Source organism: Ranitomeya imitator, chromosome 2 (assembly GCF_032444005.1).
Source record: "Ranitomeya imitator isolate aRanImi1 chromosome 2, aRanImi1.pri, whole genome shotgun sequence".
Taxonomy (NCBI): domain Eukaryota; kingdom Metazoa; phylum Chordata; class Amphibia; order Anura; family Dendrobatidae; genus Ranitomeya; species Ranitomeya imitator.
The window spans coordinates 504,816,893-504,888,981 of NC_091283.1; the positions used below are offsets into that span (position 1 = coordinate 504,816,893).

The window sequence follows — 72,089 nt, forward strand, 5'->3', positions numbered from 1 at the left end:
AAGAACAAAGGCACCAAATCAGAGGAGGAAGGCAATTTAACCAAGGGCACCAGATGGACCATTTTAGAAAAGCGATCACAGACCACCCAAATGACCGACATCTTTTGAGAAACGGGAAGGTCAGAAATGAAATCCATCGAAATATGTGTCCAAGGCCTCTTCGGGACCGGCAAGGGCAAAAGCAACCCACTGGCACGTGAACAGCAGGGCTTAGCCCTAGCACAAATTCCACAGGACTGCACAAAAGCACGCACATCCCGTGACAGAGATGGCCACCAGAAGGATCTAGCAACCAACTCCCTGGTACCAAAGATTCCTGGATGACCGGCCAGCACCGAACAATGAAGTTCAGAGATAACTTTACTAGTCCACCTATCAGGGACGAACAGTTTCTCGGCCGGACAACGATCAGGTTTATTAGCCTGAAATTTCTGCAACACTCTCCGCAAATCAGGGGAGATGGCAGACACAATGACTCCTTCCTTGAGGATACTCGCCGGCTCAGATAACCCCGGAGAGTCGGGCACAAAACTCCTAGACAGAGCATCCGCCTTCACATTTTTAGAGCCCGGAAGGTATGAAACCACAAAATCAAAACGAGCAAAAAATAACGACCAACGGGCCTGTCTAGGATTCAAGCGCTTGGCAGACTCAAGATAAGTAAGGTTCTTATGATCAGTCAAAACCACCACGCGATGCTTAGCACCCTCAAGCCAATGACGCCACTCCTCGAATGCCCACTTCATGGCCAGCAACTCTCAGTTGCCCACATCATAATTACGCTCAGCAGCAGAAAATTTCCTGGAAAAGAAAGCACATGGTTTGAACACTGAGCAACCAGAACCTCTCTGTGACAAAACCGCCCCTGCACCAATCTCAGAAGCATCAACCTCGACCTGGAACGGAAGAGAAACATCAGGTTGACACAACACAGGGGCACAGCAAAAACGACGCTTCAACTCCTGAAAAGCTTCCACGGCAGCAGAAGACCAATTAACCAAATCAGCACCCTTCTTGGTCAAATCAGTCAATGGTCTGGCAATGCTAGAAAAATTACAGATGAAGCGACGATAAAAATTAGCAAAGCCCAGGAATTTCTGCAGACTTTTTAGAGATGTCGGCTGAGTCCAATCCTGGATGGCCTGAACCTTAACCGGATCCATCTCGATAGTAGAAGGGGAAAAGATGAACCCCAAAAATGAAACTTTCTGCACACCGAAGAGACACTTTGATCCCTTCACGAACAAGGAATTAGCACGCAGTACCTGGAAAACCATTCTGACTTGCTTCACATGAGACTCCCAATCATCAGAGAAGATCAAAATGTCATCCAAGTAAACAATCAAGAATTTATCCAGATACTCACGGAAAATGTCATGCATAAAAGACTGAAAAACAGATGGAGCATTGGCAAGTCCAAACGGCATCACCAGATACTCAAAATGACCCTCGGGCGTATTAAATGCCGTTTTCCATTCATCTCCTTGCCTGATTCTCACCAGATTATACGCACCACGAAGATCTATCTTGGTGAACCAACTAGCCCCCTTAATCCGAGCAAACAAATCAGAAATCAATGGCAAGGGATACTGAAACTTAACAGTGATCTTATTAAGAAGGCGGTAATCAATACACGGTCTTAGCGAACCATCCTTCTTGGCTACAAAAAAGAACCCTGCTCCCAATGGTGACGACGATGGGCGAATATGTCCCTTCTCCAGGGACTCCTTCACATAACTGCGCATAGCGGTGTGTTCAGGTACGGACAAATTAAATAAACGACCCTTAGGGAATTTACTACCAGGAATCAAATCGATAGCACAATCACAATTCCTATGCGGAGGTAGGGCATCAGACTTGGACTCTTCAAATACATCCTGAAAGTCCGACAAGAACTCTGGGATGTCAGAAGGAATGGATGACGAAATAGACAAAAATGGAACATCACCATGTACTCCCTGACAACCCCAGCTGGTTACCGACATAGAGTTCCAATCCAATACTGGATTATGGGTTTGTAGCCATGGCAACCCCAACACGACCACATCATGCAAATTATGCAGTACCAGAAAGCGAATAACTTCCTGATGTGCAGGAGCCATGCACATGGTCAGCTGGGCCCAGTACTGAGGCTTATTCTTGGCCAAAGGTGTAGCATCAATTCCTCTCAACGGAATAGGACACCGCAAAGGCTCCAAGAAAAATCCACAACGTTTAGCATAATCCAAATCCATCAGATTCAGGGCAGCGCCTGAATCCACAAACGCCATGACAGAATACGATGACAAAGAGCACATTAAGGTAATGGACAAAAGGAATTTGGACTGTACAGTACCAATAACGGCAGAGCTATCGAACCGCCTAGTGCGTTTAGGACAATTAGAAATAGCATGAGTAGAATCACCACAATAGAAACACAGTCTGTTCAGACGTCTGTGTTCTTGCCGTTCTACTTTAGTCATAGTCCTGTCGCACTGCATAGGCTCAGGTTTACTCTCAGACAATACCGCCAGATGGTGCACAGATTTACGCTCGCGCAAGCGACGACCGATCTGAATGGCCAAGGACATGGACTCATTCAAACCAGCAGGCATAGGAAATCCCACCATTACATCCTTAAGAGCTTCAGAGAGACCCTTTCTGAACAAAGCCGCTAGTGCAGATTCATTCCACAGAGTGAGTACTGACCACTTTCTAAATTTCTGACAATATACTTCTATATCATCCTGACCCTGGCATAAAGCCAGCAGATTTTTCTCAGCCTGATCCACTGAATTAGGCTCATCGTAAAGCAATCCGAGCGCCAGGAAAAACGCATCGACACTACTCAATGCAGGGTCTCCTGGCGCAAGAGAAAACGCCCAGTCCTGTGGGTCGCCGCGCAAAAAAGAAATAATAATCAAAACCTGTTGAATAGGATTACCAGAAGAATGAGGTTTCAAGGCCAAAAATAGCTTACAATTATTTCTGAAGCTCAGGAACTTAGTTCTGTCACCAAAAAACAAATCAGGAATCGGAATTCTTGGTTCTAGCATCGATTTCTGATCAATAGTGTCTTGAATCTTTTGTACATTTACAACGAGATTATCCATTGAGGAGCACAGAGCCTGAATATCCATGTCCACAGCTGTGTCCTGAAGCACTCTAATGTCTAGGGGAAAAAAAAGACTGAAGACAGAGCTAAGAAAAAAAAAATGATGTCAGGATTTCTTTTTTCCCTCTATTGGAATCATTGGTGTGGCTCCTTGTACTGTTATGGCTGGCAATCAGGCAACACAGCGTGCAGTAATCAGCGCACATACAGAGATCTGGCAATAACCAAAAACAATAGGACAAGCTCTGAGACGTGGAATCTCTGTAGACTGCAGTACCTGATCTATCCTCACACAACTATAAGCAGCAGTGGATTGCGCCTAACAACTACCTATGCAACTCGGCACTGCCTGAGGAGCTGACTAGCCTGAAGATAGAAATACAAGCCTGACTTACCTCAGAGAAATACCCCAAAGGAATAGGCAGCCCCCCACATATAATGACTGTTAGCAAGATGAAAAGACAAACGTAGGAATGAAATAGATTCAGCAAAGTGAGGCCCGATATTCTAGACAGAGCGAGGATAGCAAAGAGAACTATGCAGTCTACAAAAAACCCTAAAACGAAAACCACGCAAAGGGGCAAAAAGACTCACCGTGCCGAACTAACAGCACGGCGGTGCACCCCTTTGCTTCTCAGAGCTTCCAGCAAAAGTTAATAGCAAGCTGGACAGAAAAAACAGAAAACAAACTAGAAGCACTTATCTAGCAGAGCAGCAGGCCCAAGGAAAGATGCAGTAGCTCAGATCCAACACTGGAACATTGACAAGGAGCAAGGAAGACAGACTCAGGTGGAGCTAAATAGCAAGGCAGCCAACGAGCTCACCAAAACACCTGAGGGAGGAAGCCCAGAGACTGCAATACCACTTGTGACCACAGAAGTGAACTCAGCCACAGAATTCACAACACATGGATACCTAAGGTCCTGCAATGACTGCACATGAGGAAAGAGACATAGCAAATCAGAAAAACAATACTACATTTCTAATTGGAGGTATTTGCTAATATTATTATTATTACACATATTACATATTGAGATAGGATCTTGGAGATGGGAATATCCCTTTAAGAATGGCAGCTGGACAAGGCAGGTGACAGGTAAGGCATGCAAGACATTGAAACAAACGTGTTTTTAGTTTGCTTGTGCTACAAAATGGCTCTACCATATTTATTTGCTTTATCTATGTTCTAGCTGCAGCATTCTCTCATATACCACACTATCTCATCCTCTGTGCACTCCATCTATATCAGTCCCTCTCTCCTCCCCTTTGCTATCTACAGCTCACATGCTCTTTTCACATTGTTGAACCACACAAATCCATTCACTCCCACCATACAACGCAAAATGCACTGTCACAAATCACTGAATCAACTGCTCACTGTCTCTATTTTCCTTCTCAAAGTTGCAGGAGATACAGTGGGAAAAAAAGTATTTAGTCAGAAACCAATTGTGCAAGTTCTCCCTCTTAAAAAGATGAGAGTGGCCTGTAATTGACATCATAGGTAGACCACAACTATGAGAGTCAAAATGAGAAAACAAATCCAGAAAATCACCTTGTCTGATTTGACAAGATTTATTTAGCAAAATATGGTGGAAAATAAATATTTGGTCACCTAAAACATGCAAGGTTTCTGGGTCTCACAGACCTGAAACTTCTTCTTTAAGAGGCTCCTCTGTCGTCCACTCATTACCTGTAGTAATGGCACCTGTTTGAACTTGTTATCAGTATAAAAGACACCTGTCCACAACCTCAAACAGTCACACGCCAAACTCCAATATGGTGAAGACCAAAGAGCTGTTGAAGGACACCAGAAACAAAATTGTAGCCCTGCACCAGGCGGGGAAGACTGAATCTGCAATAGGCAAGCAGCTTGGTGTGATGAAATCAACTGTGGGAGCAATAATAAGAAAATGGAAGACATACAAAATACATAATCTCTCTCGATCTGGGGCTCCACGCAAGATCTCACCCTGTGGGGTCAAAATGATCACAAGAACGTTGAGCAAAAATCCTAGAACCACATGGGGGACCTAGTGAATGACCTGCATAGAGCTGGGACCACTGTAACAAAGTCTACAATAAGTAACGCAGTACTCTACCAGGGACTTAGATCCTGCAGTGCAAGATGTGTCCCCCTGCTTAAGCCAGTACATTTCTGGGCCCATCTGAAGTTTGCTAGAGAGCATTTGGATTATCCAGAAGAGTATTGGGAGAATGTCATATGGTCTGATGAAACCAACGTAGAACTGTTTGGTAGAAACAAAGCTCGTCGTGTTTGGGGGAGACAGAATGTTGAGTTGCATCCAAAGACACCATACCTACTGTGAAGCATGGGGGTAGCAACATCATGCTTTGGGGCTGTTTCTCTGCAAAGGGACCAGGACGACTAATCCATGTACATCGTGAGATTTTGAGTGCAAATCTTCCATCAGCAAGGGCATTGAAGATGAAACGTGGATGGGTCTTCAGCATGATAATGATCCCAAGCACACCGCCAGGGCAACGAAGGAGTAGCTTCGTAAGAAGCATATGATGGTCCTGGAGTGGCCTAACCAGTCTCCATATCTCAACTCCATATAAAATCTTTGGAGGGAGTTGAAAGTCCGTGTTGTACAGCAACAGACCCAAAACATAACTTCTCTAGAGGAGATCTGCATAGAGGAATGGGCCAACATACCACCACCAGTGTGTGCCAACCTTGTGAAGACTTAGGCTACTTTCACACTAACGTTAACTGCAATCCGTCACAATGCGTCGTTTTGCAGAAAAAACGCATCTTGCAAAAGTGCTTGCAGGATGCGATTTTTCCCCATAGACTTGTATTGACGACGCATTGCGACGGATTGCCACACGTCGCATCCGTCGTGCGACGGATGCGTCGTGCTTTGGCGGACCGTCGGGAGCAAAAAACGCTACATGTAACGTTTTTTGCTCCATGACGGACCGCTTTTTCCGACCGCGCATGCGCGGCCGGAACTCCACTTCCACCTCCCCGCACCTCACAATGGGGCAGCGGATGCGCCGGAGAAATGCATCCGCTGCCTCCGTTGTGCAGTGCGTTAAACGCTAGCGTCGGAATCTCTGCCCGACGCATTGCGACGGGGAGATTCCGATGCCAGTGTGAAAGTAGCCTAACAGAAAACATTTGACCACTGTCATTGCCAACAAAGGATATATAACAAAATATTGAGATGAACTTTTGTTAATGACCAAATACTTACTTTCCACCATAATTTGTAAAATTAATCTTGCAAACTCAGACAAGGTGATTTTCTGGATTTGTTTTGTCATTTTGACTCTCATAGTTGTGGTCTAGCTATGATGTCAATTACAGCCCTCTCTCATGTTTTTAAGTGGGAGAACTTGCACAATTGGTCGCTGACTAAATATTTTTTTCCCCACTGTATGTCACCTAACCCGGGCTCCCCTTGTAATAGTAAATTTAACTCCTCTGCTACCTACAGAACCTCTGCTAATCTCGTTCATATGCTTTGCATGCCTTCTCTTGACGCCTTTAATTGTGCCCTTTGAAACTAATGGTCAACGTGTAACAAACTCTCCTATTTCCATTACTTTCTCCTTTCAAATTATCTTCACTTTTGACTTTTACTGAAGCCTGGATCCAGCAGTCAGACAATTCCTCCACTGCTGCTCTCTCATATGGTGGTCTACATTTTGCACATACACCTAGACCTGAGAATAAACAAGGTGGATGTGTTTTTTCTACTTCTTCTTTTTTTTTTTTTTTTTTTTATAACATCATTTTTATTGCCATTTTCAAAAAACAAAACAAATCATACTGAGTGATATTGACAATTGCCTGTCTGCAGATCGGACAAATAGAAATTCACACATCTGTCTGATGAACATATAAAGAAACTAATATCAACAGGTGTCTTTTATACAGGTAATGAGTCCAAACAGGTGCAATTAATAGAGGTAATGAGATCAGAGTAGGATGGCTTCTTACAGAAAAACTAAGGGTATGTATCCACAGATTAGCTGCGGATTAAACGCTGCGTTCAGCCCACAGCGTCCAGATGTTACAGCATAGTGGAGGGGATTTTATGAAATCCCGTCTTCACTATGCGTGCGAATACGCATCCGGCGGCCCTGCGATTCCGGACATGTGGCACGTCTTTTTAGATCGCAGCATGTCCGTTTACCTTGCGGCGACGCTCCATCGCCGCAAGGTAAATAACACAGTCCTATGCATAGGGTGCGGCGATTCCGGATGTGTGCAATGAACACATCCGGAATCACTGCGCGTACAGAAGGGGGCGGCGCTTTGGGCGGAGCGGGTTTTTCGCTCTGTCCAAAGCACCGACAATCCGGACTGTCGACACGCACCCTATCAGGTCTGTGAGAGACAGAATTCTTGCTTGTTGGTAGGTGATTAAATATGGTACTTTTTTCATGCGATAAAATGCAATTTAATTACCGTATGTAAAAATCATACAAGGTGATTTTCAGATTTTTTTGTTTAGATTCAGTCTCTCACAGTTGAATTGTATCTACGATAAAAATTACAGACCTCGCCATTCTTTGTAGGTGGGAAAACTTGTAAAATCGGAAATGTATCAAATACTTTTTTCTCTCACTGTATCCTTCACTGGCTCCTCTTCTTTTTCTCTTCCTGTCGGCGTTCCTCAGGGTTTAGTCCTAGGCCCCCTATTGGACAAGCCATCAGCAGATTTAGTTTTCAGTACCATCTATATATTGATGACACCCAATTACACTTCTACTGTCATCACCCCCCCCGTATTACAAAAGACCAGTAATTGTCCGTTGTCTCTAACATTATGTCCTTCCTCTAACTAAAGCTGAATCTGGTAAAAACTGAACTCCTTGTGTTTCCTCCCTCTACTAACGTACTTAAACCTGAAATTACGATTTCTGTGTTTGGTTTCACCATAGCTCCCAAGCAGCACGCCTGCTGTATAGGGGTTGCACCTGACTCAGATCTTTCCTTCACTCTTTATATCCGATCATACCATCTACACTTCAAAAACATCTCTAGAATGTTATCTTTTCTTACTTTTGACTCTGCAAAAAACTTAGTCCAGGTGAAAATAGATAAGAGCAACGATCTACTAATCGGTCTCATTCTTTCTAAACTCCCCCCTCCAATTCTTCCTGAATGTAGCAGCCAGGAATATATTCCTGTCCAATCGCTACACCGATGCCTCCACCCTGTGCCGGTCATTGCACTCGTTTCCCATCCGCTAATGACCGAAGACTAACATCCTCAATAATCCGAACCTCACTCTCCCGTCTCCAAGAATTCTCGCTTTGCTGTGTCAGTTCTCTGGAATGCACTACCCCAGACAATTAATTCCCAGTACCCACTGTTTTAAGTGTGCCCTAAAAACGCATTTCTTCAGACTGGCCAATCTCCTCACCTCATTAACCCTTCCTACATTTTTCTCAGAATCTCGTCCTTCGTATTAGCAGTTTACTCTAATGCCCTTACAACACTCGGACTCTGTCCTTGTACAAATACTGGTTGATGACCGGTTCATGTAGCGTTGAGTATCCAATTTATATTATCAAATTTATTATACAGTTAAGTCCATAATTATATTTGGACAGAGACAACATTTTTCTAATTTTGGTTATAGACATTACCACAATGAATTTTAAACAAAACAATTCAGATGCAGTTGAAGTTCAGACTTTCAGCTTTCATTTGAGGGTATCCACATTAAAATTGGATGAAGGGTTTAGGAGTTTCAGCTCCTTAAGATGAGCCAACCTGTTTTTAAAGGGACAAAAAGTAATTGGACAATTGACTCCAAGGCTATTTCATGGACAGGTGTGGGCAATCTCTTCGTTATGTCATTCTCAATTATGCAGATAAAAGGCCTGGAGTTGATTTGAGGTGTGGTGCTTGCATTTGGAAGGTTTTGCTGTGAAGTAAACATGCAGTCAAAGGAGCTCTCCATGCAGGTGAAACAAGCCATCCTCAAGCTGCGAAAACAGAAAAAACCCATCCGAGAAATTGCTACAATATTAGGAGTGGTAAAATCTACAGTTTGGTACATCCTGAGAAAGAAAGAAAGCACTGGTGAACTCATCAATGCAAAAAGACCTGGGCGCCCACGGAAGACAACAGTGGTGGATGATCGCAGAATAATCTCCATGGTGAAGAGAAACCCCTTCACAACAGCCGACCAAGTGACCAACACTCTCCAGGAGGTCGTCATATCAATATCCAAATCTACCATAAAGAGAAGACTGCATGAAAGTAAATACAGAGGGTTCACTGCACGGTGCAAGCCACTCATAAGCATCAAAAATAAAAAGGCTAGACTGGACTTTGCTAAAAAAACATTTAAAAAAGCCAGCACAGTTCTGGAAGAACATTCTTTGGACAGATAAAACCAAGATCAACCTCTACCAGAATGATGGAAAGAGAAAAGTATGGTGAAGGCGTGGTACAGCTCATGATCCAAAGCATACCACATCATCTGTAAAACACGGCGGAGGCAGTGTGATGGCTTGGGCATGCATGGCTGCCAGTGGCACTGGGTCACTAGTGTTTATTGATGATGTGACACAGGACAGAAGCAGCCGAATGAATTCTGAGGTATTCAGAGCCATACTGTGTGCTCAGATCCAGCCAAATGCAGCAAAACTGATTGGTCGTCATTTCATACTACAGATGGACAATGACCCAAAACATAAAGCCAAAGCAACCAATGAGTTTATTAAAGCAAAGAAGTTGAATATTCTTGAATGGCCAAGTCAGTCACCTGATCTCAACCCAATTGAGCATGCATTTCACTTGTTAAAGACTAAACTTCAGACAGAAAGGCCCACAAACAAGCAGCAACTACAAACAAGCAGCAACTGAAAACCACTGCAGTGAAGGCCTGGCAGAGCATCAAAAAGGAGGAAACACAGCGTCTGGTGATGTCCATGAGTTCAAGACTTCAGGCAGTCATTGCCAATAAAGGGTTTTCAACCAAGTACTAAAAATGAACATTTTATTTAAAATTATTTAAAGGGACTCTGTCACCTGAATTTGGAGGAAACAATCTTCAGCCATAGGGGCGGGGTTTTCGGTGTTTGATTCACCCTTTCCTTACCCGCTGGCTGCAATATTGGATTGAAGTTAAAGGGACACTGTCACCTGAATTTGGGGGGAACAATCTTCAGCCATGGAGGCGGAGTTTTTGATTCACCCTTTCCTTACCCGCTGGCTGCATGTGTGTACTATGGAGGACAGAGAATGAACTTCAATCCAATATTGCAGCCAGCATGCAGCCAGCGGGTAAGGAAAGGGTGAATCAAACACCCGAAAACCCCGCCCCTATGGCTGAAGATTGTTCCCTTCATATTCAGGTGACAGAGTCCCTTTAATCTGTCCCATTACTTTTGGTCCCTTTAAAAACAGGGTGGCACATGTTAAGGGGCTGAAACTCCTAAACCCTTCATCCAATTTTAATGTGGATACCCTCAAATGAAAGCTGAAAGTCTGAACTTCAACTGCATCTGAATTGTTTTGTTTAAAATTCATTGTGGTAATGTCTATAACCAAAATTAGAAAAATGTTGTCTGTCCAAATATATATGGACTTAACTGTATTAACTACATTTCAAAAACCTGACCTGCACATCCAAACATAGACTGAGTGTGAACAGGTGCTGAATCCAGAGTCGCCAACTCGTATATAGTTAAGTAAAAAGGGCAGCACACTGCAGCGCCAAAACATGCAAACTTGAAAACACGAAATTTGAACTGCATTACTGCACTAGAAATATGAAAAATGAGAGCTTTTAGCGCATAAAAATGGCCATATTTATGTGTACCTCGTAGCCACTTTACGGCATCTCTCTTATACGAGGTCCTAGGCTTGACCTACCTCACTGAGAATAAACGTCTCCATCTGAATGGGTACATGTGAAACCTCTTCTTGGACTCAAATTCTCTCTTTCTGTGGAGGGGTATTGGACCTACTATAATTAAAACACCTGTGGCTAGGAGGCGGGGAGTGCACGATCAGAAGGCTAAAGAATACATTTCAAAAACCTGACCTGCACATCCAAACATAGACTGAGTGTGAACAGGTGCTGAACCCAGAGTCGCCAACTCGTATATAGTTAAGTAAAAAGGGCAGCACACTGCAGCGCCAAAACATGCAAACTTGAAAACACGAAATTTGAACTGCATTACTGCACTAGAAATATGAAAAATGAGAGCTTTTAGCGCATAAAAATGGCCATATTTATGTGTACCTCGTAGCCACTTTACGGCATCTCTCTTATACGAGGTCCTACGCTTGACCTACCTCACTGAGAATAAACGTCTCCATCTGAATGGGTACATGTGAAACCTCTTCTTGGACTCAAATTCTCTCTTTCTGTGGAGGGGTATTGGACCTACTATAATTAAAACACCTGTGGCTAGGAGGCGGGGAGTGCACGATCAGAAGGCTAAAGAATACATTTCAAAAACCTGACCTGCACATCCAAACATAGACTGAGTGTGAACAGGTGCTGAACCCAGAGTCGCCAACTCGTATATAGTTAATACTAGTGCAGTAATGCAGTTCAAATTTCGTGTTTTCAAGTTTGCATGTTTTGACGCTGCAGTGTGCTGCCCTTTTTACTTAACTGTATTAACGACTGGATCATACAATATAAGCACTTTTTAAAATGTGCCTTTTGTGTCTCCCCAATTCCTCATAGACTGTAAGTGTGCAAGCAGGGCCCTCACTCCTGTTGGTATGTGTTGAATTATGTTCTACTGTAATGTCTGACATTATTTGTACATGTCCTTTCTGCATTGTTCGTGACTTAGAAAAAGGAAACCGCTTACAACGCCAGCACATACGCAGATGAAGCCCTCGGTGACGAGAACGCCCTGTACACCAGCAGCGTATGCGCCAACATATGGCCGATATTTTCTCATTTCTGGTTTCATGATTTGATTGGCTGTCCCGAGTATTGAACCTCTACAGGACCTGACGCTGCCACTCTCCCAGAAGCCGAAACGCACGTAGGGGTCGTGGCACTGCAGGTCTGAGGTAATTATGGTCTATTAATCCTTTAGTTACCCCTCCAGCCTCCAGAAATATTTTGGTAACACCAGTGACTTTATCTTATAATGGTAAGATATGATAATGCATATGATTGTTGGTTGGTGTAGGTTATTGGATTTAAATACTTATATCTTTGCCTCGGACCTGTGGTTCCACTATTGGTAGTCTTCATTGTCTTAGAATCCTGAATCATTGTTATAATTGTACGTTTTTAATACTAAGGTGATTAATAAAAATTCTTTTGCGGGGGGGCGTGGCCTGAGTGTCCATGTGAGCGGACGTGCGGCAGAGAGCTCCCGCTGCTGTGCATTATAAAATCCTGTATAGCCGCCGCTGAATGGCTCCAGGGGAGGCTTACCGGCTGCGGGGTGACCCAGAGAGCTCGGCGGTGCTGAGCGGCAGCTCCGTGAACGGAGAGAATGACTAGGAGAAGGCAGAAGGACGCGGGAGCCGGGGATGCAGGCGCAAGCCAAGATGGCGCCGATGCAAGGGAGAAGGCGGATAAAGAGAACGCCGCATGTAAGAAACGCATGGAGGTGGCGGCAAAGCTTCAGCAGTTTGTAAGAGTGGAGGCTGCAGAGGAGGAAACCGGAGCTGATACAGAGGAGGAGGAAGAGAACTCAGCAGGAGAGCATGAGGTACAACAGGGGAGACAGGAGAACAATATGGCGGTGGCAGTAGGGGGACCTGAGGACATGGCGCCAGAAGCTGAGTCTACCCTGAGAGACGTTTTTGCGTTGGTTTCTTCATGTAAACAGTCTCTGACCCAACAGATACAGGAGGTTAAGGGGGACACAGCCCAGATAAACGCAGCCATGCAGAAGATTGACAAACGTGTGGGGGAGGTAGAGGAGAGAGTGAGCACTGCAGAAGATCATATAGTGCAGCTGCAAAAGGCTGAGAAGAAGTTCACTCAAGCAATAGCTGAATTGGCGGCAAAAAATGAGGATCTTGAGAATAGGTCCAGAAGAAATAATATACGCATAGTGGGCATCCCTGAAAAAGCTGAAGGGAGGAATCCAACTGAGTATATTGAAAAATGGCTGTTAGAGACTTTTGGAGATACGGTGCTGACAAAAGTGTTCGCGGTGGAGAGAGCGCATAGGGTCCCACCGAAACCACCTGTCCCTGGAGCGAATCCCCGTACCATGCTCGCCAAAATCCTAAATTACAGAGACAGAGACATTATCCTGAGGAAGGCTAGAGATATGACGGATCTGACAGTTGAAGGCCAAAGAATTGCGATTTACCCAGACTATTCTGCCCTGGTTCAGAAACAACGGATGATGTTCACGGGTATCAAGAGACGGCTGAGGGAGTTGGGAGTGCAGTACTCCATGATGTTTCCAGCAAGACTGAGGGTGGTGGCGTTTGACAAAATTCACTTTTTTCAGAAGCCAGAGGAAGCTACTCAGTGGATTGACATTAATGCTAAAAGGCTTAAAGGAAAAGGAGACTGAAACTGAGGGGGGACTCTGAATGCGATTATTTCTCTGTCAGTTGGAAAAGAGACTTGTAATTAACAACTCAGGGGTTATGGGATGTGAAAGCTGAAGGGTGGAGCTGGGTGGTAATCAGCTACAGTTAAGGGAATGCTATAATGGCTGCTGGGGTAGGGGGAGGAAGGGTAAGCGGCGTATTATAAATTTGTTTAGGTTTCTTGCATTTGCAGGTTAATCAATGTTGAAATCTTGTGACATGTTAAAGAATGTATGGAATTCTGCTATGTACAGTGGCGGGAGGAGGGTTGGGAAGGTACTGCCAATCGGAGTGTTCGCTATGGGCGATGATGCCCCACTCTTGAAAAGAGGCAGAACGGTTAGTTGTGAGAGGGGAAGGGTGGGAAAGGGAGTTGGGATAGGGGGGGTTAGGGACGTTAGACAGCTCATGGTCGAGAATAATGATATAGTTAGAGAAGATGAGCCAATTGATGGGGGGCCGTTTTAAGATTTTGAGCTGGAATGTGAGAGGCCTGGCGGAGAAATCCAGACGAGCCGCGACTTTGCAGTATGCAAGAGACCAACGGGCCTCAATGATATGTTTGCTGGAGACGCACTTGGTAAGGGAGAAAGTGAATGTCTTAAATAGACGCTGGATTCAGAAGGGATATCACTCTACCTTCTCAACGTATGCGAGAGGTGTGTCAATTTTGGTCCCAGCGGGAGTACAGTATGAGGAGGTGAAAGTTTGTGTAGATGCAGATGGTCAGTACGTACTAATACAGTATATAGTGTATGGAGTGAGAGTGTGTATTGCAGCTATGTATATTCCGCCTCCCTACTCAAGCAGGAAGATTAGAGAAGTTTTGGAGCGAGTGGAACGATGGGGGCCGACACCACTGATGATTATTTGAGACCTAAATAACATCTGTGACGACTTCTGGGATAAAAATAAAAACACCCAGAATAGGTCGGGGGGACATACAACAACATTTGGCACCTATGTACATGAGATAGGTATGATTGACCTTTGGAGGGTTAGACATATTGGGGAGAGAGGGTATTCATGTTATTCGCCGGCGCATGCCACGCTCTCTAGAATTGACATGGCTCTGGGAAATAAGCTATTAGACACACTAGTTGGGGAGGTGAGATATCTCCCAAGGGCCTTGTCGGACCACAGTCCAATTGAGGTGGAGTTTAAATTGGCGGGAACACAGTCTGTAAATGGGAGGGAATGGAAGATACATCCTAGTTGGTTACATAGTATTGAGATGGAAGGTATAGGACGGGAGGTGGCGGAGTTCTTCTTTTTGAATGATGGGAGTACAGACGCTCTTACGATTTGGGATGCAATGAAGGCGTATCTGAGAGGACTACTGTTTAGAGACATTAGTAGGTGTAAGCGAAGGACGAGAGAGGCAGAAAGGGCGGCAGTTGATGAGTTGAAGGATGCAGAGGATGGGATGGCGACACTGGGAACTCCTGAGGCGGGGAAAAGGCTGAAAAATGCACAAAATCAACTGGAAAAAGTACTGTTGGAAAAAGCTGATAGGAAGCAGGAATTTCAAAGAGTGTTGTATTACCAGGAGGGAGAAACTGTGGGTCATATGCTGTCGCTGGTAGTGGCTGCTCAGAGGGGTACTTCATATGTACACTCATTGGAGCCTGTAAGTGGAAGCAGAGTATCTGAAACACCGGAGATTTTGAGGACTTTTGCGGACTTTTATGCAGACTTATATTCCTCCCGGGTCGGTGAGTCGGTCAGAGATACATTGACCTTCTTGGAGGGTCTGGATCTGCCGAGACTGAATGAGGTGGATAGGGAGAGCTTGGAAGCCCCTATCACGGAGGAGGAGCTGAGTCGGGCATTGATGTCCATGGCCAATGGGAAGGCGCCTGGGGTCGATGGGATCTATAAAAGTTTGGGAGAAGTGTTAATTCCTAGATTAAAGACGGTTCTGAAGGAAGCTAGGTCCCGGGGGTGCTTACCAGCTTCTATGAGGGAGGCCATAATAGTGGTTATTCCAAAGGAGAATAAGGATTTGGGGAAACCTGAGTCATATCGCCCAATCTCTTTGCTAACTATTGATGTTAACTATTCTGGCCAAGGTGTTAGCTTCCCGTCTGTCTAGTGTCATTACGGGCCTGGTGCATCCGGATCAGTCTGGCTTTATGCCTGATAGGTCGACGGCAATCAATCTGCGGAGGTTATATGTGAATTTACAGCTGAAGTCTGACAATTGTGGCCGGAGGGTGATTGCGTCACTGGATGCCCATAAGGCGTTTGACAGTGTAGAGTGGGGATATCTATGGCAGGTGTTGAAGAGTATGGGTTTTGGTCCGCAGTTTGTGGCCTGGATTCAGCTGTTGTATTCGCTGCCGACGGCTAGAATCAGGGTGAACGGGGAATTGTCTCAGCCTATAAAGTTGGCTAGAGGCACTAGGCAGGGATGTCCGCTTTCGCCTCTCTTGTTTGCGTTGGCTGTGGAACCACTTGCCGCCAAGATTCGACAATCTGATGGGGTCCCTGGGTTTAGATATGGGGAAGTTGAGGAAAAGATAGCGCTATATGCCGATGACGTGTTGCTGTTTTTGGCTGATCCGATTGATTCACTGGGAGGGGCCATTGAAATTGTTGAAAGATTCGGGTCCGTATCGGGGCTAACAATTAATTGGGACAAATCGGTTCTGTTTAAGGTAGATGGAGTAGGAGAGAATGCAAGTGTGAATGTGGGTGATGAGCGGCTTAAGGTGGTATCTCATTTTAAATACCTTGGGATATGGATTTCGGTTCCAGTCGCGGAGTTCCTGCATAGAAATCTGACTCCTGTTATGGGGGTGCTCAAGGCAAAGGTAGATGCTTGGAATAAGTTACATTTGTCGGTGGTTGGAAGGATCAATCTCATTAAGATGGTCCTGATGCCTAAAATTTTATACGTTTTACATAACGCGCCAATTTGGATCCCGCGGGGGAAATTCCGACAGATTAATGCCCTCTTTAGAAGCTTGATATGGGGGAGACAGTACCCACGCATTAGCCTGGAGACGCTTCAGCGACCCAAGGAAGATGGTGGTTTGGCTTTGCCCAACCCTGAAGTATACTTTCTTGCAGCCCAGAGTCAGCATTTGAAGGGCTGGGCGCGGGAGGCGTCATCCAGTGCAGTACAACACCTGATGGAAGGGGTGACAGGCCGACGCCCGGTAATGCAATGCTTAGAGGATGGCTCCTTGGGAGCATTGGGGAAGCTATATCCAACCCTGTTCCGGATACGTAAATTATGGAACAGATTGAGGCAGATTCGGGGGGTTACAGGGTTAACCAAATTTACACCAATATGGTCTAACAGTAATTTAAAGGAATTTGCGGCTCTGGGAGGTCTGATGGAGTGGCAGACTAAAGGAATTTGCTTTGTACACCAAATAGTCCAACAACGAGCGTTGAAGTCCTTTTCCCAATTGCAAGCAGAGTTTGGTCTGAGGCCCGCAGGAGAATATCAGTATGCACAGATGAGACATGCTTTTGGAGCTCAAAAGAAGAGTACTGACATTGGGATTCAGGAGGATATAGTATTGGAGTATGTATGTGGTGACGGGACTACAAAGGGAGTTATTTCCACCCTATATAAGGACCTTATGCACACGTATCTGTTAGATTTCCCCATAAAGGCCAGAGCTAAGTGGGAGAGGGACTTGGGCCCGGTGGAGAAGGAAACATGGGAATCGGTGCTGGAGTGGGTTCCGCGATTGTCATTGAGTGAGCCGTATAGGTTGTCGCAGCTCTATATTATACACAGAGTATATAAATCTCCGGAAGTGCTACATAAAGCGGGGTTGCGTGCTGATTCTGAGTGTCCGAGGTGTGGGTGTGAGAATGCAGGAATTTATCATATGATGTGGACGTGTCCTAGATTGGCCGCTTTTTGGGTGGTAGTTTTGAGTCGGGTGGAAGGAGCGTATAAATGTAGAGTCCTGAGAGATCCGATAATATGCTTGTTGGGATACGTGGATGAAATAGGAGTGGACAACACCTGGAAGATTGCAATCGCTAGGTTACTGTATATGGCTCGGAAAGTGATAGCATGGAACTGGATAAAGGCAGAACCACCTGCGAGGAGGGAATTTCTTCAATATGTACAACATGGTCTAAAGCTGGAAAAAGGTGTTTACAAGAGACGGGGGAAAATAGAGATGTTTAATAAAATGTGGTCTCCATGGCTTGAGTTGGGATGAGGAGTAATAGAAGTTGGGTACTATAGGCTTCAGATAGGTGAGAACTACTTGAGGCACTGGTGGCCTCAGGGGAGTTTAGACTTGGGATGAGCTGTCCTCCCAGAAGAAAAACATTAGACTTGAACAAAGAAGACCCAGGAAAACATACTCAGATGGGAGGTAAGAACATTTCTAAAACAATCCACAGCGAGGAGATTGGAACAAAACAAAATCCTCTAAACTGCATGCTCGCAAACGCCAGAAGCCTGACAAACAAGATGGAAGAACTAGAAGCAGAAATATCTACAGGTAACTTTGACATAGTGGGAATAACCGAGACATGGTTAGATGAAAGCTATAACTGGGCAGTTAACTTACAGGGTTACAGTCTGTTTAGAAAGGATCGTAAAAATCGGAGAGGAGGAGGGGTTTGTCTCTATGTAAAGTCTTGTCTAAAGTCCACTTTAAGGGAGGATATTAGCGAAGGAAATGAGGATGTCGAGTCCATATGGGTCGAAATTCATGGAGGGAAAAATGGTAACAAAATTCTCATTGGGGTCTGTTACAAACCCCCAAATATAACAGAAACCATGGAAAGTCTACTTCTAAAGCAGATAGATGAAGCTGCAACCCATAATGAGGTCCTGGTTATGGGGGACTTTAACTACCCGGATAGTAACTGGGAAAGTGAAACCTGTGAAACCCATAAAGGCAACAAGTTTCTGCTAATAACCAAGAAAAATTATCTTTCACAATTGGTGCAGAATCCAACCAGAGGAGCAGCACTTTTAGACCTAATACTATCTAATAGACCTGACAGAATAACAAATCTGCAGGTGGTTGGGCATCTAGGAAATAGCGACCACAATATTGTACAGTTTCACCTGTCTTTCACTAGGGGGACTTGTCAGGGAGTCACAAAAACACTGAACTTTAGGAAGGCAAAGTTTGACCAGCTTAGAGATGCCCTTAATCTGGTAGACTGGGACAATATCCTCAGAAATAAGAATACAGATAATAAATGGGAAATGTTTAAGAACATCCTAAATAGGCAGTGTAAGCGGTTTATACCTTGTGGGAATAAAAGGACTAGAAATAGGAAAAACCCAATGTGGCTAAACAAAGAAGTAAGACAGGCAATTAACAGTAAAAAGAAAGCATTTGCACTACTAAAGCAGGATGGCACCATTGAAGCTCTAAAAAACTATAGGGAGAAAAATACTTTATCTAAAAAACTAATTAAAGCTGCCAAAAAGGAAACAGAGAAGCACATTGCTAAGGAGAGTAAAACTAATCCCAAACTGTTCTTCAACTATATCAATAGTAAAAGAATAAAAACTGAAAATGTAGGCCCCTTAAAAAATAGTGAGGAAAGAATGGTTGTAGATGACGAGGAAAAAGCTAATATATTAAACACCTTCTTCTCCACGGTATTCACGGTGGAAAATGAAATGCTAGGTGAAATCCCAAGAAACAATGAAAACCCTATATTAAGGGTCACCAATCTAACCCAAGAAGAGGTGCGAAATCGGCTAAATAAGATTAAAATAGATAAATCTCTGGGTCCGGATGACATACACCCACGAGTACTAAGGGAACTAAGTAATGTAATAGATAAACCATTATTTCTTATTTTTAGGGACTCTATAGCGACAGGATCTGTTCCACAGGACTGGCGCATAGCAAATGTGGTGCCAATATTCAAAAAGGGCTTTAAAAGTGAACCTGGAAATTATAGGCCAGTAAGTCTAACCTCTATTGTTGGTAAAATATTTGAAGGGTTTCTGAGGGATGTTGTTCTGGATTATCTCAATGAGAATAACTGTTTAACTCCATATCAGCATGGGTTTATGAGAAATCGCTCCTGTCAAACCAATCTAATCAGTTTTTATGAAGAGGTAAGCTATAGGCTGGACCACGGTGAGTCATTGGACGTGGTATATCTCGATTTTTCCAAAGCGTTTGATACCGTGCCGCACAAGAGGTTGGTACACAAAATGAGAATGCTTGGTCTGGGGGAAAATGTGTGTAAATGGGTTAGTAACTGGCTTAGTGATAGAAAGCAGAGGGTGGTTATAAATGGTATAGTCTCTAACTGGGTCGCTGTGACCAGTGGGGTACCGCAGGGGTCAGTATTGGGACCTGTTCTCTTCAACATATTCATTAATGATCTGGTAGAAGGTTTACACAGTAAAATATCGATATTTGCAGATGATACAAAACTATGTAAAGCAGTTAATACAAGAGAAGATAGTATTCTGCTACAGATGGATCTGGATAAGTTGGAAACTTGGGCTGAAAGGTGGCAGATGAGGTTTAACAATGATAAATGTAAGGTTATACACATGGGAAGAAGGAATCAATATCACCATTACACACTGAATGGGAAACCACTGGGTAAATCTGACAGGGAGAAGGACTTGGGGATCCTAGTTAATGATAAACTTACCTGGAGCAGCCAGTGCCAGGCAGCAGCTGCCAAGGCAAACAGGATCATGGGGTGCATTAAAAGAGGTCTGGATACACATGATGAGAGCATTATACTGCCTCTGTACAAATCCCTAGTTAGACCGCACATGGAGTACTGTGTCCAGTTTTGGGCACCGGTGCTCAGGAAGGATATAATGGAACTAGAGAGAGTACAAAGGAGGGCAACAAAATTAATAAAGGGGATGGGAGAACTACAATACCCAGATAGATTAGCGAAATTAGGATTATTTAGTCTAGAAAAAAGACGACTGAGGGGCGATCTAATAACCATGTATAAGTATATAAGGGGACAATACAAATATCTCGCTGAGGATCTGTTTATACCAAGGAAGGTGACGGGCACAAGGGGGCATTCTTTGCGTCTGGAGGAGAGGTTTTTCCACCAACATAGAAGAGGATTCTTTACTGTTAGGGCAGTGAGAATCTGGAATTGCTTGCCTGAGGAGGTGGTGATGGCGAACTCAGTCGAGGGGTTCAAGAGAGGCCTGGATGTCTTCCTGGAGCAGAACAATATTGTATCATACAATTATTAGGTTCTGTAGAAGGACGTAGATCTGGGGATTTATTATGATGGAATATAGGCTGAACTGGATGGACAAATGTCTTTTTTCGGCCTTACTGTTACTATGTCCTGTGGGGGGGGGGGGTTGTTGTGGGTATGTTGGGGATTCTTAAATTAAAAAAAAAAAGATGTATGTAACATATTGAAATGTGGATGAGAGAATGATGTTTTCTCTTTTTCTGTTTATTGTTAATAAAAATCTATTTAAATTAAAAAAAAAAAAAAATTCTTTTGCGATATTTTTGATCCTCTATGTGCATTTTTTTCTATATATGGGTTATTGTTAAGAGCTGCAGAATGTTTGTGCTGTAATAAAGAAAATGATTAATCAGCCATAATATTTAGGCTGTGTTCACACGTTGCGGTCATTTTGTGGTTCTCAACCTGAACAACCCTGTGCAGCTGAGGTTTCTTCACTGTGCAATTGCAGGGAACCAGCTGTGCGGATTTTGCAAGTGACAAAGCGGTTTCTCTGCAAGAAAGTGGAATGACTGCAGCGGTATAGAGCAATTTCAGCTAGAAGTCTTAAAATGACTGCAACGTGAACCTCTGACAGGTGAAGGAATGGCAGATAGTCTCTTGCCTATGGGAACTAGCATACAGCAAGGCCAGTCCATTCTTTAGCTTGATGGATTGGAAGATGGAAAAATAGGTAGGATTTGAGCAACTATGACAGGAACCAAATTTTGATGACTACACAACTGGGTCAGAGCATTTCCAAAATGGTGGGTGTCAAGAAGCAGCAAAGTCATGTTGCTCAGCTACTACAGGATAGCCACTCTAGTAGCCAATAATTACTTAAATAGCTAAAGCTGGCCGATAGGTGCCAAAACACACAGATCATTTCAGCTGGCGGTGTAGCAGCACAGTGGTCAGTGCCCATGCTGACCACGTGAAATTCCTACGATAGGAGGCCTCCTCTTACATATATAGATGGGATGTATGGGTGCCATTACCAGCCTGGGGAAGATATAGCATCTGAATATACAGAGGCAGGGTAAAGCTCTGGTCACTGTATTCATGGCAAAGCAGCACATACACATCTGTGCAAGACGTGTAGGCCATGGTTACTCAGGGGCGGACGGGCTAGTCCCCAAGCATCTGTTCAGGACCACAGGAGGACAGCACTGAACCTTTGAACACATTTAGCTGTATGCGCCGCATTTGCAGATGTGACGTGCCAGCACGCCTGCTGGATCAGAGACCTTGGAGGATGGCTGTGTGAGGTCAATCACATTGTCAGGGCAGAAGGTCTCCAGTGAGGAGGTAGCAGGACGCTGCACTCCTCCTGATTAGTGATGAGCGAGTATACGCGTTGCTCGGGTTTTCCCTAGCACGCTCAGGTGACCTCCGAGTATTTGTTACCGTTCAGAGATTTAGTTTTCATCGCGGCAGCTGAATGATTTACAGCTACTAGACAGATTGATTATATGTGATGATTCCCTAGCAACCAGGCAACCCCCACATGTACGTATGCTGGCTAATAGCTGTAAATCATTCAGCTGCGGCGATGAAAACTTAATCTCCGAACACTAACAAATACTCGGAGGACCCCCAAGCAACGAGTACACTCGCTCATCACTATCCATATACACTGGTGGACACAGACAGAGAAGGCTCCTGTGCAAGAACAGTGTATGAGCCTTTTACAGTCCAATAGCTCATCATAATGTACAATTCAACATGCTCTGGAGGTGGGAATGGACCCCCTTACTCCCTGGGCCCCTGTGCGGCTGCACAGGTTGCACCAATAATACATCCACCCCGTCTGTATATACCGTAATATGTGAGGTCCTTTAAGGCCTAAAAACACAATCAGAAAGTAATAGAAAATTGTTACTATAATAAAATAAACTATAATACAAGACAAATCTGGTACAAGGGAAATATTCCCCAAAACAAGTTTTCCAGTTTTATTGTAAGAAAAAAAAAAAGAAAAAAAAAAAAGAAGGGGGGTGGAGGGGGAAGTTCTCAATGCTTAACATAACAAGCCGGTAATATATCCCACAGCCCTCCCATAAACTTGGATCTAATCTGGAAAATACTCAAATTTCATCTCCCCAAGCTTTATTTACAAAGACAAATTTCTCCCAAGACAATTACTCCTCAAAATATTTACACTGAAACAAAAATATTTTACACATTTAAAAGAGAAAAAAAACAAACTGAATTGTGAGAAAGGTGAAGAGTTTGTGAAAATGTAAACTATTTTTGCACTGTGAGGACACACAGTTTAGGCAACACCCCGCTATCTTGAAACCAATGCAATGCAGGCCCCGCTGGCACACAACGGTACGATTCCTGTCACAGTGCTTCTACCCAACACTCGTGTCTTGCAGATGGGAGGACGTCAAGGTAATCTCTTTCTTGAAGTTTTAGCTTTACATGAGGTAAAAAGACCATTTCAGATCATTTGCCTGTTACAAATAGAAGACAAAACTGTCGCGCTTTTTTGTTTGTAGGGCAAGAGACTCGCTTCTGGTGGTAGCCATTTTGTAAAACACTCAATGAAAGCAGCCATTTTGTAACCCGGTTTCATACGGTCATGTAGGCATTCTTGTTTCATTTGTACCTTGGTTTCGAGGAAAGAGATTGAAAAAGAACCCCTGGATCTTAACACTTATGGGGTCCCACCTGTAAGGACCATGCTAGTTTCACTTATTGCAAGCTGGTGACTGATGTATAATACAAAGTGACTGCCGCTATTACACACAACATGCCAAGCACTTGTGACTGCTAGAGACAATCTAAGGCCGGGGTCACACTAGCGAGTGCCAGGTGAGAAACTCACGCGAGTCTCTCGCATCAATACCCGGGCACTGCTGCCGGCACTCGGGCCCGGAGCGTTCAGCTGCATAGAAATACATGAAGCCGCACACTCCGGTCTGAGTGCCGACGGCCGTGTCGGGTATTGATGAGAGAGTTTCTCGCATGGCACTCACAAGTGTGACCCCGGCCCAAGAGCATGAATATTGAAATTTCAGGGGAAAAAAAAGGTGGAAATGTACTGACTGTAATAGGCCTCATTCAAGCGTCAATGGTTCTCATTAGAGTTTGATCAGTGTTTCCATTTTTTACCATCAGAGATTTTCTCATATGAAAATAAATTACAAAACATTGTACACAATGAATTGTTGATCACGGACCTATAGGCTTGTACGATCAGTGACTCCGATCAAAAACGGCCAACTACCTGGGATTTTTGACACACAGTTCACAAAATTAAACACTTTGTGGACAGCTCCATAGACTATAATGGGTACGTGTTCAATCCGTGAAAACCACAGATAGGACAAGTAGGTAAAAAACGGAGGTCTGAATAAGGCCTAAAACGGAGCAATGAGAGAGAATTCATTCTAGGCTAGACATATAAAAGCACCAGAGACAGGCAGTCACCAAATATGCTTGTGATCACAGGTAGGGGGCGCTATTCTATAATGGGACGATAGGACAGCAAGAGGCAGACGGATAAGTGCAACATAAAGTAGGAACTTCAATCTGATTGAAGGAGGGCATACGTTATGCATACTAGAAAAAACAAGCTGGTAACATGAGAACTGTACAGGGGGGTCACCGCTAACAGATTTCTGGTCATTTATTATGGGGAAGGAATAGCAGCAGGTTTGTTAAATATGAATGTTGGAAAGACAGTGTGGTAGATATTCATTTTATAGATTTCTTAGTAGTAGGGGCAGAATAATGGACGCACAAACCCAACACTCCAATGCTGGAAAAAGTGATCACAAAATGCTCAAAAGAATCTTCCTACTCAGTCCTATGGAGAAAAGACTTCCTGCTCATGTGTTCGGTCTTTCAAAACCACCAAGTGGTTACAAGAAGTAACATGGTCATTCTTCAAGCAAATTCTGCCCAGAAGATGGTCTAGAAGTAAATGGCCAGGCTTAAAAAAAAAAAAAAAAAAAAAGCCTAGATGACTGATCATCTTTTTTGAGCATTTTGTCAGCATTTTCACTTAAAAAAAAGCAAGCGTTTTTAGGCATTGCTTAATGGATGTAAAAAAATCATCCAAGAAGAAAAAAAAAAAAAACATCTAGACAAGGAGCAATTCCTGTAGCATCTTCTGCTTGGAAAACAGACTTTTGACCATATGTTTAGAACAAAAAATAAAATATATATATATATATATATATATATATATATATATATATATATATATATATATATATATATATATATATATATATATATATATATATATATATATATATATGATGTAGTGCAGGTGTACTAAGGATTTACCCATCTTCCCCGGTTCCAGCGCCGCCTCGGTCCTCTTCTGGCCCACGGAACCAGACTACCTGGCTCACACAGGGGTTTGTGAGTGGGACGCAAGTGACTTTCTCAATGCGAGTCTATGGCGCCTGGTTTGGTTCTCATAGACTTGCACTGGATAAGAAGCACTGTCCCACAGTATGTGCCGGCCAAGCTGACAAGTGGGCCGAGAAAGGACCGGTGACGGTAAGTATGTTACTACACTTGCACTACATCACGTACCTAACTATGACAGTTTAAGGAAAGTTATTTTTTGCCGAGACTTCTTTAAACCACACTAGTACTGCCCAGTGAGAAATTTTCATATGCAGCTTCTTTGAGAGGGATATACATTTAGCACATGTCATCGTGTCACTTTTTATCCAGTATAGTGAGTGAGCTGATTTAACAATTATATATTAAAGGGATTCTGTAAGCATATTGTTGCCACGTAATCTGAGAGCAGTATAATGTAGGGCCGAAGACCTTATCCCTGTAGTCACTTACTCGGCTGCTTGCTGCAGATTTGATAGTCACTGTTTTATCAGCAGGAGATCATCACTAGGGAACTAGTAAGCCTGCTGCATTGTACTCCTCGATATACATGGTGCTACAACTGATCAGCAATTTTCTGCCTATGCAGTGCACACAGAAAGCAGTCAGTGGTGTGGGTCCTGTTATATCACAGCTCTGCATTTAATGAACTACTAAATCTGCAGCAGAGAGAAAAAGTGCAGAAAATAGCCCAGTAAGGATATGTGCAGGCAGTCTTTTCATTTAGGAAGTTTTGCAGCAGAAACTCTCCAAATCTTTTGTAAAAACTTGGAGGTTCTACTCTGAAAACTCTGCAAAAAGACTGTGTGTAATATACCTTAAGTGACAGATCGATGGAATCCGGGTCTCTGTCTCTACATTATGCTGCTCTCATGTAAAATGGCAAAAACCTGGTGATAATATCTTTAAAAGGTACAATCTCACAACAGTATGCCAATTGATTTACTCATGTAATATGTCCCCTTTTTGTTTGGCATTACAGAAAACTAAACAACTGGAGGTTTTAAGCGACCATTTCATTTGTGGAGCCCTTGTCCTGTTTACTAGCATGTAAACACGTATGGAAATGTAAAGTTGGGTAAGCGCAACAATGAAATTGTGGGGCGAAACTAAAAATCAGATCTGCATAGACCATGCAGTACACAACACAAATAAGCCATAAGTCAAAACAACAAAACAATGACAGCATATCTGCTCCATTTTGAAGAAATATTCAGTTTGGATCGTCACCGAAGACACCACTTGGGAAAAAATAAAAAAAAATTAAAAATGGGTGATCCGATTCTTTGAGTGAACAACTTCAAGGCCAGTGGGGTCTGATACGCATTGGAGGCCACACTTGAGGTTAACGAGAAAGGCAGCATAAACCCCTCGGATTTTGTATACATCAACTTGCAGTGCATTTTATTCAATATATATATAGGTTGTCATATGACAAAGGTTCCCGGTCTATTTACGAGGCGTCCTATGTGGAGTCTGCTTTTTCTGCATTTCAATACGACATCGACTCCGGTCATCCAGCCAGGGGAGCTCAAAACTCCTGTAGGGAAGAGGAAAGATCAGGTCAGCAAAAACCATAACAAAAGCACCCATCTGTGACTACAGCTGCACGCGTGGAAAAATATAAGGGTATGTGTCCACCTTCAGGATGGCCGGCGGTTTAGTCGGAGCGACAAACCCGCTCTGCGCTAAGCTCCGCCCCCTTCTGGGACGCGATGATGCCGAATGTGTTCATAGCACACATCTGGGATCATCGCACCCCACACATAAGGCCCTGTGTTATATCTTGCGGCGGCGCAGCGTCGCCGCAAGATATACGGACATGCTGCGATCTGAAAAGACGCGCCGCATGTCCGGAGTCGCAGGGCCGCCGCGTGCGTGTTACCACGCATAGTGGAGACGGGATTTCATTAAATCCCCTCCACTATGCTGTAACATCTGGACGCTGTGTGTTTGACGCTGCGTCTCTATGCAGGGTCAAACACGCAGCGTTTACTGCACGTGGACACATACCCTTAATGTTTACTTACTGTGGGGTAATTTTCGGCAAGGACCGTCCAAATGCCACAACAGGGAGGTAGGGGGTGATCATCACAGACTCCACTGTGGAAAAGATAAAGCAGTTAAGTTCAGCGTGGATAAACTGTATCACAACGTCATCAAAACATGGCTACTGAGTAGAAAGTCGTCATCATTAGAGTGGGGGATGAAAAGTGAGTACAGAGATCAGACCCCAAAACAATCTACAGGTATGTGAACACAACGTCTTTTAGACGTTTCCGGGGTTTTTTTTCCTGATAAGAGTCTTCTTTGGGCCAAGCATTTTTTTTTTTTTTTTTTTTAACTTTATACACTGCTCAATAAATAAAGAGAACTCTAAAATCTCACATCCTAGATATCACTGGATTAAATATTCCAGTTGCAAATCTTTATTCATTACATAGTGGAATGCATTGAAAGTAAAATAAAAATGAAATGTAAATTAAAATTAATATCCTATGGAGGTCTGGATTTGGATTGACACTCAAAAACAAAGTGGAGAATCAAATTACAGACTGAAAACTTCAGTGGCTGTGCAGCCCTCCAAAGAAATGCCTCCTCACACCATTACTGACCCACTGTCAAACTTGTCATGCTGGAAGATGTTGCAGGCAGCAGAACACTCTCCACAGCATCTCAAGATTCTCTCATGTGCTCAGTCTGAACCTGCTCTCATCCGTGAAGAGCACATGGCGCCAGTCAAATCTGCCAATCTTGCTGTTCTCTGACAAATACCAATCTCCCTGCACTGTGTTGGGCTGCAAGCACAACACACACTTGTGGACGTCGGGTCCTCATACCACCCTCATGGAGTCTGTTTCTGATACTCTGAGCAGACACATGAATGTTAGTGGCCTGCTGGAGGTCATTTTACAGGGCTCTAGCACTGCTCCTCATTGCACAAGAGGAGTAGGTAGCGGTCCTGATGATTGGTTGTTGCCCTCCTACAGCCCTCTCTGTCTCCTGGTTATCTGCGCCATGCTCTGGACACTGTGCTGACAGATACTGCTACCCTTCTTGCCACAGCTCACAATGATGTGCCATCCTGGATGAGCTGGACTACCTGAGCAACTTCTGTGGGTTGTAGACACTGCTTCATGCTACTGTACAGTACCTCTAGGGGTGAGAGCAATGACAAAATGCAAAAGTGACCAAAACTACAGCCAAAAAGGATGAGAACTGAGAAATGGTCTGTGGTCACCCCCTACAAAACCACTCCGTTATAGGGGTTGTCTTGCTAATTCCCTATCATTTCTACCTGTTGTCTGTGCTATTTGCACAAGAGCAGGAGACATTAATTCACAATCGGTATTTCTTCATAACTGGACAAACCGTTTTCTCAGAAGTGTGATTGACTTGGAGGTACATTGTGTTGTTTAAGTGTTCCCTTTATTTTTTTTGACCAATGCATATAAACTAATGACCAGCCAGAAGGGTCAGGTGGTCACTTCTTTTACCACTTCACAGATGTTCAAGCCTGAAGCAGTTAACAAAAGCTCAAATAGACTGAACATTTGCACACATTTTGACATTGCAGTGTACATGCTTTTTTTTTTTTTTTAGCCCTTTTCAATCTCGCTTTCTAGGCAGAATGTGCCTAATAAGAAAAAAAAAAACGTGCGCACATACTTTAAGGGTACATGAACACAGAACTGATCTGCTGCAGACCTAACACCATGGCAAATTGTGCGCCAAACCATGCAGTTTTCATCCTCTGTAAACCTACAGATTCTGTAAAATGTCATGCACAATGCCTGTACTGTAATACTCAGCAGTATGTCCATCCCATGTGCAGTATATGCATTAATATTTCTACTCAGAATAGTTAGATTACAGGCCATGCCAGACCTACCATCATCAGGTTCAGGAAAAAAGGAAGTGACTTCTGGCTCACTCTCTTGACTGCCCTTTTTCTTGTACATCCTCAGCTGCAGTCGCTGTAGGATCCGCTGCTCACGAATTCTCTGAATGTCCCACCTATAAGAGATACATTACAGAATCAATGGAAGACCACCAAAATGCCCCCTCTGGCCTAAACTGCTTAAAAAAATCATACATAATCCTCACCTTTTTCTCCTCTTTTCATCTAGCTCTAACTTGGCATGTCTCTTTGCAAACACTGCATCGTCCAAATTCTAGAAGGAGAGAGCACAGGATGTGGAGGAGGTTTCCCAAATGTCATCTTAAGCACACAACTCCATTTCATTAATTGCCTACACATCACGATTCCTCAGAGGATCTTGCTATGAAAAGAGCAACCAGCTGGCCAGCCATTAGTACCCCATTGCAGTTAAAAGAGGATACAAAACCAGGAATAAGACATGCAGCAGGGACTGTGATGCGTGAAAGACCCTTTTAATAAAATGTACATCCACTATTGATCTTTTCCTTGGCCATCTAGTCTAAGGAAAAATTCCTATAAGAGGGGTGGCACAGTTGCAGATACAACCTTACCATAACTGAAAAGCACTGGGCATGGGTCCATATCAAATGCACTTCCATGTAAGTGACCATGCTACGCATTAAAATTAGGTGGTCTAATCAGTATAGTGACCCATGCAAAGACTTCTTAAAAAGGTGCCATGAGCAAAGCAAAGGGTGGTGGGGGGGGGGGGGGGGTAAGTCATGCCATCTGCATATGGTATAGCTCATAAGCAGCGCTGAGCGTTTAGGAGGACCACCTTTATTATAAATACTTATATCTACTTTTTTTTTTTATACAGATCTTACCTCTGGTACGTCTGATGTATTCAAGTCCTGAAGAGGTTCTATCGGATGCTCTCTCCATGAAGGAACTGGGAAAGATAATGCAAAAGCCACAATTGAGACATTGCACTAGAAGCCACAAATTTCATTAAATTGCATCCCACCATGAAACAAAGCTGCCTGTTGAACATGGAAAAGATAGATCTCATTCACCCATTAAACTGTACCTCCAGCTTTTCTCTATTTTCACCACTAGAGGAGCTGTTTCACAGTAATGTGCCACTAATAGACCAGGTAAGCAGTATGGCAGCAGCCCAATATGTATACAGAAATCTACTTAGTTGTAATAGCCATTCTACTAAAGAAAATTAAGAAATGCAGGTCTCAGGTTCTTATGCAATTGCCATCACCAGGAGTGTCATCTATACGTGATCAATGAAGAAAAAAGTGAAGTAATACAGGTTGAATAAACAGGAGTGACAGCGAGAATTCAGCCAGTATTAAAATTTGCATTGAACAGTGGAGCTGTGAGTTCGGCTATGTATAGGATGCAAGTTAGGGTTAAAGCAATGCTCGCCAACAGGGACTGGAGGAGAGCCACTGATTGAAAGGGCTCTGCTTAGTAAATGACAGCCACAAATCTGTTTCAAAAGGACAAGCACCCCAAAATATTTGTCCAGGGCGGGAAGAACAGTGAGCACACACTGCATTAACCCTTCAGACAACCCCACCTTCCAAAACAGGTTTTAAGTGAATGTCCCTCTAGCACTTTTCTAAATGTATACTGCCAGGTTCAGCTAAGGTGAACTTCCACTAATAAGCATATGAGGGAAATTACAGATCTCACACTTGTCTGACTGGTGGGTAACCAAGCAAGGAACGAATGGACACCGCCGCAATCACAGCAAGTCTAATTACAACCCAATTGGATCTATCAGGCGCCATCACATTACATATTATAGTTCCAGCACTGTCTCAGGTTTCTAGCGCAGGTGTGACCAAAGCCTTAGAAAACCATTCTGGAATATGTAGAACTCGAAGCGTTTAACCCAGAACTCCAGAGAAATGATCACACATCCTTATGGCACAGAAGATGCTGGGGAGATGTATACTATGCTACTACCAGGAGCGGAAGTGTCAGCAGGCTACGGGCCAAGGATACTACTATCAGAAGTGCACACAGGAGGGTCGGCAGTGTCAGCAGGCTACAGGCAGTGGCTACTACTATCAGGAGCGCACACAGCAGGGTCAGCAGTGTACAGGCCGAGGCTACTACTATCAGAAGTGCACACAGCAGGGCCGGCAGTGTCAGAAGACTACAGGCCGAGGCTACTACTATCAGGAGCGCACACAGCAGGGCCGGCAATGTCAGCAGGCTACAGGCCGAGGCTAATATTATTTGAAGTGCACACAGTAGTAGCCTGCCAGCCCTGCTATCAGAGGTGCACAAAGGAGGGCCGGCAGTCTCAGCAGGCTACAGGACAAGGCTACTACTATCAGGAGCGCACACAGCAGGGCCGGCAGTGTCAGAAGACTACAGGCCGAGGCTACTACTATCAGGAGCGCACACAGCAGGGCCGGCAATGTCAGTAGGCTACAGGGCCAGCAGGCTACTACTATCAGGAACGCACACAGCAGGGTCGGCAGTGTCAGCAGGCTACAGGCCGAGGCTACTACGATCAGGAGCGCACACTGCAGGGCCAGCAGTGTCAGCAGGCTACAGGCCGAGGCTACTAGTATCAGGAGCGCACACAGCAGGGTCGGCAGTGTCAGCAGGCTACAGGCCGACGCTACTACTATCAGGAGCGCACACCGCAGGGCCAGCAGGCTACAGGCCGAGGATACTACTATCAGGAGCGCACACAGCAGGGTCGGCAGTGTCAGCAGGCTACAGGCCGACGCTACTACTATCAGGAGCGCACACCGCAGGGCCAGCAGTGTCAGCAGGCTACAGGCCGAGGATACTACTATCAGGAGCGCACACAGCAGGGTCGGCAGTGTCAGCAGGCTACTGGCAGTAAGGGTGTGACTGATAAGATCTTGGAGGACTAAGCCCCATCTGTTGAAAAGGGTTCCAAACCGGCTTCTTACTCTTAAGATATTTCACTACTTCTGCATACAAAAAATAATTCTAGAATATAATAATACTATTATTATATTATTATCAACAACAGGAGGAAACAATTAACTAGAAGTCAACTTCTTACAATTGTTATCCAACAAGACCTTAGTAGTAAGGTGCTGAAGTATTTCCCTGCCACCTTTTCCAAAAAGCTTAAGGTACCGTCACACAACGATATCGTTAACGATATCGTTGCTTTTTGTGACGTAGCAACGATATCGTTAAGGAAATCGTTATGTGTGACAGCGACCAATGATCAGGCTCCTGCTGGGAGATCGTTGGTCGCTGAGGAAAGTCCAGAACTTTATTTCGTCGCTGGATCTCCCGCTGACATCGCTGGATCGGCGTGTGTGACGCCGATCCAGCGATGTCTTCACTGGTAACCAGGGTAAACATCGGGTTACTAAGCGCAGGGCCGCGTCTGTCCCCGGCGCTGTGCTTCTCTGCACTCCTCCTGCATCCTGTGTCAGCGCCGGCCGGAAAGCAGAGCGGTGACGTCACCGCTCTGCTTTCCGGCTGACCTGCTTTCCTCTGCACTGTCAGCGCCGAGCGCCGGAGGACAGACAGCTGAAGGTAAGTATGTAGTGTTTATTTTTTTAACGTTTACGCTGGTAACCAGGGTAAACATCGGGTTACTAAGCGCGGCCCTGCGCTTAGTAACCCGATGTTTACTCTGGTTACCGGGGACCTCGGGATCGTTGGTCGCTGGAGAGCTGTCTGTGTGACAGCTCTCCAGCGACCAAACAGCGACGCTGCAGCGATCGGCATCGTTGTCGGTATCGCTGCAGCGTCGCTGAGTGTGAAGGTACCTTAAGTTTAGGAAAAAAAAAAGTCTTCATACTGAAAATCCTCAAACTACAGGCTCATCTGTAGACAAACCCAGCTGCACAAAATTCCTGCAGCTTAAAAACAGCCGTACTCATGCCATGCTGCTACAGTGCCGCTAGCTCTAGTCTTTGTTGATATGGCTGCAGCCTTGACATCCGGCCAGTCAATGGGCTCAGCAGTGATGCAGATCTGGACAGCACCAGACCACTGAGCCCAGTGATTAGCTGCAGTAGTCAAGGCTGCAGCCATATCATGAAATGCCAGGGATAGCAGTGGAGAAGCACAGCTGGAGCAGCAGAGGGTGAATATGGCTGACTTCTCTATTTTAGTGTAGAATCACTAACCATTACAGTCCTAGAGCTATCAGATATTACAATGACATCGCTAAAGATGAGTGACCGATCACATGTAATATAGAGTTTTAATTGCCCTTTAACGGTCCATGATTAGTCAGGTAAAGCAATGCATTTATGCCAAGAATAACTTTTAAGATACTATTTTGAGGAAGGTCATAAATGGTGCAAAAGAAAACAAGTAACGTCAAAGTCTCTGCAGTAATCCTGCGGCAAACTACAGACAGCCATTTGGGAAGATCCTCAATCTGTAAATGGCAGTCAGATCAGTACGTAAGTTGCTAATGTCTCACATGAAGGCAACAAGTATAAAGGGAGAGAAATAAGAACATGGAAAGGCCATTTATTAAGCTTTCACCGCTCAAGCCAGCCCAATAAGGAACACTCCAGAACAGGCAAAGTTGCCATTTAAACATATTAAAGCTGAAACTTTTAAGGCTCATACAATCTGACCTCATCATACGAGAGGAGTAAATCTTGTGTTCTGTGAAACTGGAAGAAACATCAAAGTGAGAACAGCCTCTTACTTGCCACACACTCCTCTTTCTTGGGCGAGGGCTCTCTCAGTGGAGAAGGAGGCGGCTGATGCCACCGGCATAGGTACATGTCCGTGGTGGCAAGGTAGGGCAAAGAATCTCTCTCGCCAGGGTTTGGTTCACTGTCTTTTAATGATGATGCTGCAGAGCTGTCCCATATAGACCTCAGGGGAGTATCCACTGGAGATTGAGAGGTTTCTGGAGTCTCTTTGCTGCGCAGCTCTCTCTGAATGACTGTCTCAGACATCGAACCCCCAGGCTCTGCATCTTCTGCCTCTGTTGGCAACCTTGACATCTTGCCCTTCATTTTTGCAAGTTCAGAGGTTAGTCTCTTAACTGGAGTCCTGTGGTCTGCATTGCCAAAGGCAGATTTCCTAGAACACAGAAAGAAGCAAGTCAGAAACAAGAAAATCTAGAAAAATGTAGGACCCTGATTAGGTCTTAACATAAAAGTCTTAACATTTTCAGATAGAAAGTACAGTCCAGGGAAATGTAGTATTACATGGTGGTCACTCAGATAAATGCCTGTCCCATTTTAAAGGGGTTGTACGGTTTAAAGATACAAGTCTGCAGGCAGTATGTGACTGCAGACTTGTGACTCTTCACATATCGGGCGCTGTAAGCTTTCTCCAGTGCTGTGGGTGGTCATCTGACTGCAAGTATGCGATATGCATACTCCCGAACACATTCAGGCTAGATAGGCACGGCCTCGCTCAATGCACATATATTGAGTGAGGCCGGAAACAGACAAGTCAGAATGTAGCCAGAGGTATGACCACCGCCGGCACCGGAGAATCCTCACAGTGCTCGCGATGTGAGGATTCAAAAGTCTTTGTGACCCCTGGAAACGGTCCATTCTGACAATGCAGCACTCCGACTAAAAAAAAAGGAGCTCTGCACCTTAAAGGCTTATTCCCATGTATGTATGTTATAAATGCCTAGTAGATACAAGTCCCACAAATGGGACCAGGGGCTATATAGGAAATGGGACCCTGCTGCATGCCGACATCACCGGAGATATAGTCAGAAATCCCATAAATGTATGAGATGAGATACCCCTTTAAAAGAGATTTCTTTCAAAAATGTCCATAGCTGCTCCGCTGATGATTTCTAAGTTAGTAATTTATATGAGGACAACAGAGGGGTCAGCGGTCTGCATGTAATTTGGTCATACAGTAAGCGCTAGAGCCCCGACAAAGCTGCCATTTACAGAAGTGAAAACATGAAATGTTTGAGAGGAACACTGCTTGGCTGGAGAGCCCCTTTAATGTATCAACAATCTGGTCAATAGCAGAGACTGGTTATTGTATAGCTCTCCAGTAAGGGAGTAATGGTCAGATCATCCACTTCCACCAACCTTTTGTGTCCTTTTGCATTTCTGCCAAAGGAGAAGGGCTTTGGGGTAAGGCCCGGCAACTGAGGGGAGGCCTCTGGGGGAAACTCCCCACCCCCTGCGCTCTCTGGAAGGGGACCTTCCGGCATGTCGGCGGCCGACTCACGGCTTTGTGGCGTGCGCTGTTTATCCTTCTCACTGTCCTTTCTGACCAACTGCATGCGTCTTTCCATCCGCTCAATGCGGGCCAGGAGCTAGGAAAGAAATAAGGTAGACCTTAATTGGGACAGCCATTGTGAAGAATGAGACATGGAAGAAGGTAAAGGGAACATACACAGATCTCAACCGGCCCCATGTCTATGTAGGGGGCTTCAAATATGGAGGGAACCACTGTGGGCTGCAAAGAGTTACGTGAGCAGCTATGAATCACATCAAAGTTGAGCAGATACAAGCAAATTTAAAATTTGGAGCGGAGCTACATCTGTAATGGGGTGGAGAGCCACAGGGAGGGAGACCAGAGCCACACACACAGCGGCCGGCCGCCACATACAGTCTGCATTGCACCAAATCACGGTGTGTTAATCTAGACACCCAGCACCGCACAAGTCAGGGACAGACAGGTCTCCATGCCTGGGAAAGGGGGCGCAATAAGAGAAAGGGAGAGAAGGCATTGACAAAAAAAAATGGTTCCCTATTCTGTTACATGCAGACATGGGCGCACAGAAAAGGAAAAGAAAGAAAAAAACTCACTGCAGCAGCTTAACCCTGTACAAGCCTGCATTCCTGGTCCCTGCAGATGTCTGGCTATAAAAGGGTTAACAGTGAGCCAAGGAAGAACAGTCAGTGGGCCTACAGCAGACTGAAATGCAAGCTCCCATGGCAGGGCAGGGGTTAAGGGGGCAAACCTTCCTCTTGCATATACAAGCTCCTGCAGACTTGCGGATGCCATTAACCCACACTATGCCTGCAACCTGTTTCCTCCTCAGTTTTTTGAGGGTTAAAAAAAAGGGCGAGGGAATGGGCTGCTAATAAAATAAATGTGAAGACTTCCAGCAAACCTAAAATCCATGGTATCCCATCCTCCTTTCCGTTACCATGGCAGCCCATTTAAACCGCCACCCCCCCCTCTACCGCCATGATGGTCTAGTGTGATTCTCATGAATGTGTATAGGATGGAGGGGGCTGTAAGAGAAGGGGGAGGGCAGAGAAAAAAGGGGGGGCAGGAATGAGATGGCGAGGGAGGTGGCATTACCTCAGCCTGTATGGGTCCTTCCTATGGAGGGCTGGCGAGGCAGATTCCCCAGCATTACACTACATAGCCTATCGCCCCCCTCTCAGGCGTCCCTCTCTCCACAAGTCCCCTCTCTCTTCCAAAAAAGAAAATCCCTCTCTCTCCCTTCCCCCAGTCTAGCTGCAAGATGCACACACAATATAGCAGAAGGAAAAAAAAATATGCACATTATATAGGTCCCAAATGTGAGACCCTCAACAGTCCCTAGATCATACATCAGTGCCATGGAAACAGTGGTGCCCGACACCCACATATAACGTGTATACAGCTGCCTATGTGCCCGCAGTGGGGCCATACATAACACCGGGCACTCTGCAGGCAGGTATTACACAGAGCAGACGTGGCTGACGGGCAGTGAGATGCCAGCCCACTCACTGGGAAGACGGGGGTTAACCACTGCACATTTCTACAAGAAAAATGGAGTATTGTTATAAAAGGAAAAATGATCTGCAAATCCTTAGATTATAATACAGTGAGCGAGTCCCTGTAAGATCCAGCGAGACTATGAGGGAGTATAAATAACCCGTGGCCGTTATCTCAGCCATATTCTCCATCCCATACGGCTCTTCCTACCATGGAAAATTGGAGCAACATAACTCGTATGTATATTTATATACATTTATATCTTAGTCAACAACTAGCGGCAGCAAAAACAGTCCTCATAGGAGCGGTAGCGAAAAAGATCCTCTATTGTAAAGTGGGGCTGAGGAGTCAGGGACATTGAGGAGTCGGAGGTTGGGCTACTGACTCCACAGCCCTGGTAATCGCAAAGCAAAAACCAAAGAATACCAGCTGCAAATGGCACAGCCCCAGTGTGTGTGTCAATGTACGCATAGAAAATAGATATATTTATTACACACGGCAATACCGGAGCTAACCCGTCTCCTGTGCCAGACTATACACACCTGTCTCCGTATAGGTAGGTCACAGAGAGAACTGTCTATATAACACATTATTGTTCTATAGTATACACCTCTAGTAGCCGTATAGATAATGCCCCACATCCTCACTGCCAGCATATACGTGTGTGAGCATATATATTTTATCTATACACAGTAAACACTACTAGTATATATATGTATAGTATAATGATCCGGAGATATATATATATATATATATACACACACACACTGTAATATGAATATAGTTTTATATTACACACACATTCTGTGCTCAGTATTGCGGCAGGCCGTGCAGTACCCCCAGGATTAGGGCACCGTGTAGTGGCAGGCCGTGCAGTACCCCCAGGATGAGGGCACGGTGGAGTGGCAGGCCGTGCAGTACCCCCAGGATTAGGGCACCGTGTAGTGGCAGGCCATGCAGTACCCCCAGGATGAGGGCACGGTGGAGTGGCAGGCCGTGCAGTACCCCCAGGATTAGGGCACGGTGGAGTGGCAGGCCGTGCAGTACCCCCAGGATGAGGGCACGGTGGAGTGGCAGGCCATGCAGTACCCCCAGGATGAGGGCACGGTGGAGTGGCAGGCCGTGCAGTACCCCCAGGATTAGGGCACGGTGGAGTGGCAGGCCGTGCAGTACCCCCAGGATTAGGGCACCGTGTAGTGGCAGGCCATGCAGTACCCCCAGGATGAGGGCACGGTGGAGTGGCAGGCCATGCAGTACCCCCAGGATTAGGGCACCGTGGAGTGGCAGGCCGTGCAGTACCCCCAGGATGAGGACACGGTGGAGTGGCAGGCCGTGCAGTACCCCCAGGATGAGGGCACGGTGGAGTGGCAGGTCGTGCAGTACCCCCAGGATTAGGGCACGGTGGAGTGGCAGGCCATGCAGTACCCCCAGGATGAGGGCACGGTGGAGTGGCAGGCCGTGCAGTACCCCCAGGATTAGGGCACCGTGGAGTGGCAGGCCGTGCAGTACCCCCAGGATTAGGGCACCGTGGAGTGGCAGGCCGTGCAGTACCCCCAGGATGAGGGCACGGTGGAGTGGCAGGCCGTGCAGTACCCCCTGGATGAGGGCACGGTGGAGTGGCAGGTCGTGCAGTACCCCCAGGATTAGGGCACGGTGGAGTGGCAGGCCATGCAGTACCCCCAGGATGAGGGCACGGTGGAGTGGCAGGCCATGCAGTACCCCCAGGATGAGGGCACCGTGGAGTGGCAGGCCATGCAGTACCCCCAGGATGAGGGCACGGTGTAGTGGCAGGCCGTGCAGTACCCCCAGGATCAGGGCACGGTGGAGTGGCAGGCCGTGCAGTACCTCCAGGATGAGGGCACGGTGGAGTGGCAGGCCGTGCAGTACCCCCAGGATTAGGACACCCTGTAGTGTCAGGCCGTGCAGTACCCCCAGGATTAGGGCACGGTGTAGTGGCAGGCCGTGCAGTACCCCCAGGATTAGGACACCCTGTAGTGTCAGGCCGTGCAGTACCCCCAGGATTAGGACACCCTGTAGTGTCAGGCCGTGCAGTACCCCCAGGATTAGGGCACGGTGTAGTGGCAGGCCGTGCAGTACCCCCAGGATTAGGACACCCTGTAGTGTCAGGCCGTGCAGTACCCCCAGGATTAGGACACCCTGTAGTGTCAGGCCGTGCAGTACCCCCAGGATTAGGACACCCTGTAGTGTCAGGCCGTGCAGTACCCCCAGGATTAGGGCACGGTGTAGTGTCAGGCCGTGCAGTACCCCCAGGATTAGGGCACGGTGGAGTGCCAGGCCGTGCAGTACCCCCAGGATTAGGGCACGGTGGAGTGGCAGGTCGTGCAGTACCCCCAGGATTAGGGCACGGTGGAGTGCCAGGCCGTGCAGTACCCCCAGGATTAGGGCACCGTGGAGTGGCAGGTCGTGCAGTACCCCCAGGATTAGGGGACGGTGTACCCCACACACAATTTATGCCCACCATACATGGTGCACGTACACACGTCAGTGACTGGTGATCGCCTCCACCACACATGTGACACCATCACGGCCCCGGGGCTCAGTTCGCTCGTTTCCCCGCCAGCAGCCGCCCTGTCCCCTCTCACCGTGTCCTTCTCGGCTCGGAGCTCCCCGATCTGCCGCTCCCTCTCCTGGATCCGGTGCTGCTGCTGCTCGATCAGGTCCAACTGCAAAAGAACGATCTGCTTGAGACAGGCCCCGGCTCCGGCGCCCCCTCTTAACGGCGGTCTCCAGCGAGCACCCGGGGAAGTTGAGCTCGAGGCCGGGGCCTGGCCTTGTCCAGTGGCCGCCGTAGTAGCCGCCCCGGCCCCGGTCACCGCCGCCCCGGCAGCTCCCCCAGCCCCCTTATCAGCCAGGGCCCCCGCTTCGCAGGCGAGCTTGCCGCACGGATCACTAAGCCCGGCCGGAGACTTCTTCAGCCCCCGCTCTCCAGGCTGCGGCCTACTCCGGCCCGCAAGCCCCGAGCTTTCCTGAGGCTCTTCCCCCGATAAGGGGTCGTCGTGCCTGGGGCGGCACACACTGGCTTTCATGCTCATGACTCCTCCTCGGGCCCGGCATCCTCCTGCAGCCTCGAGTGAGGGGAGGAGGCCGAGGCCCCCGGGGCGCACTGAGCTCAGAACCGAGGAGGAGGACGCACAATAAGATGGCGGCAGGGGGAGGGAGGAAGGAAGGAAGGAAGGGAAAGCCTGGAAGTGGTGTCTGCTGAGGAGAGAGGGGGAGAGCCGGCTACACTGCACTATACCCTGGAGGCACGGCCACTACACACTGCTGCCGTGTATACCCGGCGCGCTACCGCGTGTGCAGCGGCGAGAAGTGTAACCCTGTGTAATGCTGTGTAGTAATGGTGGCTCCTCTGCCACATACAGGGCTGAAGATGGAAACCCTGCAGATAAGTCAGCACATCATGTGAGGGTCCACAGTGACAGCAGTACACGCCATGTGAGGGTCCACAGTGACAGCAGTACACGCCATGTGAGGGTCCACAGTGACAGCGTTACACGCCATGTGAGGGTCCACAGTGACAGCAGTACACGCCATGTGAGGGTCCACAGTGACAGCAGTACACGTCATGTGAGGGTCCACAATGACAGCGGTACACGCCATGTGAGGGTCCACAGTGACAGCAGTACACGCCATGTGAGGGTCCACAGTGACAGCGGTACACGTCATGTGAGGGTCCACAGTGACAGCGGTACACGTCATGTGAGGGTCCACAATGACAGCGGTACACGCCATGTGAGGGTCCACAGTGACAGCAGTACACGCCATGTGAGGGTCCACAGTGACAGCAGTACACGCCATGTGAGGGTCCACAGTGACAGCGGTACACGTCATGTGAGGGTCCACAGTGACAGCGGTACACGTCATGTGAGGGTCCACAGTGACAGCGGTACACGCCATGTGAGGGTCCACAGTGACAGCAGTACACGCCATGTGAGGGTCCACAGTGACAGCAGTACACGCCATGTGAGGGTCCACAGTGACAGCGGTACACGTCATGTGAGGGTCCACAATGACAGCGGTACACGCCATGTGAGGGTCCACAGTGACAGCAGTACACGTCATGTGAGGGTCCACAATGACAGCGTTACACGCCATGTGAGGGTCCACAGTGACAGCAGTACACGCCATGTGAGGGTCCACAGTGACAGCGGTACACGTCATGTGAGGGTCCACAATGACAGCGGTACACGCCATGTGAGGGTCCACAGTGACAGCAGTACACGTCATGTGAGGGTCCACAATGACAGCGGTACACGCCATGTGAGGGTCCACAGTGACAGCAGGACACGTCATGTGAGGGTCCACAATGACAGTGTTACACGTCATGTGAGGGTCCATGATGACAGCGGTACACGTCATGTGAGGGTCCATGATGACAGCGGTACACGTCATGTGAGGGTCCATGATGACAGCGGTACATGTTATGTGAGGGTCCATGATGACAGCAGTACACGTCATGTGAGGGTCCATGATGACAGCGGTACACGTCATGTGAGGGTCCATGATGACAGCGGTACATGTTATGTGAGGGTCCATGATGACGGCAGTACACGTCATGTGAGGGTCCATGATGACAGCGGTACATGTTATGTGAGGGTCCATGATGACGGCAGTACACGTCGTGAGGGTCCATGATGACAGCGGTACACGTCATGTGAGGGTCCATGATGACAGTGGTACACGTCATGTGAGGGTCCACAGTGACAGCGGTACACGTCATGTGAGGGTCCATGATGACAGCGTTACACGTCATGTGAGGGTCCACAATGACAGCGTTACACGTCATGTGAGGGTCCATGATGACAGCGGTACACGTCATGTGAGGGTCCATGATGACAGCGGTACACGTTATGGGAGGGTCCATGATGACAGCAGTACACGTCATGTGAGGGTCCATGATGACAGCGGTACACGCCATGTGAGGGTCCACAGTGACAGCGGTACACGTCATGTGAGGGTCCATGATGACAGCGGTACACGTCATGTGAGGGTCCATGATGACAGTGGTACACGTCATGTGAGGGTCCATGATGACAGCGGTACACGTCATGTGAGGGTCCATGATGACAGCGGTACACGTCATGTGAGGGTCCATGATGACAGTGGTACACGTCATGTGAGGGTCCATGATGACAGCGGTACACGTCATGTGAGGGTCCATGATGACAGCGGTACACGCCATGTGAGGGTCCATGATGACAGTGGTACACGTCATGTGAGGGTCCATGATGACAGCGGTACACTTCATGTGAGGGTCCATGATGACAGCGGTACACGCCATGTGAGGGTCCACAGTGACAGCGTTACACGCCATGTGAGGGTCCATGATGACAGCGGTACACGTCATGTGAGGGTCCATGATGACAGCGGTACACGTCATGTGAGGGTCCATGATGACAGCGGTACATGTCATGTGAGGGTCCATGATGACAGCGGTACACGTCATGTGAGGGTCCATGATGACAGCGGTACATGTCATGTGAGGGTCCACAGTGACAGCGGTACACGTCATGTGAGGGTCCACAGTGACAGCGTTACACATCATGTGAGGGTCCATGATGACAGTGGTACACATCATGTGAGGGTCCACAGTGACAGCGGTACACGTCATGTGAGGGTCCACAGTGACAGCGGTACACGTCATGTGAGGGTCCACAGTGACACAGTGACAGCGGTACACGTCATGTGAGGGTCCACAGTGACAGTGGTACACCTCATGTGAGGGTCCATGATGACAGTGGTACACGTCATGTGAGGGTCCATGATGACAGCGGTACACGTCATGTGAGGGTCCACGATGACAGCAGTACAAGTCATGTTAGGGTCCAGTCACTGCGGTACACGTCATGTGTGAGGGTCCTCAGTGACAGCGTTACACGTAATGTGAGGGTCCTCAGTGACAGCGTTACACGTAATGTGAGGGTCCTCAGTGACAGTGTTACACGTAATGTGAGGGTCCTCAGGGACGGCAGTACACGTCATGTGAGGGTCCACAGTAACAGCGGCACACGTCATGTGAGGGTCCACAGTCACAGCGGAAGTCTGTTTTCACCTTCCTGACAGAGCGCATTTGATGGGTGACGCCTGACATGACGTGTACCGTTGTGATCAAGAATACTTCACATGACATGCATCGCTGTCAACATCGTGTGTCTGTGTTAACATGGTTTTCCTGGTGACAGGTTCCCTTTAATGCAAGTTTTTAGCATATGGCATGGTGGTGTTATTATAATCAGTCATTTTGGGAAAGGGTGCTGGCGGTCCTATTGGACATTTCTATGACCTCCCATCCCCCATACACCAGATATCTGCTTGTTAGTCCCTCTGGATGAAACTATGGTTTTACAAGTATTTTTTTTACATATTAGCCCTTAGACCAGTGTTCCCCAACTCCAGTCCTCAAAAGCCACCAACAGATGATGCTTTCTGGATTTTCTTAGTACTGTAGAGGTGATGGAATTATCACCTGGGTAACACTAAGGAAATCCAGAAAATATGATCTGTTGGCTCTTGAGGACTGGAGTTGTGCAGCACCCCTGCTTTATGGAAGCCAGGCTCCCATTGCTCACTCAATGGAAAGAAAAGGTAAATATGGCTGTATTATTTCAGAAAAATCATATATAAAAATAGAGGGTGCCTACAAAAGTTTGCTAAAGTGTGGGGTGCCAAGCGTGCCACCCCAGCATGGCTTTGAGACTTAGTAGTGGGGCACAAAGGGTTAACATTTCCTAACTGAGTGCTTATTGCAGGAAGTCACACCGTTTATACCTAACATCAATGCGAATGCTTATTCTTGTAAATCCTAAATATGAAGAAAGAAAAGTCAATGTCTGTATACGTAGCATAAATCACACGTGCACAGTATATATATTTTTGCATTGATTTATTGGAGTCTATTTCTCTGCTCTGAGTTCAATAAGCAAGTTAAAAAATAATCACCCTCTGTTACCTACCACAGAGACAGCTTTTAACTCAGTTACATATATTTTCCCCTAATCCAATTACTCTCATTTTATGAACCAACCTTACGTGTGCCACTGTATCAAACGACTTTGAAAAGTCCAGTTTGACAATACCCATATCCTTACCCTGGTCCAGTCTGGAACTTGCCTCCTCATAGAAGCTGAGCGGATTACTGTAGTTTGACCAGACCGATCTCTCATAAATTCGTGTTGATATTGGGGTATGAAGTTATATTTAGTGAGATACTCCAGAATATCATCTCTTAGAAAACCCTCAAAGATTTTGCCGACAATCAAGGTTAAAGAGGTTGCCCACTAGTTTAGTATTGATGACCTATCTTTAGGATAGGTCATCAATGTCTGATTGGTCGGGGTCCGCCACCCCACTGATCAGCTGTTCTCGGTGTCTGTGTCCACCGGAAGTACTCACTTGCCGGGCTGCTTTATCTTCTGGTAGGGGCCAAGGCTTGGTACTGCATATACACCTACTATTCGAATCAAAATGTCATTTTTATGACATTTTTGACGCTGCGCTTTTTTGTCTTTTTGATATATCATGTTTTAAATAAAGCTGCTTTGTTCTTGATACTTCCTTGACGTTTTTATTAATACTTTTTTAGACACATGACATTTTTTCATCCCTTTCTATTCTGATTTTTGGGAGGCAGAATGAACAAAAACCAGCAACGCAGGATTTTTTTTTTTTTTTTTTTTGGGGGGGGGGGGTTATATTGTTTTGCGTGTTGTAAAAATGATAACGCAGCTTTATTCTTCAGGTCAGTACGATTATAGCGATACCTCATTTATATAGTTGTTTTTATGTTTTGGTGCTTTTACACAATAGAAACTATTTTCTAGAAAAAAAAAATTTTGCATCGATTTATTCTGAGATCTATAACTTTTTTATTTTTCCGCTAATGGAGCTGTTTTATTACGTGTGACAAGATGACATTTTCAGTGGTAACATGTTTAGTTATATAGTTAGTTATGGAATAAATGGTGCTATAAAAATGTACAATAATAATGATAATAATATCCGTTGTGGTAGTCCATCTCACTCGGTGGTATGCGGAGGTAGAAAAATAGGAACACTATCTCTTTAAATTTTGGTTGGTTTATTATAAGGCATCATAAATCAATACAAGGGGAAAAATAAACACAGCCCTTCAGGCTAAAACAAAAAACAACAAAGAAAACAAAACGCTGCGACACAGTCCGTACTTATGCTGGTGGCACTCTGCTCTGGAGCAACACAGGTCCAGTCTGTGCTCTACAAGACACACAAAGCCACTGGAGACTCCTCTCTCCAGGCTAGCTGAACCCAGACTGCCTGTAGAACCCATTTACTTAAACCCTAGACCATGTGACTCTTTCCATCATGTGACTGACCACTTGATCATGACATCACACAGGTCCTGGCAGCTCTGTTGCCTGTGGACATAAAGTGGGCCTTCTCCCACCCACTCTATGAAGGTCCACATGAAACCAGCCCTTTATGGAACTTTAAAGGGAACCTGTCACCCCGAAATTCGCAGGTGAGGTAAGCCCACCGGCATCAGGGGCTTATCTACAGCATTCTGTAATGCTGTAGATAAGCCCCCGATGTTACCTGAAAAAGGAGAAAAAGACGTTAGATTATACTCACCCAGGGGCGGTCCCGCTGCTGGTCAGGTCAAACGGGCGTCTCCGGTCCGCTGCGGCGCCTCCCATCTTCATTACAAGACGACCTCTTCTGATCTTCAGCCACGGCTCCGGCGCAGGCGTACTTTGCTCTGCCCTGTTGAGGGCAGACAAAGTACTGCAGTGCGCAGGCGCCGGGCCTCTGACCTTTCCGGCGCCTGCGCACTGCAGTACTATCCTCTGTCCTCAACAAGGCAGAGCAAAGTACGCCTGCGCCGGAGCCGTGGCTGAAGATCAGAAGAGGACGTCTTGTAATGAAGGTGGGAGGCGCCGCAGCGGACCGGAAACGCCCGTTTGACCTGACCAGCAGCGGGACCGCCCCTGGGTGAGTATAATCTAACGTCTTTTTCTCCTCTTTCAGGTAACATCGGGGGCTTATCTACAGCATTACAGAATTCTGTAGATAAGCCCCTCATGCCGGTGGGCTTACCTCACCCGCGATTTTCGGGGTGACAGGTTCCCTTTAAATTAACCCTCACAACATGTAGTGTGCTGGAGGAAAATACTCTGGTTTCATATCTCTGACGCCATTAAGCGCAGTGACACATATCTCCCCTCTTTTACCTTACCAGTGACTTTGTCACACCGTCTTTTTATCGCGTTTTATTCCATTTTTTGTTCGGCGGTATGATGATAAAGCACAAACGTGGATGCTAAATGTGGTTTAGGTACACTGTGGTGCTCAGAAGGGAGGGGGCATTTGGATTTGGTAGCGCAGAATTTGCTGAATTTCTTTTAAGGGGCGAGGGGCTAAGGCGCTATTCCAGAGCCTTTGTACTACTAGTAAAGTGGAAGCCCCCAATATTTCCATTAAAGGGAACCTGTCACCTGAATTTGGCGGGACCAGTTTTGGGTCATATGGGCGGAGTTTTCAGGTGTTTGATTCACCCTTTCCTTACCCGCTGGCTGCATGCTGGACGAAATATTGGATTGAAGTTCATTCTCTGTCCTCCGTAGTACACGCCTGCGCAAGGCAAGATTACCTTGCGCAGGCGTGTACTACGGAGGACAGAGAATGAACTTCAATCCAATATTGCGGCCAGCATGCAGCCAGCGGGTAAGAAAAGGGTGAATCAAACACCTGAAAACTCCGCCCAGATGACCCAAAACTGGTCCCGCCAAATTCAGGTGACAGGTTCCCTTTAACTAATGATGGAGCTGAGCAGGGACTTGCTTTTTTGTGAATTGATTTGAAGCTTTTTTTTTCTTAAACAGTTTTTATTGAATATTTTCATACATAACATACAAAAAATAAAGTATCCAAACAAAGACAAGGAAAAGCAAAAATAGTGAAACAGTCAAATAAAACAGCAAAACAATCAGGTAAAGCATAACCACCTCACATGAATCAGGATTCACTCAATAACCATTCATTGATTGTCCAGAGCGTTGCCATAATGCTGTCTTGAGTATCATATTCCTTATCTTCATAAACATCCGAGCAACAAAATAGAATGAAAAGAGAGTGTAGAGTAGGTAATAGAAAGTATGGAAAAAAGAGAAAGGAGGAAATAGGGGGTCTGATTAAGAGGACAGAAGAAAGTGGAGGGAGGGGGGGAAGAGAAGGGAACTGAGCCATCTTTCTACCCGGGGTCACCATGGAGACCATAGGCATAACACAATTGCTCTGCATTGTGCTGATTGGAGCACATAGGGAACTCCCTCCCTCTGCGATGCCCCACGATGTCACTGTCATTAGTGATAGCGGTATCACATGGGTTAAATGCCCACGATCGGAGCTAGCATCGATCGTGTACATCGCTGCAGGATGTCAGCTTTCACATAGAGCTGATACCCGCACTCGATCGCTCCGACGCTCAGTCTGAGACTGTGCAATCACGTCGCCGTATATATATAAGGTGGTTTGCGGGAATGCAGCTCCCTCAACGCATGTCAGAAAGGGGTTTTATCTAATTTCTCCATCTTGTTGGGGAGGCTTTTGGCATTAGTATACATGTACTTTATGTATTTCTCTGTACCTCTATTCCTACCCTCTGTAATAACTGTTGTTACCTTCATCCCATGCCATTCCCCACTTTTACTACTTAGTCAGTGTTTCCCAAAATCCAGCACAGCCCCCAACAAGTGATGTTTTCTGGATTTCCTTAGTATTGCACACGTGATGGAAGTATCAAGGCATCAGGAATTCTCTCATCTGTGCAACACTATGGGAATTCTGAAAGCATGACCTGTTGGGGGCCGTTAGGACTGGAGTTTGGGAAACACTGATCTACACAACCTTCCCCTTCTGTGCAGTAAATGCCCTCCACCCATTTCCAAATTTTATCTCTCCTCCAACGTGTGTTGTGCCTATGGCCATCAGAGAAGTCAGTCCAGTTCTCCAGGAACCTGAAACCTTCCTTTCAACACCAATTTCTGAGTCACTTATTTGTCTCACTATCCCCCACTACCTCTCTGGCATGGTAAGTGGTACAGGTAGTACTTCAGAGAATACAATAGCTAAGACCTAAATCTAATTGAAAATTTGTGGGATGACCTGAAGAGGGCGCCATACACAGGAGATGCCCTGACAGGAGCTCTACTGCAAGGAAGAGTGGAAAAAAATGTCAATTCTAGATGAGCCATGCTGATAGACTTTTTATATCCACTGTATGTTGCACCTTTTGTTGGGGCATATGGTAGATATTTGAACAAATCAATCATGATAACTAGGGTTGAGCGAAACGGGTCGAACATTTTCAAAAGTCGCCGACTTTTGGCTAAGTCGGGGTTTCATGAAACCCGATCCGACCCCTGTGCGGGGTCGGCCATGCGGTACGCGACTTTCGCGCCAAAGTCGCGTTTCAATGACGCGAAAAGCGCCATTTCTCAGCCAATGAAGGTAAACGCAGAGTGTGGGCAGCGTGATGACATAGGTCCTGGTCCCCACCATCTTAGAGAAGGGCATTGCAGTGATTGGCTTGCTGTCTGCGACGTCACAGGGGCTATAAAGAGGCGTTCCCGCCGACCGCCATCTTACTGCTGCTGATCTGAGCTTAGGGAGAGGTTGCTGCCGCTTTGTCAGAAGCAGGGATAGCGTTAGGCAGGGTCCATTAACCACAAAACCGCTTGTGCTGCAGCGATTTGCACTGTCCAACACCACCCTCGGTGTGCAGGGACAGTGGAAGTTTTTTTTTTTTTTTTTTTCCCCTCAGCGCTGTAGCTCATTGGGCTGCCCTAGAAGGCTCCCTGATAGCTGCATTGCTGTGTGTACGCCGCTGTGCAAACCAACTGCTTTTTTCAAAGCACAAATCCTCTTGTTCCTTCCTTTCTGCACAGCTATCTTTTTTGTTTGTCCACACTTTTTATTTCATTTGTGCATCAGTCCACTCCTTATTGCTGCCTGCCATACCTGGCTGAGATTACTGCAGGCAGGGAGATAGTAGCTGCCTGCCATACCTGGCTGAGATTACTGCAGGCAGGGAGATAGTAATTGTAGGACATTCCCTGTGTTTTTTTTTTTTTTTTTTTTGGTGGGAGATTAAGATTGGCAATTTGGCATTTCTGCTAGAGTGCCATCCCTGTGTGTGCCATCTCTCTCACATAGTGGGCCATAGAAAGCCTTTTCATTTTTCTGTATTTTTTTTTGTGGGGTGTATAAATTCTCCCTGATAAAAATACAGTGGGAGATTAATATTGGCCTTTGGGCTTGTGTGCCAGTCCTGAGTGTGCCATCTCTCTCACAAATAGTGGGCCATAGAAAGCCTATTTTATTTTTTTTGGGGTTTTATAAATTCTCCCTGAAAAAAAGGGAGATTAATATTGGCCTCTGGGCTTGTGTGCCAGTCCTGAGCGTGCCATCTGTGCCAGCCCTGAGCGTGCCATCTCTCTCACAAATAGTGGGCCATAGAAAGCCTATTTAATTTTTTTTTTGGTTTTATAAATTCTCCCTGAAAAAAAGGGAGATTAATATTGGCCTCTGGGCTTGTGTGCCAGTTGTGAGCGTGCCATCTGTGCCAGTCCTGAGCGTGCCATCTCTCTCACAAATAGTGGGCCATAGAAAGCCTATTTAATTTTTTTTTTTTGTTTTATAAATTTTCCCTGAAAAAAGGGAGATTAATATTGGCCTCTGGGCTTGTGTGCCAGTTGTGAGCGTGCCATCTGTGCCAGTCCTGAGCGTGCCATCTCTCTCACAAATAGTGGGCCATAGAAAGCCTATTTAATTTTTTTTTTGGTTTTATAAATTTTCCCTGAAAAAAGGGAGATTAATATTGGCCTCTGGGCTTGTGTGCCAGTTGTGAGCGTGCCATCTGTGCCAGTCCTGAGCGTGCCATCTCTCTCACAAATAGTGGGCCATAGAAAGCCTATTTAAATATTTTTTTGGTTTTATAAATTCTCCCAGAAAAAAAGGGAGATTAATATTGGCCTCTGGGCTTCTGTGCCAGTCCTGAGCGTGCCATCTGTGCCAGTCCTGAGCGTCCCATCTCTCTCACAAATAGTGGGCCATAGAAAGCCTATTTTTTTTTTTTGGGGGGTTTTAGAAATTCTCCCTGGAAAAAAAAAGGGATATTAATATTGCCCTTTGGGCTTGTGTGCCAGTACTAAGCGTTCCATCTCTCTCTCTCTCTCTTAGTCAGTGGGCCATAGAACGCCTATTTTTGGTTTTATTTGTTTTCTAAATTCTCCCTGAAAAAATCATTTTATTTTATTTGGTTTCTAAATTCTTCCTGACAAAATCATATTTTTTTTATTATTTTTTTTTCTAAAGTCTCCCTGAAAAAAAAAAAAAAAACAGTGGGAGATTAATATTGGCCTTTCTGCTTGTGTGCCAGTCTTGACTCCTGGGTGCGTCATCTCTCAGTCAGTGGGCCATAGAACGCCTATTTTTGGTTTTATTTGTTTTATAAATTCTCCCTGAAAAAATCATTTTATTTTATTTGGTTTCTAAATTCTTCCTGATAAAATCATATTTTTTTTATTATTTTTTTTTCTAAAGTCTCCCTGAAAAAAAAAAAAAAAAATCAACCAAAAAAAACAGTGGGAGATTAATATTGGCCTTTCTGCTTGTGTGCCAGTCTTGACTCCTGGGTGTGCCATCTCTCTCTCTCTCTCTCTCTCTCTCTCTCTCTCCAATTGTGGTCCATAGAAAGCCTATATTTTTTTTCCTTGATTTGGGTTCCAAAATCTACCAGAGAAAATAACTCCATCAATCATTGGTAGAAAAATATTGGCCTCTGGGCTTGTGTGCCACTCCTGATTCCTGTGTGCGTCATCTCTCAGTCAGTGGGCCATAGAACGCCTATTTTTGGTTTTATTTGTTTTATAAATTCTCCCTGAAAAAATCATTTTATTTTATTTGGTTTCTAAATTCTTCCTGATAAAATCATATTTTTTTTATTATTTTTTTTTCTAAAGTCTCCCTGAAAAAAAAAAAAAAAAAAAAAAAAACAGTGGGAGATTAATATTGGCCTTTCTGCTTGTGTGCCAGTCTTGACTCCTGGGTGCGTCATCTCTCAGTCAGTGGGCCATAGAACGCCTATTTTTGGTTTTATTTGTTTTATAAATTCTCCCTGAAAAAATCATTTTATTTTATTTGGTTTCTAAATTCTTCCTGATAAAATCATATTTTTTTTATTATTTTTTTTTCTAAAGTCTCCCTGAAAAAAAAAAAAAAAAAACAGTGGGAGATTAATATTGGCCTTTCTGCTTGTGTGCCAGTCTTGACTCCTGGGTGTGCCATCTCTCTCTCTCTCTCTCTCTCCAATTGTGGTCCATAGAAAGCCTATATTTTTTTTCCTTGATTTGGGTTCCAAAATCTACCAGAGAAAATAACTCCATCAATCATTGGTAGAAAAATATTGGCCTCTGGGCTTGTGTGCCACTCCTGATTCCTGTGTGCGTCATCTCTCAGTCAGTGGGCCATAGAACGCCTATTTTTGGTTTTATTTGTTTTATAAATTCTCCCTGAAAAAATCATTTTATTTTATTTGGTTTCTAAATTCTTCCTGATAAAATCATATTTTTTTTATTATTTTTTTTTCTAAAGTCTCCCTGAAAAAAAAAAAAAAAAAAAAAAAAACAGTGGGAGATTAATATTGGCCTTTCTGCTTGTGTGCCAGTCTTGACTCCTGGGTGCGTCATCTCTCAGTCAGTGGGCCATAGAACGCCTATTTTTGGTTTTATTTGTTTTATAAATTCTCCCTGAAAAAATCATTTTATTTTATTTGGTTTCTAAATTCTTCCTGATAAAATCATATTTTTTTTATTATTTTTTTTTCTAAAGTCTCCCTGAAAAAAAAAAAAAAAAAACAGTGGGAGATTAATATTGGCCTTTCTGCTTGTGTGCCAGTCTTGACTCCTGGGTGTGCCATCTCTCTCTCTCTCTCTCTCTCTCCAATTGTGGTCCATAGAAAGCCTATATTTTTTTTCCTTGATTTGGGTTCCAAAATCTACCAGAGAAAATAACTCCATCAATCATTGGTAGAAAAATATTGGCCTCTGGGCTTGTGTGCCACTCCTGATTCCTGTGTGCGTCATCTCTCACTCAGTGGCCCATAGAAAGCATATAGTTTGTTACATTTGTTTTCTAAATTCTCCCTGCAAAAATCAATGTTTTTTTTTGGGGGGGGTTTCTAAAGTGTTCCTGAAAAAAATAAAAATAAAAAAAAAATAATAGTGTGACATTAATATTAACATTTGTGCTTCAGTGACAGTCCTGCGTGTGGGGCATCTCTCTAATTTGCAGCCACCAAAAAAAGAGTGTGTAACATTGGGCCTGATTTTCGCTGTGGTCTTACCAACCTGTAAAGGGGTAGCTAAATCATACTGAAGTTATAGCTCACCGTGTAAGTTGTGTGACTGCAACAAATAACGTTAGTTTGGTTACGTTTTTAAAACAATGAGGAAGTCTAGTGGAAGAGGTCGTGGCCGGGGGCGTTCATTGTCAGCTGGTAATGAGGGTAGTGGTAGTGGTGGAGCATCAGGTGGTCGTGGGGAAAAAAATATTGCACCTAAGTCTGGAGCTGTGGAGCCAGGTTCGTCGTCCGGCTACACAAGGCCTCGAACGCTCCCTTTTCTGGGATTAGGAAAACCGCTTTTAAAGCCGGAGCAGCAAGAGCAAGTTTTGGCTTATCTTGCTGACTCAGCCTCTAGCTCTTTTGCCTCCTCTCGTGAAACTGGTAAAAGTAAAAGCAGCGCGTCGTTAGTGGATGTTCACGGTCAGGGACAAGTCACTTCCTTGTCCTCTTCAGCAAAAACAACAACAGAGAAGAATGCAGCAGGCGACACAACGGGTTACTCCATGGAGCTCTTTACACATACCGTCCCTGGCTTAGAAAGTGAAGCAGTTAACAGTCCATGCCCATTACAAATTGAATCTGACATGGAGTGCACTGACGCACAGCCACAGCCAGACTACTATGCTGGTCCTTTGACTCAGACCACAACATTGCCCTCGCAGGGTTCTGATCAAGAATCAGACCCTGATGAGACTATGTTGCCCCATCACGAACGCTATACCACCGAACGACACGGTGACACAGACGAAGTTGCGCAGGAGGTACAAGAAGAGTTATTAGATGACCCAGTTCTTGACCCCGATTGGCAGCCATTGGGGGAACAGGGTGCAGGCGGCAGCAGTTCTGAAGCAGAGGAGGAGGAGGGGCCGCAGCAGGCATCAACATCGCCACAGGTTCCATCTGCCGGGCCCGTATCTTGCCCAAAACGCGTGGCAAAGCCAAAACCTGGTGGAGGACAGCGTGGCCATCCGGTTAAAGCTCAGTCTGCAATGCCTGAAAAGGTATCCGATGCTAGAAAGAGTGCAGTCTGGCATTTTTTTAAACAACATCCAATTGATCAGCGCAAAGTCATCTGTCAAAAATGTTCTACTTCCTTAAGCAGAGGTCAGAATCTGAAAAGTCTCAATACTAGTTGCATGCATAGACATTTAACCACCATGCATTTGAAAGCTTGGACTAACTACCAAACGTCCCTTAAGGTTGTTGCACCCTCGGCCAATGAAGCTAGTCATCAACGCAACATCCCTTCCGGCAGTGTAGGACCACCATTTAGCGCACCACCTGCTGTATCTGTGCAGGTATCTTTGCCAGGCCAAAGCAGTCAGGGTCAGGGAATCACCAGTTTCGTAGTAGGAAACACTGCATCTAGGGCACCGGCGGCAACAATACCATCTCCCACCGTCTCTCAGTCTGCCATGTCCACCGGCACCCCCGCTAGTTCCACGATCTCCATCTCTCCAGTCCAGCTCACCCTACATGAGACTATGGTTAGAAAAAGGAAGTACTTAGCCTCGCATCCGCGTACACAGGGTTTGAACGCCCACATAGCTAGACTAATCTCGTTAGAGATGATGCCCTACCGGTTAGTTGAAAGCGAAGCTTTCAAAGACCTGATGGACTACGCTGTACCACGCTACGAGCTACCCAGTCGACACTTTTTTTCCAGAAAAGCCATCCCAGCCCTCCACCAGCATGTTAAAGAGCGCATCGTCCATGCACTCAGGCAATCTGTGAGCACAAAGGTGCACCTGACAACAGATGCATGGACCAGTAGGCATGGCCAGGGACGTTACGTGTCCATCACGGCACACTGGGTAAATGTGGTGGATTCAGGGTCCACAGGGGACAGCAAGTTTGGGACAGTTCTGCCTAGCCCACGGTCTAGTAAACAGTTGTCTGTAGCCGTTCGCACCCCCTCCTCCTCCTCCTCCTCCTCGTCCTCCTGCAGAAGCAAGAGCTCGTCCACAGACCGCAGTCGCACAAACACTCCATCCGCACCTGCCACTGTTGCACACCAGGTCTCCCATTATGGGGCAGCTACTGGCATACGTCAGCAGGCTGTATTGGCTATGAAGTGTTTGGGCGACAATAGACACACCGCGGAAGTTCTGTCCGAGTTCTTGCAGCAAGAAACGCAGTCGTGGCTGGGCACTGTAGATCTTGAGGCAGGCAAGGTAGTGAGTGATAACGGAAGGAATTTCATGGCTGCCATCTCCCTTTCCCAACTGAAACACATTCCTTGCCTGGCTCACACCTTAAACCTGGTGGTGCAGTGCTTCCTGAAAAGTTATCCGGGGTTATCCGACCTGCTCCTCAAAGTGCGTGGACTTTGCGCACATATCCGCCGTTCGCCTGTACACTCCAGCCGTATGCAGACCTATCAGCGTTCTTTGAACCTTCCCCAGCATCGCCTAATCATAGACGTTGCAACAAGGTGGAACTCAACACTGCACATGCTTCAGAGACTGTGCGAACAGAGGCGGGCTGTTATGTTTTTGTGGGAGGATACACATACACGGGCAGGCAGTAGGATGGCAGACATGGAGTTGTCAGGTGTGCAGTGGTCGAAGATTCAAGACATGTGTCAAGTCCTTCAGTGTTTTGAGGAATGCACACGGCTGGTTAGTGCAGACAACGCCATAATAAGCATGAGCATCCCCCTAATGCGTCTGCTGATGCAAAGTTTGACGCACATAAAGGATCAGGCGTCTGCACCAGAGGAAGAGGAAAGCCTTGATGACAGTCAGCGATTGTCTGGTCAGGGCAGTGTACATGACGAGGTACCGGGCGAAGAGGAGGTGGAGGATGAGGAGGATGATGGGGATGAGTATATTTTTAATGAGGAAGCTTTCCCGGGGGCACGGGAAATTGGTGGCGTGGCAAGGCCGGGTTCTGGTTTTTTGAGGGACACAAGTGACGTAGATTTGCCTGCAACTGCCCCTCAACCAAGCACAACCGCAGATTTGACAACGGGAACTTTGGCCCACATGGCGGATTATGCCTTGCGTATCCTCAAAAGGGACACACGCATTACAAAAATGATGAACGATGACGATTACTGGTTGGCCTGCCTCCTTGATCCTCGCTATAAAGGCAAATTGCAAAATATTATGCCACATGAGAACTTGGAACTAATATTAGCAACAAAACAATCAACTCTTGTTGACCGTTTGCTTCTGGCATTCCCTGCACACAGCGCCCGTGATCGTTCTCACACGAGCTCCAGGGGCCAGCAGACCAGAGGTGTTAGAGGGGCAGAAATCAGAAGTGGCGTTGGCCAGAGGGGTTTTCTGACCAGGTTGTGGAGTGATTTTTCTATGACCGCAGACAGGACAGGTACTGCAGCATCAATTCAAAGTGACAGGAGACAACATTTGTCCAGTATGGTTACAAACTATTTTTCATCCCTTATCGACGTTCTCCCTCAACCGTCATTCCCATTTGATTACTGGGCATCCAAATTAGACACCTGGCCAGAATTGGCAGAATATGCATTGCAGGAGCTTGCTTGCCCGGCAGCTAGTGTCCTATCAGAAAGAGTATTCAGTGCTGCAGGTTCAATACTAACAGAAAAAAGGACTCGTCTGGCTACCCAAAATGTAGATGATCTAACCTTCATTAAAATGAACCACAACTGGATTTCAAAATCTTTTGCCCCACCCTGCCCGGCTGACACCTAGCTTTCCTATGAAAAGGTCTTGCCTGTGGACTATTCTGAATGACTTTTCCAATCTCGTAATTTTCTTCACCTGATTGTCCAGCATACGACATGTTTCCACCTCACGAAATGGCCAAACTCCCCACACGGGGCCGTGCTATCGCCACTTTGCGCTTGGACCCTTGAGAGTGCTGTTTGTCTGAAGAGGTGGGTGTGGCCGCTTTTGGTCGACGGCACTGCCACTGGGTCCCTCATAGTACAATAAAGTGTCTCTGGCGGTGGTGGTGCGCACCCAACGTCAGACACACCGTTGTAATATGAAGGGCCCTGTGCCTGTACCGCCGGCCACAAGCCAGTTCCCCCCCCAGCTCAAACAGTGCTCTACCACTAGCAAAATTATCTCTCACAGCTTCACCAATGTGTAGTCTAGGCGCTGACATCCTTCAATGCCTGGCACTGACAATACCATTGTTTTGACATTTTTGTTATGTTAGGCCTTCGAAGCCTGTCTGCGGTCCCTTCTTTCTACAACTACTACACTGACCAGGCCACTGCTGGCCGTGTTACCCTGGAACCAATTTAAAAGTGCCTATAGTCAGCCCAATTTTGTTATGTTAGGCCTTCGAAGACTGTCTGCCGTCACTCCTTCCACTAGACTTCCACTGACCAGACCACTGCTGCCCATGTACCCCTGGAACCAATTTAAAAGTGCCTACAGCCAGCCCAAGTTTGTTATGTTAGGCCTTCGAAGCCTGTCTGCGGTCACTCCTTCCACTAGACTTCCACTGACCAGACCACTGCTGCCCGTGTACCCCTGGAACCAATTTAAAAGTGCCTACAGCCAGCCCAAGTTTGTTATGTTAGGCCTTGGAAGCCTGTCTGCGGTCACTCCTTCCACTAGACTTCCACTGACCAGACCACTGCTGCCCGTGTACCCCTGGAACCAATTTAAAAGTGCCTACAGCCAGCCCAAGTTTGTTATGTTAGGCCTTGGAAGCCTGTCTGCGGTCACTCCTTCCACTAGACTTCCACTGACCATACACTGCTGCCCATGTACCCCTGGAACCAATTTAAAAGTGCCTACAGCCAGCCCAAGTTTGTTATGTTAGGCCTTCGAAGCCTGTCTGCGGTCACTCCTTCCACTAGACTTCCACTGACCAGACCACTGCTGCCCGTGTACCCCTGGAACCAATTTAAAATTGCCTACAGCCATGTTTTATTATTTTAGGCCTTCGATGCCTGTCTGCGGTCACTCCTTCCACTAGGCCTCCACTGACCACACCACTGCTGCCCGTGTACCCCTGGAACCAATTTAAAATTGCCTACAGCCATGTTTTATTATTTTAGGCCTTCGATGCCTGTCTGCGGTCACTCCTTCCACTAGGCCTCCACTGACCACACCACTGCTGCCCGTGTACCCCTGGAACCAATTTAAAATTGCCTACAGCCATGTGTGATTATTTTAGGCCTTCGATGCCTGTCTGCGGTCACTCCTTCCACTAGACTTCCACTGACCATACACTGCTGCCCATGTACCCCTGGAACCAATTTAAAAGTGCCTACAGCCAGCCCAAGTTTGTTATGTTAGGCCTTCGAAGCCTGTCTGCGGTCACTCCTTCCACTAGACTTCCACTGACCAGACCACTGCTGCCCGTGTACCCCTGGAACCAATTTAAAATTGCCTACAGCCATGTTTTATTATTTTAGGCCTTCGATGCCTGTCTGCGGTCACTCCTTCCACTAGGCCTCCACTGACCACACCACTGCTGCCCGTGTACCCCTGGAACCAATTTGAAATTGCCTACAGCCAGCCCAATTTTTTTATTTTAGGCCTTCGATGCCTGTCTGCGGTCGATTCTTTCAACTACTACTACACTGACCAGGGCACTGCTGCCCAAGTACCCCTGGAACCAATTTAAAATTGACTACAGCCATGTGTTAATATTTTAGGCCTTCGATGCCTGTCTGTGGTCACTCCTTCCACTAGGCCTCCACTGACCACACCACTGCTGCCCGTGTACCCCTGGAACCAATTTAAAATTGCCTACAGCCATGTGTGATTATTTTAGGCCTTCGATGCCTGTCTGCGGTCACTCCTTCCACTAGGCCTCCACTGACCACACCACTGCTGCCCGTGTAACCCTGGAACCAATTTAAAATTGCCTACAGCCAGCCCAATTTTTTTATTTTAGGCCTTCGATGCCTGTCTGCGGTCCATTCTTTCAACTACTACTACACTGACCAGGGCACTGCTGCCCAAGTACCCCTGGAACCAATTTAAAATTGACTACAGCCATGTGTTAATATTTTAGGCCTTCGATGCCTGTCTGTGGTCACTCCTTCCACTAGGCCTCCACTGACCACACCACTGCTGCCCGTGTACCCCTGGAACCAATTTAAAATTGCCTACAGCCAGCCCAATTTTTTTATTTTAGGCCTTCGATGCCTGTCTGCGGTCCATTCTTTCAACTACTACTACACTGACCAGGGCACTGCTGCCCGTGTACCCCTGGAACCAATTTAAAATTGCCTACAGCCATGTGTTATTATTTTAGGCCTTCGATGCCTGTCTGTGGTCCCTCCTTCCACTAGGCCTCCACTGACCTGTCTACTGCGGCCCGTGTACCCCTTGAACCAACCTAATAAAATATTTAAAAAATTAATTTGATTATAAAAAATAAGATCGTGTTGAGATCTCAAATGCAGACATTTTAACAATCAAAACAAACACACAACAAATATCTGGAACTGTACTACAAAGGTCCAACAGCTACAATTTCTTTCTCCTGCAAGAAGTTAACTGAAAGTTTTTTGGAGTTGTTAACACAGATATGGCATCCACCGAGTGTTGTCCTGTCGCGTCTCCTTTAAATTATTTCCAATAAGATGTTAAACTATTAATTTAATAAAATCAATAATTAAAAAAATAATTGAGTAAGTCAAAAGCACATTGCAAATAAACATTAATTACAAATCAAGAAGCATGGCGCGTCCGAGGGTGAGTAGATACCGAATAAGAATATAATCACCCTCGGACGCGCAATGCTTATTTACAACAGCCTTCCTTCCTAAGAATCAGCCCTTCCGTGGTGTAGAGAGAGGTTGTGTTACACTCCAAGGTGTTCCCCAGGTTGCCTTTCCTGAGCTTCGATCTTCCGGCTCTCGTTTAGTAGCTGTTGGAAACTACGCTGCATTAGGCCTACTAATTGTGTATGGGGTGTAGAGACAGGTTGTGTTACACTCCAAGGTTTTCACCAGGTTGCCTTTCCTGAGCTTCGATCTTCATGCTCTCGTTTAGTAGGTGTCGGAAAGTAGGCTGCATTAGGCCTACAAATTGGGTATGGGGTGGAGAGAGATGGTGTGTTACACTCCAAGGTGTTCCCCAGGTTTCCTTGCCATTGCTTCGGTCTTCCGACTCTCGTTTAGTAGTTGTAGAAAAGTACACAGCATTAGGCCTACAAAATGGGTATGGGGTGGAGAGAGATGGTGTGTTACACTCCAAGGTGTTCCCCAGGTTGCCTTTCCTGAGCTTCGATCTTCATGCTCTCGTTTAGTAGGTGTCGGAAAGTAGGCTGCATTAGGCCTAAAAAATGGGGAATGGGGTGGAGAGAGATGGTGTGTTACACTCCAAGGTGTTCCCCAGGTTTCCTTGCCATTGCTTCGGTCTTCCGACTCTCGTTTAGTAGTTGTAGAAAAGTACACTGCATTAGGCCTAAAAAATGGGTATGGGGTGGAGAGAGATGGTGTGTTACACTCCAAGGTGTTCCCCAGGTTGCCTTTCCTGAGCTTCGATCTTCATGCTCTCGTTTAGTAGGTGTCGGAAAGTAGGCTGCATTAGGCCTACAAATTGGGTATGGGGTGGAGAGAGATGGTGTGTTACACTCCAAGGTGTTCCCCAGGTTTCCTTGCCATTGCTTCGGTCTTCCGACTCTCGTTTAGTAGTTGTAGAAAAGTACACAGCATTAGGCCTACAAAATGGGTATGGGGTGGAGAGAGATGGTGTGTTACACTCCAAGGTGTTCCCCAGGTTGCCTTTCCTGAGCTTCTATCTTCAGGCTCTCATTAAATTGTGGTTAAATGGAACAACTGCATTTGGCGTACTAGTTGGTTTGGGGCCTACTATCGGTGTCTGCCACTCCTTGCTGTTCTCCTGGTTTCCTGTCCTGAAATTCCATTTTCAGCCTCTCGTTAAGTAGTTGTTAATGTTAGACTGCATTTGGCCTACTAGTTGGGTTGGGGCCTACTATCGGTGTCTGCCACTCCTTGCTGTTCTCCTCCACTGAACAAAGCTGTGCCGCCTGTTTACTACGGTTGCCAATTTTGAACTGCATTTCGACTACTTACTGATTTGGCCCTACTCTCTGTGTCAGCCTCTCATTCCAGTTGTCCTCCACTGCAATGCCCCCTGGTTATTCCTGTGTTACCAATTTTGAACTGCATTTAGCCCACTTTCTTCTTTGGGCCTATATCTGTGTTTCCACTTCATCGTGCCCATTGCCCAGCCAGTGATAGATGAGTCTGCTGGTACATTGACCCATAACGCAACATTCCCCGTGCACGCTACACAACAACATTGTGACCCTGCTGAAAGTCAGGTTGCTCTTCCCGCATACCATACCACCTTACACGGGGACAAAGAGGAAGGTGCAGATGAAAGTGCAGGTTCCTTCATCAGGTGGGGGGAGGAATACTAGTTGGCGACGTCACTGGCACAGGGCCTCTCATAGTACGCAAAAGTGTTGCTGCCGGTGGGAGGCGCCCCCGCCGTGCAAACACACCGCTGTACTTTGAGGGGCCCTGTGCCAGTGCCAATGCCAACGAGTGGGCCCCCCCCTGCTTGCTCAGGATCACAGCACTTGCAAAGTTGAAATACTTACCTCTCCCTGCTCCACTGCCGTGACGTGGTCCAGATTTACTGGGCCCACTAATTACTTGAACCAGCCCTACCCCCCACAACTTTAGCCAAATGACCCCCAATTTCAAATGCCTTCCAATTATTTTAAGGTAAATTACGCTTGACAAGCTTCATTAAGAAGAATGGATGGTTTTGACATTAAAATGGGCACTCTAGGTGTTTTCCTGGCCCCCACTCACTGCCGACTATGCTGCCCCATTGACTTGCATTGGGTTTCGTGTTTCGGTCGATCCCGACTTTACGTCATAATCGGCCGATTTCACTCGACCCGACTTTGGACATAGTCGGGTTTCGCAAAACCCGGCTCGACTCTAAAAAGGTCAAGGTCGCTCAACTCTAATGATAACTGCTCATTAAGCAGCAATCACATATATTTTTTCTTTTTTTCATATACCATAAGTTGTATATGGTTAAGGCAATATGCTATGTTAATTGTATTTCTGTGACCGTTTTATTCCTGTTTTCTACATGATAAAAAGTAACTGAAAATTGCAACAAATCGAACCGTTCAGTGGTGCTTGATATTATAGTAATAACAGGAATTCTTGCGCAATCATACATGATATACAGGTGCTTCTCACAAAATTAGAATATCATCAAAGAGCTAATTTATTTCAGTTCTTAAATTCAAAAAGTGAAACTCATATCATATAAAGTTATTACAAACAGAGTGATCTATTTCAAGTGTTTATTTCTGTTTATGTTGATGATTATGGCTTACAGCCAATGTAAACCTAAAAGTCATTATCTCAGTGAATTAGAATAATTAACAAAAAACACCTCCTAAGGCTTCCTAAGCATTTAAAAAGGTCCCTTCAGTAGGCTCCACAATCATGGGGAAGACTGCTGACTTGACAGATGTCCAGAAGTCATTGACACACTCCACAAGGAAAGTAAATTTTGTATTTCATTTGGAAATCAAGGTCCCAGAGTCTGGAGGAAGAGTGAAGAGGTCACAATCCAAGCTGCTTGAGGTCTAGTGTGAAGTTTCCACAATCAGTGATGGTTTGGGGAGCCATGTCATCTGCTGGTGTAGGTCCACTGTGTTTTATCAAGACCAAAGTCAGCGCAGCCATCTACCAGGAAATTTTAGAGCACTTCATGCTTCCCTCTGACGACAAGTTTTTGGAGATGGAAATTTAATTCTCCAGCAGGACTTGGCACCTGTCCACACTGCCAAAAGTACCAATACCTGGTTTAAAAACAACAGTATAACTGTGCTTGATTGGCCAGCAACTCACCTGACTTTAACCCCATAGTGAATCTATGGTGTATTGCCAATTAAAGATGAGAGACCCCAGACCCAACAATGTAGACGAGCTGAAGGCTGCTATCAAAGCAACCTGGGCTTCCATAACCCCTCAGCAGTGCCACAGACTGATCGCCTCCATGCCACGCCACATTGATACAGTAATTGATGCAAAAGGATCCCCGACCAAGTATTGAGTGCATTTACTGACCATACATTTCAATAGGCCAACATTTCGGATTTTAAAATCATTTTTCAAGCTGGTGTTATAAAGTATTCTAATTCACTGAGAAAATGACTTTTGGGTTTTCATTGGCTGTAAGCCATAATCATCAATATTAACAGAAATAAACACTTGAAATAGATCAATATGTTTGTAATGACTCTATATAATATATGAGTTTCACTTTTTATATTGAAGATCTGAAATAAATTAACTTTTTGATGATATTCTACTTTTGTGAGAAGCACCTGTATATGTTTACTGCCCGATTACCCCAATGATGCTGGTAGAAGTAAATACCAAATATTGTGTTGCCAGTTGCTGCACCTTGACCCTGACCTCACATTTTGCGAGTATGTGGACACGTGAGTGTGTGTGCACTCAGAGGTGTGGAAATATCCTGAGAGGTGAAGTAACAGGAAACCTGCTGGTGAGCAAACAGTAAGATACTGTAATTCCTCCAGCTGCACTGAACCTGCCAACATTTTACAATCACACTGTTTATATTTACGCTCCTAACATTGAGTTTGGCATGTATGGCAGCAGGTTTCTTGCTGGCACTAATCCATAAACTACATGACGGTGCAAGGCTTTATACTTTTATTTTTAAGGAAAGCTGTGATTGTCTCATAAGTGAATGTTTTGCCTTAGACATACAGTATATTTATGTATTCATGGTGGCACAGCATGAAGGACATTAACTATTGCAGAAGAGATGCCTCGAATCATAATCTGAATGCCAATAATGCTCTCTGTCGTTGTATGATGGCACCCATAGTGTGCACACCGTTAGGGCACATTCAGAGAACTGTGAAAATTGGGCCGCAATGCATACATTGGCTGTGGCTCTCCCGACCCGGGTGTGACCACCTCATAAGAATACAAGAAGCCGTCACACTTGGGTCAGGAGTCCCGCGGTCAGTCCGTGCATTAGCAGTCCCCGATCAGACCGATTTGCACAGACATTTGCATGAGCCCTAAGAATAACTAATTCCAGTAGGTGTCGTAACAATTTTCACACGTACTGGAGACACACACGCACACCCATTATAATCTATGGGGTAGGGACATGTCACGGACCCACACATAGATATGTCCGTTTTTTTCCGACAGTACGGATGTCAATATGTCCCGCACATGGATGGCATAAAGTGTGACATTCCTGTGTCGTCTGTTATGACCTGGTGGTCAGGACAATAATGGACCTGGTGGTTAAGAGCACACGGAATGACCTGATAGTTACTGATAATAAGGACGAGCTCTGGGACGTGGGAACTCTGCTGACCGCAATCCCTAAACCTATCAAACACACTAGAAATAGCCGTGGATTGCGCCTAACGCTCCCTATGCAACTCGGCACAGCCTAAGAAACTAGCTAGCCCTGAAGATAGAAAAATAAAGCCTACCTTGCCTCAGAGAAATTTCCCAAAGGAAAAGGCAGCCCCCCACATATAATGACTGTGAGTAAAGATGAAAATACAAACACAGAGATGAAATAGATTTAGCAAAGTGAGGCCCGACTTACTGAACAGACCGAGGATAGGAAAGGTTACTTTGCGGTCAGCACAAAAACCTACAAAAAGACCACGCAGAGGGCGCAAAAAGACCCTCCGCACCGACTCACGGTGCGGAGGCGCTCCCTCTGCGTCCCAGAGCTTCCAGCAAGCAAGACAACAAATTAAATAGCAAGCTGGACAGAAAAATAGCAAACCAAAGAAATACAAGCTGGAACTTAGCTTCTGATGGGAAGACAGGTCACAAGAACGATCCAGGAGTGAACAGACCAATACTGGAACATTGACAGGTGGCATGGAGCAAAGATCTAAGTGGAGTTAAATAGAGCAGCAGCTAACGAATTAACCTCGTCACCTGTGAAACTCAGAAACACCCACCAGAGGAAGTCCATGGACAGAACCAGCCGAAGTACCATTCATGACCACAGGAGAGAGCCCGACAACAGAATTCACAACAGTCGTCCGTGTGAAATGTACCGGAATAGAATGCAGATTAGAAATGACATGTTTAGGTGTTAGATATGCAAAGAAAAATAGATATGGGGTAGATGGATGGAAAGATATCCATGACATATATAATTAGTGCTTTGCATGTGTAGTTTACTGTGCTTGTATTAAGCTAATACATAAATGAAAAAAAACGACATGGGGTCCCTCCTATCTTTACCAGCAAGGGTAAAGCAGACGGCTGTGGGCTGCTGTGGGCTGATATTGTCAGGCTGGGAAGGTCAATGGATATTGAGTCCTTCCCAGACTAAAAATACAAGCCTGCAGCAGCCAGTTCACTAATTTATTGAAAGCAAAAAAATCCCACGCAGGTCCGCAATAATCCACCTAATCTAATGTAGCATAGAAATGAATACCTGCAAAACATAAAAAGAGAGAAATGAACACAAGAGACTGTCCTTTGATCACCAATTTATTAGCAAAAATGTTCCCATGAAGCATCGGTGTAGTCCATGTTACCCAAATCTGGTGTCTATGATTAGCAGTAAATTTCATTGGCGCAGGGTACTGACGAAAATGCTTGTCAGCGTTGCTGTCTCACTCTGCACTCCGTTCTGGCCAGCAGCAGCCACCGCCGACAGCGAGAAGAGTTGATCAGTGGGAGAGCTGGACCCCGACGGATCAAACATTGATGACCCATCTTAATGTATAGGTCAACAATTAAAAAGTAGTGGACCATCTCTTTAACCCCTTTACCCCCAAGGGTGGTTTGCACGTTAATGACCAGGCCAATTTTTACAATTCTGACCACTGTCCCTTTATGAGGTTATAACTCCGAAACGCTTCAACGGATCCTGGTGATTCTGACATTGTTTTCTCGTGACATATTGTACTTCATGATAGTGGTAAAATTTCTTTGATAGTACCTGCGTTTATTTGTGAAAAAAACGGAAATTTGGCGAAAATTTTGAAAATTTCGCAATTTTCAAACTTTGAATTTTTATGCAATTAAATCACAGAGATATGTCACACAAAATACTTAATAAGTAACATTTCCCACATGTCTCCTTTACATCAGCATAATTTTGGAACCAATTTTTTTTTTTGTTAGGGAGTTATAAGGGTTAAAAGTTGACCAGCAATTTCTCATTTTTACAACACCATTTTTTTTTAGGGACCACGTCTCATTTGAAGTCATTTTGAGGGGTCTATATGATAGAAAATGCCCAAGTGTGACACCATTTAAAAACTGCACCCCTCAAGGTGCTCAAAACCAAATTCAAGAAGTTTATTAACCCTTCAGGTGTTTAATAGGAATTTTTGGAATGTTTAAATAAAAATGAACATTTAATTTTTTTACACAAAAAATTTACTTCAGCTCCAATTTGTTTTATTTTACCAAGGGTTACAGGAGAAAATGGACCCAAAAAGTTGTTGTCCAATTTGTCCTGAGTACGCTGATACCCCATATGTGGCAGTAAACCACTGTTTGGGCGCATGGGAGAGCTCGGAAGGGAAGGAGCGCTATTTGACTTTTCAATGCAAAATTGACAGGAATTGAGATGGGACGCCATGTTGCGTTTGGAGAGCCACTGATGTGCCTAAACATTGAAACCCCCCACAAGTGACACCATTTTGGAAAGTAGACCCCCTAAGGAACTTATCTGGATGTGTGGTGAGCACTTTGACCCACCAAGTGCTTCACAGAAGTTTATAATGCAGAACCGTAAAAATAAAAAATCATATTTTTTCACAAAAATTATATTTTTGCCCCCAATTTTTTATTTTTCCAAGGGTAAGAGAAGAAATTGGACCTCAAAAGTTGTTGTCCAATTTGTCCCGAGTACGCTGATACCCCATATGTGGCAGTAAACCACTGTTTGGGCGCATGGGAGAGCTCGGAAGGGAAGGAGCGCCGTTTGACTTTTCAATGCAAAATTGACAGGAATTGAGATGGGACGCCATGTTGCGTTTGGAGGTCCACTGATGTGCCTAAACATTGAAACCCCCCACAAGTGACACCATTTTGGAAAGTAGACCCCCTAAGGAACTTATCTGGATGTGTGGTGAGCACTTTGACCCACCAAGTGCTTCACAGAAGTTTATAATGCAGAACCGTAAAAATAAAAAATCATATTTTTTCACAAAAATTATATTTTTGCCCCCAATTTTTTATTTTTCCAAGGGTAAGAGAAGAAATTGGACCTCAAAAGTTGTTGTCCAATTTGTCCCGAGTACGCTGATACCCCATATGTGGCAGTAAACCACTGTTTGGGCGCATGGGAGAGCTCGGAAGGGAAGGAGCGCCGTTTGACTTTTCAATGCAAAATTGACAGGAATTGAGATGGGACGCCATGTTGCGTTTGGAGAGCCACTGATGTGCCTAAACATTGAAACCCCCCACAAGTGTCACCATTTTGGAAAGTAGACCCCCTAAGGAACTTATCTGGATGTGTGGTGAGCACTTTGACCCACCAAGGGCTTCACAGAAGTTTATAATGCAGAGCCATAAAAATAAAACAAAATTTTTTTCCCACAAAAATTATTTTTTAGCCCCCAGTTTTGTATTTTCCCTAGGGTAACAGGAGAAATTGGACCCCAAAAGTTGTTGTCCAATTTGTCCTGAGTACGCTGATACCCCATATGTGGGGGGGAACCACCGTTTGGGCGCATGGGAGGGTTCGGAAGGGAAGGAGCGTCATTTGGAATGCAGACTTAGATGGAATGGTCTGCAGGCGTCACATTGCGTTTGCAGAGCCCCTAATGTACCTAAACAGTAGAAACCCCCCACAAGTGACACCATTTTGGAAAGTAGACCCCCTAAGGAACTCATCTTGATGTGTTGTGAGAGCTTTGAACCCCCAAGTATTTCACTACAGTTTATAACGCAGAGCCATGCAAATAAAAAATATTTTTTTTTCCACAAAAATTATATTTTAGCCCCCAGTTTTGTATTTTTCCAAGGTTAGCAGGAGAAATTGGACCCTAAATGTTGTTGTCCAATTTGTCCTGAGTACGCTGATACCCGATATGTGGGGGGAACCACCGTTTGGGCGCATGGGAGGGCTCGGAAGGGAAGGAGCATCATTTGGAATGCAGACTTAGATGGATTGGTCTGCAGGCGTCACATTGCGTTTGCAGAGCCCCTAATGTACCTAAACAGTAGAAACCCCCCACAAGTGACCCCATATTGGAAACTAGACCCCTCAATGAACTTATCTAGATGTGTTGTGAGAACTTTGAACCCCCAAGTGTTTCACTACAGTTTATAACGCAGAGCCGTGAAAATAAAAAATCTTTTTGTTTTCCCACAAAAATTATTTTTTAGCCCCCAGTTTTGTATTTTCCCAAGGGTAACAGGAGAAATTGGTCCACAAAAGTTGTTGTCCAATTTGTCCTGAGTACGCTGATACCCCATATGTTGGGGTAAACCCCTGTTTGGGCACACAGGAGAGCTCGGAAGGGAAGGAGCACTGTTTTACTTTTTCAACGCAGAATTGGCTGGAATTGAGATCGGACGCCATGTCGTGTTTGGAGAGCCCCTGATGTGCCGAAACAGTGGAAACCCCCCAATTATAACTGAAACCCTAATCTAAACACACCCCTAACCCTAATTCCAACGGTAACCCTAACCACACCTCTAACCCTGACACACCCCTAACCCTAATCCCAACCCTATTCCCAACTGTAAATGTAATCTAAACCCTAACCCTAACTTTAGCCCCAACCCTAACTGTAGCCCCAACCCTAACCCTAACCCTAACCCTAGCCCTAACCCTAGCCCTAACCCTAACCCTAGCCCTAACCCTAGCCCTAACCCTAGCCCTAACCCTAGCCCTAACCCTAACCCTAACCCTAGCCCTAACCCTAGCCCTAACCTTAGCCCTAACCCTAACCCTAACCCTAGCCCTAGCCCTAACCCTAGCCCTAACCCTAGCCCTAGCCCTAACCCTAGCCCTAACCCTAGCCCTAACCCTAGCCCTAATGGGAAAATGGAAATAAATACATTTTTTTTTATTTTTCCCTAACTAAGGGGGTGATGAAGGGGGGTTTGATTTACTTTTATAGCGAGTTTTTTAGCGGATTTTTATGATTGGCAGCCGTCACACACTGAAAGACCCTTTTTATTGCAAAAAATATTTTTTGCAATACCACATTTTGAGAGCTATAATTTTTCCATATTTTGGTCCACAGAGTCATGTGAGGTCTTGTTTTTTGCGGGACGAGTTGACGTTTTTATTGAAAACATTTTTGGGCACGTGACATTTTTTTATCGCTTTTTATTCCGATTTTTGTGAGGAAGAATGACCAAAAGCCAGCTATTCATGAATTTCTATTGGGGGAGGCGTTTATACCGTTCCGCGTTTGGTAAAATTGATAAATCAGTTTTATTCTTCGGGTCAGTACGATTACAGCGATACCTCATTTATATCATTTTTTTATGGTTTGGTGCTTTTATACGATAAAAACTATTTTACAGAAAAAATAATTATTTTTGCATCGCTTTATTCTCAGGACTATAACTTTTTTATTTTTTTGCTGATGATGCTGTATGGCGGCTCTTTTTTTGCGGGACAATATGACGCTTTCAGCGGTACCATGGTTATTTATATCTGTCCTTTTGATCGCGTGTTATTCCACTTTTTGTTCGGCGGTATGATAATAAAGCGTTGTTTTTTGCCTCGTTTTTTTTTTTTTTTCTTACGGTGTGTACTGAAGGGGTTAACTAGTGGGACAGTTTTATAGGTCGGGTCGTTACGGACGCGGCGATACTAAATATGTGTACTTTTATTGGTTTTTTTTTTTTATTTAGATGAAGAAATGTATTTATGGGAATAATATTTTTTTTTTTTTTCATTATTTTGGAATATTTTTTTTTTATTTTTTTTACACATTTGGAAAATTTTTTTTTTACTTTTTTACTTTGTCCCAGGGGGGGACATCACAGATCAGTGATCTGACAGTTTGCACAGCACTCTGTCAGATCACTGATCTGACATGCAGCGCTGCAGCCTTCACAGTGCCTGCTCTGAGCAGGCTCTGTGAAGCCACCTCCCTCCCTGCAGGACCCGGATCCGCGGCCATCTTGGATCCGGGGCTCGAGCAGGGAGGGAGGTGAGGAGACCCTCGCAGCAACGCGATCACATCGCGTTGCTGCGGGGGGCTCAGGGAAGCCCGCAGGGAGCCCCCTCCCTGCGCGGTGCTTCCCTGCACCGCCGGCACATCGCGATCATCTTTGATCGCGGTGTGCCAGGGGTTAATGTGCCGGGGGCGGTCCGTGACCGCTCCTGGCACATAGTGCCGGATGTCAGCTGCGATAAGCAGCTGACACCCGGCCGCGATCGGCCGCGCTCCCCCCGTGAGCGCGGCCGATCGGCTATGACGTACTATCCCGTCCAGGGTCAGATAAGCCCAGGGCACCTCGACGGGATAGTACGTCTAAGGTCACAGAGGGGTTAAAGGGACACTGTCACCTGAATTTGGAGGGAACAATCTTCAGCCATGGAGGCGGGGTTTTTGGGTGTTTGATTCACCCTTTCCTTACCCGCTGGCTGCATGCTGGCTGCAATATTGGATTGAAGTTCATTCTCTGTCCTCCATAGTACACGCCTGCGCAAGGCAAGATTGCATTGTGCAGGCATATACTAGGACAGAGAATGAACTTCAATCCAATATTGCAGCCAGCATGCAGCCAGCGGGTAAGGAAAGGGTGAATCAAACACCCAAAAAACCCGCCTCCATGGCTGAAGATTGTTCCCTCCAAATTCAGGTGACAGTGTCCCTTTAACTCAGCTAATGAGCATTGTCTATGAGGTTTGCTATTATATCAACATATTGCGCAGCGTTTTACAGACATCATCATCACTGTCCCCATTGGGGCTCACAATCTAAACTCCCTATGAGTAAAGGTACCTTCACACTGAACAACTTAACAACGATAACAATAGCGATCCGTGACATTGCAGCGTCCTGGATAGCGATATCGTTGTGTTTGACACGCAGCAGCGATCAGGATCCTGCTGTGACATCGCTGGTCGGAGCTAGAAGGCCAGCACCTTATTTCGTCACTGGATCACCCGCTGACATCGCTGAATCGGCGTGTGTGACGCCGATCCAGCGATGTCTTCACTGGTAACAAGAGTAAATATTGGGTTACTAAGCGCAGGACTGCGCTTAGTAACCCGATATTTACCCTGGTTACTATTGTAAATGTAAAAAAAAACAAACACTACATACTTACATTCCGGTGTCTGTCGCGTCCCCCGGCGTCAGCTTCCCGCACTGACTGTGAGCGCCGGCCGTAAAGCACAGCCGTGACGTCACCACTGTGCTCTGCTTTACGGCCGGCCCTCACAGTCAGTGCGGGAAGCTGACGCCGGGGGACGCGACAGACACCGGAATGTAAGTATGTTGTGTTTGGTTTTTTTACATTTACAATGGTAACCAGGGTAAATATCGAGTTACTAAGTGCGGCCCTGCGCTTAGTAACCCGATGTTTACCTTGGTTACCGGGGACCTCGGCATCGTTGGTCGTTGGAGAGCTGTCTGTGTGACAGCTCTCCAGCGACCATATAACGACTAAACAGCGACGCTGCAGCGATCGGCATCGTTGTCTATATCGCTGCAGCGTCGCTTAATGTGACGGTACCTTTAGTCTTTAGGGGTACGGGAGGAAAGCCGGGAACACGGAGGAAGCCCACACAAACACAGGGAGAACATACAAACTCCTCACAGATATTGGCCCTGGTGAATCTGAACTCAGGACCTCTGTGCTGCCCACATTTTTCTCCTGACTACTGCAGCCGATCACTAGTCTTAGGGCTCATTCCCACTTGTGATGAAATCGGAAGAATGCAATCTGATTAAAAAATCTTACTGCATTCGGACCAATATTATTCTATCATTGTGTGTTCATCTGCCTTTTTTTCTCCAGCTCAGATCGGATCAGGATTGGACTGGAAAAAACTTGCAGCATGCTGCGATTGTAATTGGAAATCGGATCGCATACCGCAATAGAAGTCATTGGGTGCGAAAAAAATCACACAGCACTCAGACCATGCACCAATTTTGGCACTTCGCATCGCTCTTCTGACTTGCCCTGTAGTGGTGGCAAGTGCGGTGATGGGGGGGGGATAAGGTCACCTTTGTATTGTCAGGTGACATCAAGCCCCGAGGTTAGTAATGGAGAGGTGTCAATGAGATGCCCCCATTACTAACCCCATAGTCACATTGTATGAAAACACAGACACCCAGAATTAAGTCATTTAATTGAAAAAATGACACAGACTCCTTTTAATAATCTTAATTAAACCATACTTATGACCTGGCCAATTCCCCATCAACTCCCCCAACTAACACCCCACTTGCCACCACTACAGGGCAAGTGGAAAGAGCAAGGCTGAGTCCCAGAATTGGTACATCTTAGAGATGCGCCTTTTCTGGGGTGGCTGAGAGCTGATGTGTTTAGCCTGGTGGGGGGCCAGTATCCATGGCTCCTTCCAAGGCTATTAATATCAGCCCATAGCCGTCTGCATAGCCTTTGCTGGTTATTAATTATAGGGGGACCCCACATCATTTTTTTGGGGTCCCCCATTTTAATAGCCAGTAAAGACTAATTATACAGCTGTGAGCTGATATTAACCACTTAGTGAGAGAGCCAATTTTGTACTTCAATTCTGACCACTGTCACTTTATGAGGTTATAGCTCTGGAATGCTTCAACGGATCCTACTGATTCTGAGAATGTTTTTTGTGACATATTGTACTTCATCTTAGTGGTAACATTTCTTCGATATGACTTGCCTTTATTTATGAAAAAAAATGGGAATTTGGCCAAAATTGTGAAAATTTAGCAATTTTTAAACTTTTAATGTTTGTGCCCTTAAATCAGAGTCATATCACACGAAATAGTTAATAAATAACATTTCCCACATGTCTACTTT

At 45.7% G+C, this 72,089-nt stretch overlaps 1 protein-coding gene across 1 annotated transcript; it reads right to left on the reverse strand.

Moving 5' to 3' along the window:
* Nucleotides 1–26,545: 26,545 nt before the first annotated feature.
* MSL1 (MSL complex subunit 1) lies at nt 26,546–39,936 on the reverse strand. Its single transcript, XM_069751631.1, has 8 exons — nt 39,345–39,936; nt 35,112–35,341; nt 33,746–34,128; nt 29,940–30,004; nt 29,277–29,344; nt 29,062–29,186; nt 27,200–27,272; nt 26,546–26,709 (listed from the first exon to the last, which is right to left on the reverse strand). The coding sequence occupies exons 1-8, from the start codon at nt 39,792–39,794 to the stop codon at nt 26,619–26,621; spliced, it is 1,485 nt and encodes a 494-aa protein (XP_069607732.1). The 5' UTR covers nt 39,795–39,936; the 3' UTR covers nt 26,546–26,618.
* Nucleotides 39,937–72,089: the final 32,153 nt, after the last annotated feature.

Bases quoted from the DNA above. Each gene is read 5' to 3' on its own strand.
- MSL1 (XM_069751631.1), bottom strand. From the start codon at position 39,794: ATGAGCATGAAAGCCAGTGTGTGCCGCCCCAGGCACGACGACCCCTTA. The intron at 34,129-35,111 runs GTTGGTGGAAGT...TCTGTGTTCTAG, and splicing joins AATGCAAAAGGACACAAAAG to GAAATCTGCCTTTGGCAATG. The intron at 29,187-29,276 runs GTGAGGATTATG...TATCTCTTATAG, and splicing joins GATGAAAAGAGGAGAAAAAG to GTGGGACATTCAGAGAATTC.